Source organism: Triturus cristatus, chromosome 3_2 (assembly GCF_964204655.1).
Source record: "Triturus cristatus chromosome 3_2, aTriCri1.1, whole genome shotgun sequence".
In the NCBI taxonomy this organism is placed as follows: domain Eukaryota; kingdom Metazoa; phylum Chordata; class Amphibia; order Caudata; family Salamandridae; genus Triturus; species Triturus cristatus.
In genome coordinates, this window is record NC_140584.1 from 331172642 (window position 1) to 331244730 (window position 72089).

The following is a 72089-nucleotide window of genomic DNA, read 5'->3' on the forward strand; positions in this document are numbered from 1 at the left end:
CCCTTCATTTACTCACTCTCCCACCTTTTCATATTAATTTTGAGCTGAGCCTTTTTGAGAAGAGGCCCATCAAGAACTTCACCCTCGCTGCAGGAGCCATTCCAGGACTGGGACGGGATCCACCAGGGTGGGCACAGGGGTGGGCATGCAGTTTTCAAGTATTCCAGGGAGGGGTAGGGCTCCTCACCCCCTCCTGGACAAGACAAGGAGAAGACAGGCTCTCTTTCCAAAATGTTAGTTTTGCCATCCCCCACTGTGCTGTACAGTACTTAAAGGAGATACTCCAAGAGAACTGATTTAACTGATTGTCCTCCATACTTTGTTTAATCAGTGTGGGTGCGATTGTGCCATTTCTTTATTTTATTCCAATTATAGACTGCATGTTTGCAGAACCGAGGTTTGCTTACAATTTAGTGACTGTAATTAAGCTCTGTGAAGAGAACCACGTGCTGCCTCGGGGTAATCAGGGCCGGTTCTAGGATGTTTGGGGCCCTGGGCAGAAAGGGAATGTGTGAGGCCCCTCTAAATTGCAGAGATGCATTCAGGGCTGTTTGCATCTGAATAGATGCCCCTGCGACTGAAGCTGCAGCCCCTCCCTCTCAGTCACCTTCAAGCACCTCTTAACAGCTCATCAAGGGCTGAAGGTGTGAGGGTTGCCATCCCGTCGTGTTCAAAACCTCCGTTACGCCGGCCGAATATCAGCCATCAGATTTTCGTGTGGAGTGCGCGCCCCCCCTGGGATGATGGCGCGCCCCCCCTGGGGGGCGCGCCCCACAGATTGAAGAACACTGGTCTAGACTGTTGAACATGTTTGCGTTTAATTTCCAATCGGTGTGATCTACGAGGAACCTTGAATTCCGATCCGCACAGACATTTTTTAGACCCGGAAGGTATTCTGCTCTTAATGAAATTTGGTGTTCCAAGCAGAACATTCACAGTTTCTTGGCTAGGTTGGAGAGGTCTGGTGACCTCGTGCCCCCAAGGCTATTTATATAGGCGACAGCTGACATATTGTCCATCTTGAGTACGAACGATCTCCCTTGAAGGGAATGCTTGAAGCTCATTAAGGCGTAAAGCCCAGCGGTTAACTCTAGAAAGTTTATGTGGTGTAAACTCTCCGAATAAGACCATAAACCTCCGTGTTCTGATTTTGAAAACAAGCACCCCGGCCATGAAGGCTGGCATCCGATTCCAGTACGTAATCTGGGGAAGTCCCAAAAATGGCTTTCCCGTTCCATACGTCTAGGTTCTCTAACCACCAAGTCAGTTACGCCTTGGCTTCCGCGTCTAGGTGAATTTTGTCTCCATACCATAGGCCGGAGCGGAGGGCCCTGCCCTTGATTCTTTGAAGGGCTCAGTAATGTAGAGGACCCGGAAAGATAGCCTGGATAGAAGAAGAAAGGAGGCCCAGAAGTCTGGCTAGTTCCCTTAAGGTTAGGAGATCTAATTTCAGAACGTGACGTATCTCTTTCCGAATCTTGGAAATCTTCTTTGTGGGAAGTAAAAGCATCGATTTTACGGTGTCGACCGTGAAGCCTAGGAACTCTAGAGACCTCGATGGAATCAGGATGGATTTCTCCCTGTTTATAATAAAACCCGTACTCTCTATTAATTCCACAGTGGTGTTCAAGTCTTTCAGAATTTGAGAATGGTCTTGGGACATGATGAGAATGCCGTTTAAATATATTATGAGGCGGATACCCCTTTCTCGAAGGACCGTGGTAATGGCCTTCATTACTTTGGTGAAACACCAGAGGGCCGAAGATAGGCCAAAGGGAAGGACTTGAAACTGATAGAGGTGGTTGTTCCACGCAAATTGAAGGAAGGATTGGGACTCCTCTGCCATAGGAATGATGAAATAGGCGTCTTTTAGATCTAGTTTCACTAGCCAGTCTTTCTCTAAGAGCATATCCCTGAGGAGATGGATACCTTTCATCTTGAAATGATTGTAGGTGAGATATTTGTTCAATTCTCTTAGATTTATTTCCGGTCTCCACCCTTTGTCCTTTTTTTTCACTAGGAAAATATTGCTCACGAAATTCTTGTGTTTCTACGATTGCGCCCTTCGTTAACATTGAATTTACCTCCTCTGCAACTATAGAGTGTTGTTCTAGTGTCAGGTTTAAAACTTGGGGAGTTGAAACTTGAAGGGGTTTTTCCGTGAAATCTATTCTGAATCCCTGAACGGTCTCTAAAACCCAAGGATCGTGTGTGATTCGTTTCCATGCGTGTAGGAAATGTTTTAAGTGACCCCTGACTCTCGGTGTTAAAGAGAAAGGATGAGGAGGAAGGGTACTTACTTGAGGTGTTGGAGGGATTGGCTCCTCTGGTCCTGAAGCCTCTGAAGCGGGAAGATCGTCCTCGTTGAGGAAAGAATGAAGTGTTGGGTTGAAACGGGCGACCGAACCCTCTTTGTCTTTAGAAGGGTCTTTGGAAGAATCGGCCGGCAGAACGACCCCTTCTGCCGGCCCTGGTAAAAAAACTGGGGTTGAACACTCTGCGCATGTTGGTTTGCGCTTTATCTAGGGCAGTAAAGATAGCAACATATTTTCCCAACCCTTTGATCATATCTTCCCCAAAGAGGAGGCCATTGGGGTTGGATGAAGATTCTTTTTCTGCCATGTCGCAGAGTTTAGGATCGATTTTAGACAAAACCACTTTCCTTCTCTCGGTATTCAAGGCTGCGTTGGCGTTTCCGAGGAGGATTAGTGTCCTTTGGCTCCATCCTCGAAGGAGGTCAATGTTAGGTTGCAAACCATTGGTATAGCTCTCCTCGATTAAGTCGATCAAACGACACAATGGGCCGAGCATGTCAAGCGTGCGGTCTTGACAGCTTTGAGATAGCGTTCCATACCTTTCCTTGGATCCCTGCCCAATTTGAATAAGAACTTGATGAGTTCAGGATCCAAGTTGGGAGTTAAGCAGTATTTATATTGCATGATAGGCCGAGGACATTCTGCCCTCACGATATTTCTTGTCTCTTTCTCCAAGGGGCTCTTGATCCACCTCTTAATAAACTTAGCCACGTGTTTTTGTGGCCACCACTGGGAGCTCTTCGGGTGTTGTAAGTTGTCGGGGGAAAACATTTCCCCACCAAGGGGTTCAAAAATAATTTGCTTAGAGGAGGAGGGAAGTTCCTCATCCGAGAAGTCAAGGTTAATATCGTCGTCAATCTGGTCTAAGTCCAAAATATATTCATCCAGGGATTTATTGGAGGTATCCACTTCGTTGGATAAGAGGGGATCTGAAGCACTTTGATATTGTGAGACGCTTAGGGCATCCAAATGAGATATGCCATTGTTGGCACGTGGTCTTTTTGGGGTGCGTAGGCCTCCCGTATTAGTTGAGGAGTTTAGTCCTCCTTCAGTAGTTGAAGCGCGTAGACCTCCCAATATGTTCGAGGTGCTTTGACCTCCCATATTGCTTTCGTTTTGTAAATCGTTGCATTTCTTAATTTTTTTACCCTCACTTTTGTTTAGTTGATCAGAGTGTCCTTCATGTTGAGTAGGGTAGATAGTGGGGTCGGAAAGAGAACTCTTTCCTGCAACAATTTTACTTATGGTCTGTCTCATACAGGAGTGTAACTCCTTATGTATTATTTTTTTTAATAAGCTCCTCATTTGTATTAGGAGCGGGTACCTGGGTTTGAGATTCATCCGAGTCAACATCAGACATGATGGGATATTTGGTAAAGCAGCAGTAGGTAGGTTAAAGTTATGGGGAAAGCAGGGGGAATAGGCCAGATAAAATTGGGTTAAGGGTATTAATTTATATATTAAATTGTTAAATTTCAAGTAATCAATTAAGGAATAGTGGATGGAGCCAGGAAAATTGGTTAATATAAGTCAAAATGTCGAAAAATTGGTGAAAAAAACGAAGAAATCCTTTCTATCTGCCAACCGACATAGGGATCAGCTGTTAGAGAAACACGTTGCTAGGCAACCTTGAAAAGCCTAGCCGTGCGCGGATCCCTCTGTTGCTAAGGGTCTCTCTTCTAAGTATGAGAGCCCCTGTTGCTTCCTCTTCCCCCTTTTTTTTATTTTTTTATTGATAGTCCCGATGCACTGCTAAAAGTGAGGGGAAAGAGGATGTGAAAAACGGGGGGGAAAGCGCCGAAGGAAAAACGAAGGCACAGCGATGGTGCGGCACGGCCCGCAGACCGTACATTGGAACTGCGAGGAGCGGCCGCGCCGCACCCGAAACACGAACTAGACAAGGCGATTTTACCGTGTCCCGAAACGAAAGAAAGAGGGATGCGTGTTGGAGCGGCAACGGTATGAGCCGAAAACGGGAGAGTCACGTGGAGGCATCTTGCACAAGGTGATATTTCCCAAGAGTCTAAATTAGATTATAAGGCAATCGTAAAAACATCTTAAAACAAGGACAATAAAACGTCGCTAAGGGGGCATGTATTAGAACAGAAAAGGTGAAGGACGGACAGTACAGTCCAAGTAGGGGAAATGGAAAAAGGAAATAAAGGGTGATTCAAGTGCTCCAATCAATAAGTAGGGTTAACAATAGTCTGAGAAGATAATCAAGGATAATAATTAGGATGTAAGTAGCTAATAGTGTGTACAAAAAGGTAGTACAGTGACAGGAAGAAAAAACACAACGTATCTGTCTTGAAACCGCATTTAAGAGGCTGATCTCTGTGCTGTTGTTGCCTAGTTACACTTGTTTATTCTAGAAGTTTTCCCTTATGATGTAACTTTTAAGTGGCTGTACTTGAAGTTGCATTAAAAGATTTATGCATAATGGCAGCCTCCGGTCTTGTAATGAAATCCAGTGATAATCCCACTGTGACCGGCGATACCTTGCTGATAGGGCAGGGTCATTTTAGTCATGTAATCCACCTCCCATTGAATTACATGGCTAAATCAGAATTAAAGCAGGCGTAAGGAAAGTAGCGATAACCATGGTTAGCACTAATTGTCTTATCGCTATGCTTGTTAGCGATTCCCTTGATAATTGGAGAAATGTCGGTTAGCGACATTTCTCCAGTAATTTCGGGAAGGAACTCCTAACTTGCATCTCATTAGCGATGAGATGCAAGGCGTTAGTGAAATGTGCGATGGCATCAGTGGTCGAAGTGGGCGGGATCGGCAGGGCACGGCGTGCCCCATCTTCCTTAATTCCAAAGATTCCGTTCCCCTACTTTTCTATTTTGAAAATGCGTCTCAGGACGCAAGAAATCGCTATGGCCTATAGAGAAAGCTCGTGGTTTGTGAGGTGCGGGGCCGCAGAGAAGTAACAGGACTCGGTCTTTTACTTCTTTCCCAGGGAAAATAAAGACAATGTCCACTTCTGCTCTGCTGCTTTCACCCCCTTCTTTCCTTCTTCCCTCTCTTTCTGGCTAGAAGTTCTTCTCTTACTGAAAACCGTGATTTCAAGAAACGGCTTTCACACTCTTTCCTCTCCTTTCGTTTATTTGCTCCCCTGTGAAATGGATCCAAAAAAGAAAAACACTTTTGCTGGGAATGTCCTATCTTTCTGCCATTTTAATCCAAAGTGCAGCATCGGTAATAAAAGGTTAAAATGTGAAAACTAAAGAGATAACTAAAAAAAGTAAGACAGACTGGTAGCAAACTGGCCAGATTGATTTCATTCACACCCAACCACATTAACTGCCACTTTTACAGAGTTTGCCAGTGAAGCTCTTGTTTTGTTTTCCTGTCTTTGTTTTCCCCGGGCTTGGAACTAGTGCACCAATCCTGGAGGTACTGTAATGCGTGGATTGGAAAACAAAATGTGTACTGCAGGCTCTATGTTCAGGGATGTGGTGTTTTTACCATACTGCTTACATTTTGTAAGGACATGAGCAATGGGCATTAAAACAGGTCCCTTCCGGGCCCTGTAGTCATGTTCTTAACTTTTCAGGAAAAAGCGCTCACAGATTTCTGAATAGTGAGTGTAAAAGCGTTAAGGTAACCATGTTGTTCCTCCTTACATTTCACGTGGTTTGCTAAATTTTGCATTCCTTACAAGTGTTTTCTTTTTCCAGGATGTTGTTACTTTTTATTTGCAGGCCGCATATTGCTCTTGTCTAGTGCCTAATTTAAATTGAGCCGGCAGCAAATGGGTTGTATTTGAAGGCAGTGTGAGTTTTTCTCAGTGGGGCAGTATGGTGTTCAGTGGGGGAGAAGATGTGGCACTATGGCCAGAGCTGCTGAATTTGGAACTGGGGAACTGGGTTCAGCCTTAATAACCAGTCCACCAGACCACTCTCCTGAGAGAGCACAATCCCATGCTAGACCTTAGAAGGCTTTGCAAGATCTTTGGAGTCCTGGTGTCGTAGCACCAGCAGGTGGACCCTAGCATGACAAGTGTAGTTTAACCTTTAAGGCTTGTCCACCAGAATCCATACTGATGTTCACCTCCAGTCTTGCGGGCAGGCCTATGAAGCAACACGCCCTAGAACAACAGTGACTCTGTCACTGAGGTCACAGGACCCTTGAGAAGGGCCATCTCTAGGGCGGTGCAACCGCACCAGGTGCTGACTTTGGGTGAAGGCATTATGTTTGCAAGTATATTATGGTTTTAAAAGCACTTGCTGCCTCCTTCCTGGCCTCCAGCAATTTTAGGCAACAATAAAAATGCCATGAGGACTCTGGTGATTAATGTTCTTCCTAGAGATAGATTGGAGTTTTGTCTAGTGGAAGTTTTCAGTCGTGGAAAGGTAGCTCAGAGGGTTAATGTGCCTGCTGCAAAGAACATGTACCATGCAGATCACAAAGTGCACATAATGTAAATAGGTCAGTGGGCTACTGCTTTTGTCAGAGAGACCCTATTGTTACTTGCAGTTTATAAGTTAAAATCCTAACATGGAATGGGGACCTATTAACTGTCATCTAAGAGCTGCATACAAACTGCAGGGTATAAATTAGAGCGTCATGTTTTTCCCCCCGTCTTTGAATATCCTAATGTTGCAAAAAGTGTTCTTTTGGATAGAAATCAATTCTGATTAATAAAGAGAACCCCCAACCATGGTATTACGTTTTAAATTCTGAGTTTGTGTTTCTCCAGACCAATCACTATTAAACTATACGGCCTACTAGTATGGTTGTCATGTGACTCCTACACCTTGTAGTCCTTAGTCTTACGTAACATTTTCTATACAGTGATTTACACACATATTGATTGTCTCTGTGTAATGTGTGTGATGTAAGGTGCTCTGACACCCTACAATGGTATGAGTGGAGCTGTAAATGAAATTAAATGCATCTGAGAGAGAGTGTGGGTATGGAGACCTGAGGGGCACTGTTAAAGGGTGGTAGTGATGGAATCCATGGCAGAGGTGGTCATTGGGGGGCACTAACAAACATTAATGCATGGGCGCCTCTATTGCTAAGGCCGGCTCTGCCCTTGAGGCCAGTCTGCCTCACCCATAGGTACCTCCATTGGCCTTGTTTCAGCAGTTGTAGCTGCAACTCACCTGGGATTGGCAATGTAGGATTTGCATGCACACCAAACTAAGTTCGCAAACTTCACAGTGTCTCTGCTTCATGCACAAGCACTTTTAACATGTGCTGCCTGCTGTGGGGCCACTGGAATTAATTATGCCGAAAAGGAGGACAAAATTATGCCTCAGTGTTGACTAAATTATGCATTCTAAAAAGGCTGCAGCGTAATGCAGTATATTTCTTGATATTTTATTATTTTTACATGTGTACACATGCTAACAGTCTCTGGAAAGATGTTGCCTTATTAGTACCAATGTAACATACAAATGCAGCAGTGAGAAAGGGGATCAGTCAACCTTTGCAATAGGCTGTCCACTCTGCAGCATTACAAGTCACATTTTTTATTAACTTTTGATACGTTTGAGCTACAAACAATTTATTAGTTTAAATGGTCAGATCATGCAGCAGATCTTGCATTATGAGGCAAATATGGCAGAGCCATAATTATATAGAAAACATTTGCCAACTAGGATATTTTGCCATTCATGTTTGAACTGCTCTTGTGGAAGAAAAGGTAGAAGTGCTGATGACAGAAACTCCGTGGCTCGGAGACAAATGCTTTGTGCTCCCACATTTTATTGTATTTGGGACATTCTGTGATTAGAAGCACATCCCACTTTGTGAATGTATTTTAATGTCAATAACTCATTATAACCTTAAATAATCACGTGTATCCAGTAGTTGATTAAACTGGGCAGTGAAATGCCAAACCAATACTAACAAGCATTGCAAATGCAATAGGTCTCGCATTTGTTGGAGTTGGAGTTATTGGCATTATAAATGCCAATGTTTTTTACCTAGCAATGTCGCAGGGTGCAGTGCCATATGTGGCCAAAAGAGTTCCCATGGGACTTCTTTTGGCCACATATGGTAGTGCACCCTGCAACATGGTTAGGTAAATAAAAAACACTGGCATTTATAATGCCAATAACTCCAACAAATGCGAGACCTATTGCATTTGCAATGCTGGTTTAAAATTAACCATCACACCAGTCTGCCACTCACTCTATTCAAGGCATCGGTCCCTTTAAAAGATGAGCAAACATAAGCAAATATAAGGTGCGGCAAGAAGGCAACACCAAAACAAACTCCACACACCTGCATACAGCCCAGCAGTAAACCAAATAATCACAGCAGGATGGAAGGAGGAATAAAATACTGCCAAACCTTGGTGTCTTTAAACGTTGCCAATTTTCTTGTTCGCAGACAAAAAGATGCCATGTTTAGGTAATTCCCCGAGATACCAGCAAAGGAACTGTCATTCTCATGTGGGGCTTTAGAAACCTGGCTGGTAGTATTTTCGGTTGCAATGGCTGAGCGTTGTTTTCAATGAGCTGGGGAGCAGAGTGGTGCACTGGGTGAGGGGGCGGAAGCCTGCTCTGAGCTATTGCGGTTGCAATGGCTGAGCGTTGTTTTCAATGAGCTGGGGAGCAGTGTGGTGCACTGGGTGAGGGGGCGGAAGCCTGCTCTGAGCTATTGCGGTTGCAATGGCTGAGCGTTGTTTTCAATGAGCTGGGGAGCAGTGTGGTGCACTGGGTGAGGGGGCGGAAGCCTGCTCTGAGCTATTGCCCTGTCGGGATTAGATCGCCATAAAGCGGAGCAGTGTGGAGAGCTGAGTGGGCAGGCGGAAGACTGCTCTGAGCACTCGCCGTGTTGTGGCAGGCATGTTTCGCACAGCTAAAGTTTGCAAGAAGACAGAAAAGCGAAGGTGGTGGGGGGAGTTTGAAAACCTCAGAAATTTGGAGAGTGTTGGTGGGATTTTGTGACTTATTGTTATTATTATGTTAAACATAGGAATTGTATTAGGTGACAGGCTGTATTTGGTGGCATCGTTACACATTATGCCAGTTTATTCAGGAGTTTGAATAAAGACAGGGTTTTTAAAAAACTTTTTGTAGCGTTGTTTTTTTGTATGTCTCTTCCTATCTGTACGTGTGCATACACACCCGTGGGTATTTGCGCGGGTGTTTGGTAATTTATACAAAGAAGCAGTGTTTAGAGAAACACCTTCAAATGCAGCTGCGGACATTATGACTGCCGACCTCTGTAGCATACAGCACGAGCATTTCAAGATGACACTGGAAACACTGATTTTGTTGCGGAGCAGAGAAACAAGAGTCACCTGTTATTTTTGTTCCGTTATGTAGGCGCCGCAAATCATAAAAGAAATGTCGTGGCCGCGCTGGGAAAGCCTTGCAGGAGAGCGTGTCCTGCCTACAACAGCATTGGAGATAGCGTGAAAGTGAAATCGATGGATGGCAATGTGTCCGTGAGACTAGCCCTGTGGTGGGGGAGGGACAGTTGTGAGAGGCGCCATGAGGAAACAATCTCTCGGCATGCTGTGGCAGGGGAGCGCATTCCAGGCGGGGGAGCGGACCCTTTGAAGTAAGAGGCTGTGGCTACACGTGCACGCGCCAGTGGGCTGAAGCGCTTCCCCAAACGGATTGCATGGCGGCACGATGCACGTGATTGTGCGCGTGCTCGCCATGCAATCCACTTTTGGGAGCACTTTGAAATGCCCCTCTACTAGAGTCGCGCAAAGCAATTGCGTAAACGCAATACCTAGGCGAGACCTAAAAATTGGGATGTTTGCACATTCTAGCCACACCTCTGGCTGCGCCCACTGATCCAATCCTTGGGTTATCCCCGCCCTCTGATTCTCCGCCCACAGTTCCCCTACTGTTTTTTCTCCCACTTCGACCACTGGATGGCACACGCTAAAGTCGGTTAGCGTGCCCTTGCTGATACCGTTAGGATTGGATTATCGCCGCTTTACGGCCGCTAAAGCGGAGATAAATCGTCTTGATGATATGCCAAGTTTTATAGTGAAGCGCTCCGACACCTTTGAGTAAAGTCCGCGCTATATACAAATACATTAAATAAATACATAAAACAAAAGGTACAATCCACCACAACTAGCGGGGTGAAGATGTGGCGCTGCAGCCTGAGCTGCTGATTTAGGAACCAGTTTTGTGTCGGCTTAACATCCTGTGATTCTCGGCAAATCACTTAATGTCCCTGAGCCTGTAACTCGTGCAATTGGTACTGTCGCTCGAGCAAAGCGCTCCATTACCTTGGACCATGTTTAATATACTCAAAAAATCCGAGAGCATACCGGCTTCGGATCAGACAAAGGCATGTGGGCGGACTCCACTGCCTATTGGCCTTTAGGAATATTGTATGGCGCCCTAAGATTGGCTGGGATACCAGGACATTTCGCACGTTAGGAGCACTGTCACACGCTACAGAATAGTTTCCGTCTGCGATTGGTTGTTAGACGACCCGGAAGTACTTCAATTACGGCTAAATGAAGTGCTCTGAAAACGCGCGGTTACTGACATTGGATGCTAGGGTGATTTTACGGTTGTTAGCGGGGTAGGTGCGCTTAGGAGGAGCCGTGGTAATAGGAAGCTCTGCGGCTCCCTATACGATGGCTACATGTAGTCTAACCCCGATTGGTTGACGAAGGGGACTCGCCTACTCCGCTTGGAATCTCGAAATGTGTATTTCCCGCGGTTCTATTTAGACTGGAAATTGATATCTCTAGTTACCCGCTTGCTCTGCGAAGGATGATTGAGTTGTGCTAGACAGGAGTAGAATTCACTTAACCCACGCAGGGCATTAAATAATTGTGCTTTCCATATTCTGGTAAAGGATATTATCTAGTGTGGACCAGTGATGAAGACTAAAGGTAGTCGTGCAGCCGCTTCTCCGTCCGAGGCATGTGGGATTTGGCTAGACCCATCTGCAGGGAAGAAGCAAGGCGTGCAGGTATGTACAGACCCTCCTTGCGCTGTATCACAGGCATACCCTGCTGAAGTAATAGGACTTTTAGCGTTTGAGTTGAAAAACTAGGCTGACTGCTAGTGCATGCATAGCTGCCAAGGTTTCAGATTGCTATGTGTGACATTTTCATAATGTTAGTTTAATTATGAGTGACATTTAATGACTATGAGTGACACTTTCTGGCGCGCAAAATCAAGCAATGAAAATGAGGGAAATGGGTATAGGATGAATAAATAAGACTTAACTCAAACAAGTACAGCGTCTTGATAACAAAACTGTAAATATCACAAATTAACTCCACTCTTAAACACTAATAATATCATTAACCCCGAGCGGGTTGCCCCCGTTGGCGCGGTGCTACCTGCTCAACCTCGCAGGCATCGATCGGCACACATCATGCCAAGACCCACCGGCTATCACAGAGGCTCTGCTGACTTTGGTGACACCGATGGCACTGAAAGAAATTGGACGGGCAGCGGCACCACATATAGTCAGACACAGAGTGACCCCGACCGTCCCAACATGAGTTGGTGGGCTTTATGTCACGTGACTCATCAGAAACTTCAGCTCTAACAGGGCAGGCAGCTTAAGAGCATGACTGCGTGGTAGAAAGTAGACCAACTGTGTGCGCAGTTCTCGACAAGCAAGGCCTGACTGTACAAATTGTGACCGCTCCCTGTGGCTGCATTGTTTGGTGCTAACAAAACAATAATTTCATGTGAGACTAGTTAAGTTAACTTACTTACCGCAGTGTCACTATGGCAGCAGCGCCAATCCAGACTCCCTGCTTAGGGGTGGAACGGTTGACGGGGTCACGGCGGGCGCACTGGCTGGCACACATGATGACCGGCTGCAGCACAACCAGTCACTATGCTGGCAGTCGAGTCACACTCCCTACAGTGCCCGCAATGCCAGTCATCATGCAGCGCCGGGGCCTGGTGGGCCGAGATGATCATCTTATGTTCTGTCAGGCTCAGCCAGAGTGGAGTACTGTACTGTGGTGCGACTCGCGCTGCCCGCCGTCGTCCAGCGGGGCGGCTCAGGGGCTGCGCTGCGGCTGGCTGCCTGGTGGAAGTTAACACGGCTCTGAGGCAGCTCAACTTGGTGAAACTGTGCAGCGCCAGCCACCAGCAGCCCTGCTGAGGCAGCACTCAGTTCAGCTTAGCTTAGCAGTGAGCGCACAACTTGACTTCACTCACTCCAGTCCACGAGTGAGTGCGCCTTCTCTGGCGACGAGTGATCTCACTTAGTTCCTGCAGTGTGCAGGAGGAGGACCGCCGTGAGGTCTCATCTGGATAATGTACAGGCCCTGGTGCGCGTGGGCTGTGTGTCAGTTTCACAGCCTGTCGCGCGCGGGAATATTAATTAAGCCAGGTGCGGCTGTGCGGCCGCAGACTGTAACAATGTAGCTAGCACTGCAGCACTATGACTTCCAGCCAGACCTGCATGATGATCCTTAACTGTTTATGAGCCAGAGAGCGCTCAGTGGCCTGCTAGTAGCAAGTGACTGTTGGGAGCTGCAGAGCGGCGGCGCGCTAGTAGTAGCACCCAAGACAGTGGCATTAAAATGCGTGACAAAGCATTTCAGTGCAGTGATGCGGAACACTACACTGAAATGCGTTGGCGTCACACACGATGCCTGATATTTGGCAGGTTGTGCATGTGTTGTCATTTTTGTAAATAAAATCCACTTAGGGGCCTTGATTCGTACAGCATGGGCATTGATATTTGGTAGGGGTTGGAGTGGGACCGCGTTTTCTGTTAAAGGTGAGGATGTTTCTAGACAGGTCTGCCCTTTTGCATGTTCCTTTTTGTTGCTTTAGGAAGGCTGATGACATCTCAGCGAAGAGTACTCTTCACTGTACCCTTGTTTTGGATACTTTTGCTTGGAGCTAGCCCCATTGCTACCTGCCATGAGTACCATTTGTGTCTGAAGATCAGTCAGACACTGACAAGTAAAAGATAATTAACCCAAACCAGTTGTGATGCCTTACACAGTCTATCCACAGAGGTCGTCAGGAAAATGTGTGTAAAGTTGGATCTAAAAAGCAAAGGAGTGTTCCACTGAGTACCCAGAGATGCTGTGGACCTGACTGGCAGCCAGCCTTACAGATGTGAGGAGGCATCACCTGAAGTCACTTTCTGTTGGAAGAGCCTAGTGCCTAAAAATCTGTTAACTTGCCGAGGGAAGAAGTGTCTATCCCTGCAGAAGGAAGGCTGTCTAGGAGAAGAAGCCCAGCACGTGCTGGTAGGGGGGACATCCAAAAAAGCTGACTGAAACTGCTATAGGCAAGCTAGGAGCAACATGTTATAGGAGTGGGGTATTTGTCCTGTTCCTGCTGTGAACTGCACCAATGCTTTGTGATAATAAATGTCAGCACGTGTGTCGCCTAGCAATGTGCTGTGAAATAAAGAAGCAGTGCTGGCAAAGGCTGGGACTAGCTCCTGTTGCTGACAAAGTAGAAGCCCTGATTGGGCCAAAGACTGCAACTGCTAAAGACAGGTGACTCTGCCTGGAGGCTACAGATGCTGTACCTAATCAATTGTCTGCACCCGGCTGGGGAGGCAACAGCTGCTAAATTAAAGTGACTCCGGGCTCTTGCTCCCCCACATTATCTCTCTAAGCAGACTTTGACTGTGCACCCTCTCTACCCTGAGAGTCCATTGAGGAATGAGTTGTACTTGGTTGAGTCGGGGATCTGGGGGTGCTGTTCTTAGTGCATGACAGGGCTGATGTGGACGTTGCATCAGCAGGATGTGTACTGGCTTGCTAGAGAAGCACCTATATATGGTCATTCAAGACCAACTCAGTTGTCCTCTGTGCCACCAGGGTGCAGTCACACTTTGTTTCAAAGGTGAGCATGATGAGGACAGAACACATGCACATTCTTTTCCCATTAAACCAGTCAGGTGTGGTGCTTCCATTGGGGCATTGTCCCACTCATATTTTGGCCCTCCAATTTACTATGAGCAAACTGCTACTTTTCGAAGTATTTTGCATGCTGCCCATGGCAGTTAGTCAACCTTCTTCGAGTGTCCGTGGCGAGTCCTGTGCATCACACGCATGCCTGAGCGGGTGGGGCTTAACAATATTGACACCGTAGTAGTACTCGTCGTCGTCATCCATAGCCAGCACACGGGCCCAATTGCCTTTCTCTGGCCAGCCCGACATGCGCACCAGAGGTCTGTCAGTCTCTCCAACTGCGCATTAGTTAGCCGGGGTTGAATCAAAACCGCAGCCACTGGTCTCAGTAATGAGCGATGATATTGACTGCCCGAGCCAATCCTGGCGCTGCTCTCATCCTATGTAACAACAGGAGTAGCTTCTCCATATGCACTCAGGAGCTTCTCTCTCGATCAGTCAGCGCTGCTGACTCCTGGAGCAGTGCCCCCACTGCGCTGCCCTGTACCCTACTACTTGGAACAGCTGTCCGTGCCCAACCATAGCACGATCGGTGGTCCCGACCGCAGGTAAACTGCGGGGAGCTATAGATTCACAAGCCTTCTTACCCCTTCGCTACTGGTTTCTAAGCACAAAACGAGGACTCCTGTGCCAACGTGGGGGATAAACCAGGCCTCCATTCTCCCTCGGACCTTCTGGATCCACTGAGTGACGACCTGAAACAGTGCCTGAGCACAGAACACACCCTACTGTTGGCATGGGGAAGGACAGAGTCCCTAAACCACCTCCCCCGCAGACTAAGATGGACCAATTTATGACCAATGATCCCGGAGTGGCGAGCGGAGCTACGGGAACACCACCGTCCGCCGTGGCAGACCTCAACACCATTTTACAGGCAATCGGCGCCTCGCAAACCTCAGTTGAAAACAAGACTGGCGAGGTCCGAGTCGATATGGCTGTCATCTGGCAAGACCTACGCAACACGACTACCTGGCTCACGGAGGCAGAATCGAGTGTCTCCACAGTCGAAGATGATGTAAGCCAACTGAAGGAACAGGTCGCTCGCCCGTACACCCACACCAAGGAACGCCACAGAGTGCAGAAGATGCCGAAAATCGCTTGAGCTGTAACAACCTCCGCCTGGTGGGATTCCCAGAGGGGTCGGAGCAGGGTCCAATGAGCAACTTTATAAAACGCTGGATAAAATCCTGGATGTCTGGAGACTCCTTATCCGCTTGATTTGCAATTGAGCGTGCTCACCGTTCTCTAGCCCCTTGACCCCCACTGGGAGCGCCACACAGACCTTTTATTGCCAGGATCCTTAACTTCAAGGATAGAGACCATATCCTGGCCGAGGCGCGCAACCATAATTCCCTATCATACCAAGGACAGCCAATATTGATTTTTCCAGACTACACGCGGGAGGTTCAAGCAGGACGACTATTATTCGTTGACGTGAAATAAAAGTTGCGTGCCTTAAATCTTCAATATCGACTGCTTCTTCCGGCTCGCCTCCGGTTTGTGTTCCAAAAGAAATCCATCTTCTTTGACACCCCGGAAGCGGCTTGGACTTAGTTGGCTGGGGAGTGACCGCTGAGGGCACGCACACCGGCTCCCTCCACTAGGGCCCGGATCAGAGACACCCCGGCAGCATCACTCAAACAGAGTGGAAGACGCACGCGCTCCCAGAAGGGGCAAAAAATACGCAGAGCAAGATCGAACTCAACTGTCATCCCCAGAGTGTACCCTAACGACAATGCACCGCCAAATAGCTCCCGATCCACGAGAAGATCCAATGCTGTGACTGGCTCAGACACGGGGAGTGTCTCCCCAGCAACCTCACATCTGGTCTTCGCGGACTCTGACTTGTCTCGAAGTCTGACACTCCAAAATGATCACGCCGGCTGCTGACGAGCTTTTCAGAGACGTATCGATGGAACATTGTCTGAAAGATGACTATCGTAATGTATAATTTTCCAGCAACACAATCCTTATGTAAGGAGGGGTTCTCTCCACGCAAACCGGTGCTCAAGAGTTTTAGTTTGGTTCTTCTCTTTTTTGCTTGTTTGTGACGACAGAAGCTTCCGTTCACGAAGTATAGGGTGGGGGATAGGGTTGGGAGGGGCGTGCCGTTGTTCTGAGTTTTACTTATTGTATTCACCACGACAGTGATTTCACTCCGCACCAAAACACTCCTGGACATTGCCAGCGGCCTAGAATGAGACCCAAGCTTTTAAGACCTACACATAACACAGACAGCTATACACCCGTTGCCTGCTTTTCAAGCCCCACCTGCCCCCTTATCCACCATGACAACTATTTGTAACAGTGGAGTCTCACTCCGCGTACTATCGTGGAATGTCAACGGACTCCTGGACGGGGTTAAACGAACCGCAGTCCTACGCTATGCCCAACACCAAGCAGTGGACGTAATAATGCTCCAAGAAACACATCTCATGGGCAATAACTGCCCTTTCCTAGCACTCCACAGCTATGACAGAGCATGGCACTCCGGGTTCACGGGGCATGGCAATCCTCATGTGACGCAGCCTTCCCTTTACACTCACAGCGGCCACTAACAACCCTCAGGGATGCTACGTAGCCCTTCAAAGGTCTATGGGGGGGTTGCCCTCAATCTGCTCTTCATATACTCGCCTCCATCGCTACTTACCTCAACCCTGCAGCGCACCACAGACCTCATCACCTCACTACCCCCAGGGATGACGCTAGTTGGGGGTAACTTCAATGCAGTTATGCATCCGGTCCTTGATACCATGGGCTCTGTCTCCACCACAAGATCTGCCCAGGCACGACTTCTTACCAACTGGGCAAGGCATCCTCAGACTAAGCAATATACCCACATGTCCGCTGCGCACCACACGCAGGCACCGCCTGACTATATCTTCATGCCGGGACTAGATTGCCAGAAAGTCAGACATGTTACCATTCACCCTAGAGGCATTTCTGACCACTCGCCTGTGCTCCTGAGAGTGGGAGACCCCACTGATATAGTTTGCCCAACGTGGAGCGTGAATGCGTGATTCCTCCAAGACAAAGACCTTAAAAAGGCCATAGGTACAGAGCTTCAACAATACTTCCTTACTTACCACGACTCAGTCCCCTCCCCAGGTACCTTATGGGAAGCAGGTAAAGCCACTATCCGTGGCTTCGCCACGGGTCAACTCAAACTCCAATGCCTGGCTCAGGACTTTCGAATCACTCTGCTAGAGTCCGAAGCAACTCCTTGAAAGCCAGACGGCTAAACGGCCAGACGATGCACAAGACCGCTTAGCTACATATCCAATGACCAATCATATCATCCCAGAGATCACACCACTCATCGCGTACCCTCAATGATAGCCCAGACCTTCGCTACCTAATACTCTGAACTCTATTCCATGCAGCGCCCTGAACTTTCTCTGTCAGATTTCCTCAGCCAAAAACGCCTTTTGCCTCCCTTGCCTTAACCAAGCTGAGGCGAAAGACCTCGATCTTCCTGTCACCCAAGAACAAATTTACGACACCATTTCCCGGTCTGCGTCAGGTACAACCCCGGGCCCGACGGTCTCCCACAGGAGTATTATGCTGCCTATGGGGATACACTGGTTCCACATCTACTAGACGTGTACACCGAAGCAGTGGACACTGGCTCCTTCCTACCGGAAACGGATGCCACCACTATTGTGGTAATCTCCAAAATACAACCTCCCTCCTCAAATTGTGCTGAATATCGTCCAATCTCCCTCATAAATATGGAGATTAAAATATTCGCCTAGATCCTGGCCCACAGGCTGAAGCCATATCTTTCCAAATTGGTCCACCCCGACCAATGTGGATTTATGCTATCTCGTGGGACCAGACACTGCCTCAAACGCTTCCATCTAGCCCTTGCGCATCGCCAGTTACTGTACCCCTATTTAGCGCTGCTTCTTATAAACTTCGAGAAGGCATTTGATTCGATAGACTGGAGTTATTTGGAAGATGTTCTGAGCATGATGGGCATGGGCCAGCACTTCCGTAACTTATAAGGTGTTATATCCCGCCCACAGGCACGAGTATTAGTCAATGGGGCACTCTTAGACATGTTTTCTATTAGGAGGGCCACAAGGCAGGGCTGCCCCCTCTTACCTCTCCTGTTTGCCCTGGCGTTGGAGCCTCTAGCATGCATTATATGTGCGGATGACCGCATTCAAGGCTGGAAATGGCCAATCTCTGACGAAGACAAAATCGCATTATATGCGTATGATGTCTTGATTTTTCTACCTGATCCGGCTCAATCCGGTCCCCACTGCCTCAAGGCAATACACCTCTTTGGGGGAGTCTCTGGCCTGAAGCTCAACCCCAGTAAATCCATACTTGTCCCCTTCACCTGTCAAGGGACTGCTTTGACTGCGAATCCACAATACCCATTAGAAGGCAGTCCTTCAAATATCTGGGAATTTAGGTGGCCTTACTCCCTGATCTCGCCTGGTCCCTCAATGTATCTCTGCTGGTGAAGAAAGCACGAGACGACCTTCTCAAATGGCAGAAGTTACCACTCAATTCCCTAGGAAGAATCGCCCTCTTTAAAATGAAGATACCCCCAGGTTCCTCTACGTGATCCAGAACACCCCGTTTAATTCCCCATGCACCTGGTTCAGAGAGCTTGACAGCCTGATCACCAGGTTCCTCTGGGGTGGGCGGCGACCCCGTCTAGCCCTGTCCCGATGCTGGATTCCACCCTTTGATGAGGGCATGGGCATGACCAACCTGTACCTCTACTACCTGGCAACCTGCTTACTTGCGCTTCACGATTGGTTCAATGCTGGCTGGTCGGACCCAGCACTTAGAGTGGAGCTAGGTAACTTGGATCTACCCAAAATCCAGGCGATGGTGTATGGGAGTCCTATCCTCAACACTTTGCCAACTGTGATGCAGGCCGTCCTCCTGGCTTGGCGTGCTTCCCTGCGTCACACCCACTGGAAGAATAAACTGACCCAATACACCCCACTTTGGCAGGGAACTTGGCTTCGGTAAGTCAGCGGATTGGAGGGATTCCGGGCATGTGACCTCATTGGCATCTCCCAACTTGGAGACGTGTGGGCGAGCAACCATATCTGCACTTTCCAAGACTTGCAAACCTGTTACTTCCTGCACCCCTCGCAATTTTACAAGTATTTACAGCTCCATTACGCCCTCCACACTCTCATATCACAAGGAGAATCGATCCCAGAGTACAGTCCCCCTGAAGCTCAAACCTAAACTCGTTTTTCTACCATGTTCCCTGGGTCAGTTAGGATTATAAGATGTTATAATCAAACTGCCCATTCTCGCCTATGGGGACAGGTAGTCTTGCAATAGTGAAAAACGAAATTGGCTGTAATTCACTATCAGGACATGCCGCACACATCCGGGCATGTCCTACCTTCCACATACAATACACCCTGCCCATGGGGGTACCTTGGGCCTACCTTAGGGGTGACTAACCTGTAGAAAGGGGAAGGTTTAGGGTCCGGCAAGTGTGTGCACTTGCCAAGTCGACTTGGCAGTCCCAGACTGCACACAGGCGCTACAATGGCAGGCGTGAGCCACATTTTACAAGCTGCTTCTGTGAGTGGCACAACCAGTGCTGCAAGCCCACCAGCAGCATTTGATTTACAGGCCCTGAGCACACATGGTGCACTGTACTAGGGTCGGACAAGTAAATCAAATAAGCCAATCATGGAGTCACTAATCCATTACAACAATTTACAATAGAGAGCATATGCACTTTAGCACTGATCGGCAGTGGTAAAGTGCCCAGAGTCATGAACTACCAACAACGGGTCAGAAAAAATAAAGGAGGAAGGCAAAAAGTTCAGGGATGACCCTGCAAAAAGGGCCAAGTCCAACATACTTGATTTGCAAAAATGTACCAGGGGTTTTCTCAGAAGGTCACTGCACCCTACACCACGCATTGCCCCTGCCAGCGCTTCCAATGACAGTACCAACATAACTAAAACAAAATACGGTTCAAAGCCGGAGGGTCAAAGGGAAGTTTTAAGACCACACAGGATTTAATCCCCAACAACAGAACAATAAACAGTAAGAAATCCCGAGGTCTACAAAAATGTTATAAACAAGTGTGGAAAAACCACTACTAATCAGTTACAAAAGAATAAAGTGAAACAGAACTAGTAATTAAGCGCAACAGAGTTAGTTTTGGGCATATCCCTTTTTAGGACGAAATTCCTCACTCACCAAAGGTGACATGCTTCATCATTTGGGATTCTCCTCCCAGAGGAAAAACCTAGTTCCTCTGGGGGCTACAAACCCCTCTACTAAGAGGGAGGAGCTCAGGGATGTTTTTGTATGTTAAATCGGATATTATAAATCCACATATGAAGAGCTAATAGTATGAATGAGGACGCAGCGCATAACAAATCAAAACTGTGAGAAGAGTGAAGTTTAAAACTGACTAAAGGACGCCAAGGAAAGACTTTAGTGTTAGATGTTCTTTGCCAGGATTAAAAAATACAATGCACCAGCGGTCAGAATTATAAACCGCGGTGATGAAAAGAAGTTAATCTGTCAACATGTTTCAGCCATAGTGCTAAAAAGTGGGCTAGGCTTTCATCAGGACATTATAATGCTGCTGCCAGAGAATGAAATTAGTGATATAACAGAAAAGGATACAGGGACAAGGATTTTCTTGGTGCGCCTGTTTCATAAAGTGCATAACCTACAATCAAAGTTAGAAAGCCAACATCAATGTAGTGTTCTTAGGTGCTACAAAAACTAATAAAGTTTCACATACAAAAACAAGAAGAAGAATAACTCACCCGTAACTACTGGGTAAGTCACCACACCTCTACCTGGCAACCGCTCAGGAAAGGGGCACCGCTCTGAAAGAAACGGTAGCAAAATGGCTATCAACAATGACCTGTCTTATCACGAATCAAAAAAGGGGTGTACCATTTGTAGTAATACCCCAGATAAGCATGTATATTTAAAACGCCAAACTTAAAGAGCGAGACTTAGAACAATAAGGCAGTGGGCTTGCATGAGCCACAGTGCTTAGTAGTGCAGTCTAGACTCTAAAATCATAGTATAGAGTCAAGATTCTAAGATGTATTAGTATAGCAATGTAAACAAAATGAGGATATAATATTCAATGGTATCTTGCCTCGCAATTAGCCATAATACCAATGAAACTCATTCACCCTGGTGAAAATAAAAGTATATATACATTTTAGGCAAATAAGTAGATCGAACTTCAAACGTATCGTGTAAGTATCTCGCTAATGTTTAGACTGACTTATATTAGGTTAGAAAAAGCCCAAAGAGTGTAACGGGCCAATATAGTTAACAGTTCTGGAAAAATCAAGGAGGGCATCAAAGGGCTTACCTATCCGTCGGTACGCCGGCGTTGAATTGAGCCTGTGACCGGAGGTACCGGGAAAGGAAAGACGCCACCATAAATGCTGATCATTGCGTGCTGAACTTCCAATCAAGATAGACGTTAGCTGTTACGTCTGAATGCCACCGTAAGCTGTATGTATAGCGCATGTGTATAGAAGAGACACTATCTCTTCACTACCGCGCATGTCAAGTAATGCCCAAACAGAAATCTGTAAAAGCGAGTGATATCCATTAATGTTATACTAGAGCGCGTACACATTTGTAGTCTTCCAATGTAGAAGCTGCAAACATATTAAAAACAATGTGCCCAAACAAGAACTAAAATGTAAAAACAGAATTGCACAGTTTATAACATGGGCACTTTCAAGTTTGTTGTTCATGAAGTAATCGTATACATACAATTCAGTATGCAGAGGCAAACTTATCAGTTGTCAACAATGGTGCATGATCAAGGCTATATGTCTCATCAATTAAGAACCTGTAGGTGTAGGTCAATCATGCTACTAAGCCCGACATTAATGTCTATCAAACCACTTCTACTAAAAATTAGTGTATTGTAAAAATGATGAATAAGGCGTCCGCATATTCAAAGGAGACAAAAATAGCCCCCAGAGGAAGTAGGTTTTTCCTCTGGGAGGAGAATCCCAAATGATGAAGCATGTCACCTTTGGTGAGTGAGGGATTTCGTCCTAAAAAGGGATATGCCCAAAACTAACTCTGTTGAGCTTAATTACTAGTTCTGTTTCACTTTATTCTTTTGTAACTGATTAGTAGTGGTTTTTCCACACTTGTTTATAACTTTTTTGTAGACCTCGGGATTTCTTACTGTTTATTGTTCTGTTGTTGGGGATTAAATCCTGTGTGGTCTTAAAACTTCCCTTTGACCCTCTGGCTTTGAACCGTATTTTGTTTTAGTTATGTTGGTACTGTCATTGGAAGCGCTGGCAGGGGCAATGCGTGGTGTAGGGTGCAGTGACCTTCTGAGAAAACCCCTGGTACATTTTTGCAAATCAAGTATGTTGGACTTGGCCCTTTTTGCAGGGTCATCCCTGAACTTTTTGCCTTCCTCCTTTATTTTTTCTGACCCGTTGTTGGTAGTTCATGACTCTGGGCACTTTACCACTGCCGATCAGTGCTAAAGTGCATATGCTCTCTATTGTAAATTGTTGTAATGGATTAGTGACTCCATGATTGGCTTATTTGATTTACTTGTTTATAACATTTTTGTAGTACCAACATAACACGGACCTGATAATTCTCGCCTCGGTGCCATTCCAATCATGGAGTCCCACTCTGCAACTCTGGGCAATAGCTTGCTTAATCTCCACAACGGCCCCCACAACGCTAAGGATGCCTGGCCTCCACCTTGGGGGTGCCCAGGAGTGGACACCTCACAGGGATGCACCAGGATAATGAGTAGATTCTGACAACTGGAAGAAATGTAATCTCGATGGGGCCTCTTTATTCAGTTAAATACACTGATTTAATTTGGAAGCAGTACATATTGCCCATGTATAAAAAAAATATTTTGTTTTACGTATTTTACAAATTGAGCATTCACAAAATGTATGAACCATTTACCGTGTTGTATGGCCGTAGGCAGAAGAGCACTCGCTACACTCACAATACTGCATAAAGAGTTTCAGACTGCTCGTATTCCCCTTTGTGTGTTGTCTATGGCTGTAGTTCTTTCTCCCTTAAAAGGTAGGATTGCATGTTTCGAGAAGATAGAGTGCGCCTGTTAGCCTGTGCTGCGCATGCGCATACACAAGGAACTCTGCAGGTGGGAGCCTGGAGCTTTGAGGTGATACTGATAGACATTGTGCGCTGCATTAATATGAAGTGCTGTGAGAAGAAAGAAGGGAACTCTTGGAGGAGCTTTCGAGTTATGAACATCATTGCCTGCGTGAAAAAGGGGTTATGATAATATATAAAGAAAGACTGGAATCAAAAACTCAAAAACATTACCAATAATATGCTGTACTTTTTAAAAAGCAAAACGTACAGCGTTTAGCAGAAACAATACAAGCACTGTTGTCAAGTCTTTATTTCGATTTTTAGAAAAAAAAATCATAAGACAAAGTTTAAAATACAATTCATATCATCATTTACAGAGTAAAAGCACAAATAAAATATAAAGACAATTTAACATAAAAACAAGCAACAGGATGAATTAAATCTACTAGCATAGTTTAATCTTCCTAGCCCTTATCGCCCAAGCCCACCCCAAGAATTTTGCCACAGCTATTACATTGGCGGGTTCCGTATCGGTCCTGAGCACCCTAAGAGCTGCAGAAGCTACCCTAAAGCCCAAGTTTTTACATGTTGGGACCATGGTTCCCTCTAACCTGCGCGCCTGAGCGGGCGCCCACACCTAGGTTTCCCTCCGCGCAGACACCCACAATGAGCACGCACTACAAAGGATTCCAGTAAATACTTCACTGGAGCTCTTGAAGTGCGGCTCATGGTGATGCTGCTGCGCTTCCAAATGCATTTCTAAAGACGTGTTTTTCGTCTTTAGAAATCCTAATGGGGGACGTTTAAATGCCTGCAACGCTGTCATTAAACAGCAGGAGATAATTCCGAGAGCTTTCTCTACAGCCAGAGTCCCGTTGTTTCATCACCGAATGTCAACGAGCATGCAGTTGTTGCTGCCGAAATGGGGCACAAGTGGTATATGAATAAATTAAGTTTGTGTTCGGGAGCCCGCCCGGGCGGTGGGTTCATATATACAGATGAACCAGGCAGCGGTCTAGTTTACCAAGCATGGTGAAAGTGCCAAATTCGATTAAAAAAAATTACAATGCAAAATACATTCCCGGTGGGAGCGAACTGCATGATTTGCCTTGGGTTCTGTGCTTGCAGTGTGCCCAGACGTGCCCCCGCAGAGGAGTGTGTAGCAGAGCTGTGTTGTCACTTCCCCAAAGTCGTGATTGAAGCTCCTACCTGTCTCGGAGCAGTCACAAACCTCTCATTTGTAGCGAGGGTTTCTTAACACCGAGATGCTCGTTCAGCTTGAACTTTCCACGGAACTTCATTGAACTGGTTGGTTGTATTTAGTAGACAATCACATTTGCAAAGTCCACGGACCTCTAGCTCCTCACATAGCTGCCAAGGTTTCAGATTGCCATGTGTGACATCTTCGTAATTTTAGAGTAATTATGAGTGCATTTCAATGACTGTGAGTGACACTGAGAATTTCATTATAAATAAAATTGAGAATATGTTTTGCTGAAAGTATATGAGAAATCTTTCAAGCTTTTAAAGTGAAGTAAAAGGAGGTGTAAAATATAATTAGACTGCCGTTAATTAGGGGAGCGGTGCCCTTAACCAAAATCGATTACATTCAGAAACTAAAACAGATATTTATCCACTATACCAATAAATATATCGATCCAAAACATTTGTATTGCTAAATCTCTCTCATGTAACAGATAGCGATAGCATTACATGCTGTGTCAGATACGTTTTTTTTGTCGCCCAACTGATCTGAAAATGGTGCCTGCATGTTCGTTTTCGTATGTGATTCATTTTACTAGCCTGGTATAGGAAGTAGAGTGGTGTGAAAGCCCATGTAATTAAGATGCGACAGCATACTTATTTTTTTAGGCCCAATAAAAAATATAGCATCCTACAACACTGAAAAGGAAACTAGTAAAATGTGCTTTACTAGAGAACCCATAATAATACGTTGATTTTTATAAAGCATTTTTTACTGCACTTTTGGGGCTTCTCACTTCTCTATATAACAGGTGTTATTGTTTCCTAAACTAATGGCATCCAGTTTATCGCGAGCAAAATCAAGCCATGAAGACAAGGGGAACACATAAATATCAGAAAGATCACCAATTTGAGCAACGAGAAACTAAGTTAACTGCTGCAAAACGTAAGAAATATAAACAACTTTGCTTTATCAGACTCTAGCCAAAATTGCAGACAAAAGATAAGGCACACTTAAAGCTGCGTGACTCGCAGACTCACATACAGCGACATGAGCAGTAAGCACAGCTGCATTCTGAAGCTGAGAGTGGGATTCACGCATTTAGGTCACAACTAAGCAGGCAGCTGTACTTTATGGGAAGGCACTGTGATTGACATTATCCACACTTTACATGTACAACTGGGTGAGCAGTCCACCTATGTTTACACTGTCTGTTTCCATTAGAATAATTGCTTGAAATTCTTTGTATTTTAAGAAGATGTCCTAATAAATCGAAAGTAAACTGTGCCATTTAATTGGGCACCAAGAATAAACCGGATGCAGCCTACGCTATTTTACAAAACGCTCTAATAAATATTCGTTCCCTATGGGAGATGGATTGCTGTTCTGTGATAGCTGATCTGGCCGGCCGTGCAGACTTAGGGTTTCTGGATTAACTAAGTGAAGAATCCACCTTCATGTGCGGCTTCTGACTTTTTTGCCTCTGCGTGTGAGGAAGATAGACCTGGCGCTGTCAAGAAACGGGGGTGGGACTCCTTGACCAAGAAATAAAACAGGCCACAACCCGCTTCAGATACCCGCTCTTCCAAGGCTTCACCGAGACACCCAAGGCGCAGCGGAACACAGGCCATGAGGATATATCAATATAAATGCATGACTGCATTTCAGTGTGGTGATGCGGATCACCACACTAAAATGCGTTAGTCTAACGCCTGATGCATGGTACTTGGCAGAGCTGCCTCCACCTTTTGCTTTCTCCTTCTGTGTCTGGCTGTGGCATCACACATGCTTGTCTGAGGCCTTATCAGTCGGTATGCTGGTTGGTCTCAATTTAGCAGCCTATGCTATTTTTGCTGGCCATTCACCTCTGCAGTGACTTGTTAAACGCTCTTCACCAGCGTGCTGCACCTTACTTCACTGCCTCCGACCAGGCCACCTCCTGATTTCTCCAGTTCTTCTTTTTTTTGCACTGTGTGGCGTCACTGGCTTCACATGTGCTTTTACTGTTTGTATGATGCTTCCATCCAATACAGCACCTTCAGCTGTTATTGTTAGTCAGTTACCTATGCAGTGACTCCTAAAATGCTCCCTACTGCATGCTGCCATTCACATTTGTGTCTCCTGCCTCAAACTGCTCAATATGTTAGTTTTTCATTCCACTTCTCGAAACTGCCAGGAGTTCTGCAGTATGTGCCATTGACACTTAGGCAGCGATTACACACACAGCAGCAGGGCTAGTTCTAGGGTTTTTGGGGCCCTAGACAGATTAGGAACAAGTGAGTGCCCTTTTCATATCTTTTTAGTGAAACAGGTTATTGCCAACTACATATGACAAAGCAAAAGATAAACAAATAGGGCAAATATTTTAGGCTTAGCAGAGAATACACTTTTAAGTGGCCACTGAAAATACTTGCCCAGACACTAAGTACTTAAAAGGTCATCAGGCATTATGGGGCGTTTGGGGAATGATTTAGTAATATTACTTATCTGATTATAAAAACAAACGTCAAGTACTTAGGAATGTGAACCAGAAAGCAAGGACTGGCAGTGGACTTCCCAAACAATAGGCCTTTGCCCACAAACCAGTTCACCAAGTTCTCCCACTCACCTCCATTAGAAACGTCGAAAAATCAACATTTTTCAAACAATCATAACCTTTTTTAAAGTATCTTCATTTGAATCAATCAGTCACTCAGCATTTTTAGTGTGCAGCGCTGTCACCCCTAAGGATATCTGGGTGTTGGGATGCAAGGCCTCTGTCAAAAAGCCAAGTTAAGAGTTTGTTTCTGAACTCCACCTGGGAAGGTGTCCTGGGGGGGGGAAGTAGGGGCTCTGGGCAACAGGCGGAGGAAAACGACAGGAAGAGGGCAAGAGACGAGCAGAAACAGCAAAACAGAGAGCAAGAAGTAAGCAGAAAAGGCAAACAGAGGGTGAGAAATGAGCAGATAAGGCAGAAACAGAGGGCAAAAAGTGAACAGAATAGGCAACAATAGGGCAAGAAACAAGCAGAAAAGACAAAAAGAGGGCAAGAAACCTGCAGAGAAGGCATAAACAGAGGTCAAGAATTGAGCAGAAAAGGCAAAAAGAGGGCATGAAATGAGCAGAGAAGGAGGCACAAACCAGGGGCAAGAAACCAGCAGAAAAGGCAAAAAGAGGGCAAGATACGAGCAGTGAAGTTAGAAACAGAGGGCAAGAAATGGGCAGAAAAGGCAAAAAGAGGGCAAGAAACGAGCAGAGAAGCCACAAACAGAGGGCAAGAAATTAGCTGCTTTGTTTAACTTTATTATTGCACACACATGTCTGCCATTTTCAGCCGATAGCATGTTGTATTTTTCTACTTTTATTCTTTCAGTTTATCTTGCAAATGTGACTCAACTTGTGTATGTGCTGTATTGTGGTTGTGCATGTTGGTGAATGCAAGAATGAATACGTGATTTATGGATGCACAAGTGCAAGGATGATTGACAGGGTGCATGTGTGATGACTTATTCAGTGCTTAAACCAATCAGTGACCAAGAAGTCACTTAATTAAGAGCAAGGCTTATTGGCAGTGCCAATGCTTGTCATTTACCTATAAGTGGTAGCGGATCGACTTGCCTTGTTGCACATCTTATCACTCAGTTGCGCACACAAGCAATAAAAGAGTGCACACCAACATTCTATTGCCGCACATAAGAAAGAAAAATTAGAGGGACCATTGGTTGGAACTAGCCATTTCAGGCGTGGTTGCCTATAGGATGGGCATATGAAGAAAAAATGAGCAGTTGTGTCCCTTGTGCCTAGACAAAACGGCCATAGACCATCCCAACCCTGTTTCCAATTGAGCATTAAAAACCCTAATGGTAGGGACCCCACCCTGAATTGGTGATATAGCTTCCTTTCCAGGGTACTCCTAATAATTTCCCAGTAAGGCTCGATAAACAAAGACAACTTAAACTCCAAGAAACCGCTTGTTACAATACTAGTGCTCTGGGATAATCGCATCTGGTCAATATAAGACCAGTATGCTTCTTTTAGTTGCTTCTTGGAGGGGAACACAGCTGAGGACGGAGAGTCCCACAAGTTCCTCATCCCCATTGCTATTAATGTAGACTTGAGTTCCCTTAACCACTGGATTCTATCAGAAGTATTTATTTTCTTGACTTCGCTCAGAGCCCGAGCATACTGAGCCAGCTCAGGCGTTGTCCACAGCCGGCGCCAGTAGGCTATTGGACGGAACTTCCAGTATCCATATACAGGGGGAATAATGGGGTGGTTTTAGGGAGTCCTAAAAGGGCTCTAAGAAAGTTATGTGCTACGGCAAGGGGTGCTAAGTCACTGAAGCCCCACAACTCCGCACCATACAGAATCCATAATTTGGCACGTGGAACCATGTTGAAAGTTGTCTTTAAATCAATAAAAGCAGCGCACAGCGACCCCCCCCCCCCCCCCCCCCCCGCCCAAAGTTACTATCTTCCAGTGAATAGCCACAAATCGAGAAGCCTGGTCGATGGTCCCAGTGTGGGAGCGAAAACCGGCCTGTAAAGGTGTTAATATTTCATTTTCCTCTATCCAATTTTGGAGTCTACCCAGGACCAGTCTAGCTACCACTTTCTGGATACCATTTATCAGACTAATGGGCCTATAATTATTCGGGAGAGAACGATCCCCCTTCTTGAATATGGGAACAATCTCCGCTCCTGCCCATGTTTTTGGTAGTGACGCTCCACTCGCCACAGCATTAGCCAGGAATAGAATATATGTAGCCCAGGTTTCAGGGTCTGATAAGAACAGATCCGCCGGGACACAATCTGGGCCCGGGGCTTTTCCGCGTGGATTAAGTTTCAAAATTCTAAAGACCTCTATTTTTCTGAAGCAGACAGCAGGTTCTTGAGTTGGGTCCATTGGGACCGAGAAATGACTAGGGGGCCCCCTGAATTGTGTTTCAAAATATGAAACCCAAACTTCTGGGGAGACATTATTTTCGGGAGTGTTAGGAATGTCGCCCCTCCCCCATTTTAAAATATTCCAAAATCTCATCATGTCCCTATCTCTACTAGCCTCCAACAAATCCAGCCAATGCTTCTCCTCCCAAGCACTGCAAGCTATCTTTTGCTGCTCTCTGTATAGACGGCGAGCCAGTCGCGTTGCTTGCCCATCGCGAAGATTGATGGCCTTAGCCAAAGTCTTGTATGCCTTCCTACATAAGCCGTTGTACCAGGAGGCTCTGCGGGATTGGGGTCTCTTCTTCTCTATCTGTGGTTTTGTAAAGTACATTTTAAGGTCCCCAAACAGTTTTTAATGCGTACCAACTATCATGTTGTTAATAGACTCCTGGGAATCACAGGCCAGGAGAGAGAGAAGAGCGGCATCAGTGAGAGCTTTTATTGAATCCCTAGCCTCATCATTTTCAGCAACATATTGCCACCGAACTCTTCTCATATTGTTAGCAAGGACTAAATCGTCTGGAATTATGTTATTGGACCATTGGGGTGGTTGTGTAGCCAAGGATAGAGATTTGAAACTCATAACTAATGGATCATGGTCACTCTCACATCTCGGGAGAATCACCATGTCCAACAGCAGTGGCCAGAGAGGCATACTCAAAATAAAATAATCAATGTGACTGCTTCTAGGACCCACACTGAAAGTATTCCCAGCCATCCTGTCCGAGGTGGTTCTCCCATTTGCAGCCCTGAAACCTTTAGCAGGGCAAAGGCCCTTGAGTTGCAGGGCTGCATCAGACCATCTCTTTATGGTTGGGATTGAGAGCTGGGGAATATCCCACTTGGCATCCTCCTCACTTCCCAAATCCATATCTTCCCCATCTAAAGGCTCAAAAGTACAATTAAAATCTCCTGCTAGGATGACATTAGTCAGATTGCTTAAAGTGTCTAAAAAACATTCTAATTCTAGCAATGTTTGCGAAGTTTTGCCTCCCGGAAGTCCTCTAACAGATACATTAAACAAAAGGAGGTTTGGCATTTCCTTTTTTTGCAACTTCAAGATCAAAATATCTGGGTTTTCAAGGGTAACTTCCTGGGCTGTCCATCCCCCCCTCTTGCTTAATCCAAACAGTCAGGCCTCCTATTGGCCTTCCCCTTCTCCCTGGTATTGCTTGTTTCGAAAAATTTAAATATCCTGGGGAAAAAAAGGGGCTTGGTAGCCCAGGTCTCTTGGAAGAGGAGAATATTATGCATCACTACAAAATCAGCCCAGTCAGTCGAGCCAATTCTTGATGAGAGTCCCGCAATATTCCACGAGACCATGGAGCAATGTCGCTGGTTCTCTCTCTGTTTAAAGATGTCCATTTGGGCCCCAATATATCTTCTCTCCCTTCTGACCTAACCTGAGACCATTATATTTTGCTGAATCTGGGGAGACTATCACAATGTCAGAGCGAATCATACCAAAATTCTCCATTGTGAGATCAACCTCCTTTATAGTTAAAAGGTTCGAGGAATCGTGCTGGTGCCTCGTCTGGGAACCCCATTTTATGCTGGCCTCATGACCCATGGTCTCATTCGATATATATGGTGGAGAGGTGGGGATATGGCCTGAGAAGTGTTAAGGAGGCATCACTTTTCCCGTAATGGTTTCTTATGGGGTGCACAAATATTCTCCAGTCAATCGAGCTCCTCTAGTGATGTCAGGGGATCAAATCTATTTCTTAGGGGTAGTGTACCTTGATATCCAGGAAGAACGTCTAGCATTGGGTAGCTGGGGCCCAACCCACTATTAGGGCTAAAAATTCTCCCTTGACGTTCATGGCCTCTGCCATGGCTCAGTTTTCCCATCTGATAAAAATTAACCCAGGGGCAGTGGCCTGATATTACTCGTCTGGTTTGAGGACCCCCATCTTAAGATGTAATCAGCTACTCTATAGTCCCTAAAGTTTACTACCAGACAGTCACCAATGATGTCCTTGTGTCTATTCCCCACCCAACTCACCATTCGAACAAACAGGATTTCCCCCTGTTCGTTTCCTGGAAGCGGTCTGTTCCTATTTAACCAGAACGTTATTTTGTTCTTTAGTTCGATAAATGATTCTGTACGGTCAGGCTTCAGCTCAGGTACCCCAGCTAGTATGACAACATAAGGGGACGCCTCAAGTGGCAAATTTATACAAGGTAACTGCTTATTATTCTCCTTGGATGGCAGCCCCCTAGGTTGACCCTGCAGCAGGGGCTCCAGAGCATTCCGCTTGTAAGTTGTACCTTGCGGGATAGTTGCTAACGGAGCAGTAATTGCCTCCACAAGACTTGGGGGATTTCCTGTGGGGATACCACTTGTTTTTTCACGTTGGGGAATTGATGGCAGTGTTGGCCCTGTCATAAAACTTGCAAGAGCAGCTGAATGTTTGCCAAATTGTGGTTGGGGCGAGTTCACAGAAGAAGCCCCAGAGCTGCCAGAGGCAGTTACTACAGTTACTACGGGAGTGGGCAATATACCACCCATATCCCCTCCCCCCCTGTTTTTAATAGTGTAACCACTTTGTCCAACCGACTCACAATCAATTTCATCTGTGAATTAATAAGATGCTCAAAATGAGATTGCAAGTCAGTAATTAATTGGGACGCCCTACTAGGGGGTGCTTGTAATCTCGGCACATGCTCCGTGCTTCCCCCCCCTCTCCCACGCAAATTGCTTCAGTCAAAACAGAATTGTTTTTACCCTTCTTATGCTTATGCTTCCTAAGGCTAGCCCCCTTTGTCTTTGTAGGAGGTGCCTTTCCCCCAATTTTGGTTTTTCCACAATCCTCTTTATTCATCGGAGTACTGAAAGGCTCCACGGCTAGTGGCACTAATACATCAAATGGACTGTTAGGGGTAACATAATCCTCAAATTCTTGGGGAATGGGAGTAAGATCAATTTGCGGGGTTAGCGATAATCGTCTTTCGGTGCGCTCGATTTCACTGGATACCGCACCTATAGCTTTTTGAAGCATTCTATCAATCGCAGTAGGCTGTATAGATGTAGATGTAGTGGGGAGAGTGCCCTTTTGCTTGGTCGCAGGTCGAGAGTTTGGGGAGATGTTGTGACTCAATTTGGATGACCTTGTTTGCACAGTACCAGCCATTTTGCAGTTAGGCTTTTTGAAGCATTCTATCAATCGCAGTAGGCTGTATAGATGTAGATATAGAGGGGAGAGTGCCTTTTTGCTTGGTCGCAGGTCGAGAGTTTGGGGAGATGTTGTGACCCAATTTGGATGACCTTGTTTGCACAGTACTAGCCATTTTGCAGTTAGATGGTGGGCTGGACTTGTAATCCCAACCACTTAACCACAATTTTCGCTCTCTAGTTAGAAAATCAACAGAACCACCCCAAGATTGTTCCTTTTACCAAAACACCCTTTCTCTGCCCCTCGATTCAAACCAGAGTACAATTTTAGGGGTTATAGCCTAAATCAGTCACTCACAGTCACGGTCCTCGCTCCTTGTCTCGCCAACCGCGAGTCGATGACCTAGGAGCCACTTCATCGCTGGGATTACCAGAGGAAATTTCTCCTGGGGGGGGGGGTGGGAGCCAGCCCAGCCTCTTCCGGCTTCTGACGGCCTCAGACGGCCCGCCCTTTGCCCGGCCTTCGTCCGTGCGCGCGTCCCGCGTTGCGGGGAACTGCACTCCCTCTTGTAGCACCTCCAGGCGCTCTTCTGATTACCGGCAGCTGGCGACGGGCGCAAAGCACACTGGATGTCATGGTCCTCCGGGACCGGACCAGAGCAGGAGAAACTTCATCAAGGGACTGTTGTCATTATGGCCACTTAACAGCGTGCAGTAGCTGGTATTCCCTGAGGTGACTGGCGGGCCGTTAGAAATCCTAAAGCGTCCCGCGGGTGGTGCGCGTGCGGCTGCAAAAGTGAAAGCAGCTGGCGGCAAAAGTGGTAGACTGCTGTTATTGGAAGCACTGCGCTCGTGGCGCGCTCCCGCAAGCTGGATGCCGCCACAAGCACAAGTGTGTGCTTTCAAAAACAGCAGAGCGACAGCTAAAGGTCCTCCTATGCAGCGCATGCGCGCTGCGTAGGCGAGACCTAAAAATCTGTGCATATTGCAGTGTACAAAATCTGAAACCAAAGCTTGTTGTACCAAAGCAACTGAATAAATAACTTTTTTTTATGCAGTGCTTCATTCAGCAGTTCTGCCATTTGTCAGTTCTGTTGATAATAGGTGTCAGGCAATTAAGTGAACATCTGTTTGCTACCCTAAGAAGGACAGAAGGCTGAGATAGCCTTGCTGGGAGTAGAATTCAAGACCTGCAGATATCTGCGATGTGCTTTTTACTCAGTCATCTTGCAGCAAATTGTACACTAGCCTGGCTACTTCATGCAATTCTTAATCGCTGGCCAGGTTGAAATGTGGGTCTTTCTTTGGGCGGTGGCTGTAGAAATGCAAATGTGGGTCTTCCAGGAGCTTGGACCCAAAGAAAAGCCCCAAATCTCTTCCCGTCCAGCCATTACAGTGCTGTACCCAGGGCAGTCTTCTGAACAGTTATTAGGTTTTTAAAGTCTACTTTTATTTGTAGTGATAGTTACCTGACTCTAGAAATGACTTTGTGCTCTTTGGTCTTCCCACCAGGTGGGCGTGGAGACATGGGCTTTGGTCTCAGTCACTAGCACATTTTGTGGTGAGTACTGGCTGAGTGAAATGCTTACTGCTTCCTGGGGGCCTCTTGACTGGCAGCGAAGTATGTCTGTGTGAGTTCCCTTTTAAAGTTGGCATTTAACACTCCCCCATCAGTCCTTAGTAGATGGTGGTTGTCCCAGGAGTTTTAGCTTGGTGCAGATCTTGGATATTGCTGCTACTGGGCAGGTCTAATCTCCCTAGAAGCTATGCACACCAGTTCCCAGTAGTGCTGGATGCGCCCCCACCGCCTCCAAGATGTGATGTTCTATGCTGCCTTTGGTTTTGGGTAAACAAATAATAGATCCAGACTGAGCAATGGTTAATTTAGTTTATAGGAGGTACATTTCCAACAGGGATGTCAAGATCTCTGAACTGCTCTAGCCATGCAGGTCTCTAAAAGCGTAAGTTAGGGCATCTATTTCTAGTTGGTAGGCAGAGCCAGAATACCTTGAAGACAAACCATTGGGAACTCTCAGAATTGCACACTATTGGTGGGTTTCCCATTGAAGCACAGCCTTCTGTCTCTCTTTTGCCTGTGCTAGAGACATGAAGGTTGCAAAAATGTTGTTACTCTTGTATGCTTGTTTGAATTCTATGCTTGTTTGCATCATAATTACCTGACCAAACAACTTCCTAGATAACGAGTGCTGCTTCCCCAGTCTTTGAGGTTTATCGTGTAACATAGAGCTATTTCTCGTCTTGTTTTTTCCTTTCAGGCTTTACTCTGTCGACCTTCTTTGAAGCTTAGTAACCCGTTCCCAAGACGGTCTCCCAGTGCAGTAATGGAATATGATTTCACTCAGACAAGATCCCCACAGACCTGCACACTACAGACTACCATATCGTCTTTTTTCAGAACGACACCCCCAGGTACGTTTGGTGGTGAAGGGGCAGAATTTTAATGTGGGGTTCTGTTCCATCTATCTGATTCTGAACCATCCGTGAATACAAGTTCGAGTCCCCTGCAGCTTGTACTCGAGGGCACAAAATAGTGTCTTGTTGGACACATGATGCGTCTAGCTAGTTAAATCTTTCTCATCCAGAATCAGTGGACATGCTGGGCCTTTTAGGCCCGACCAACAATGTAAAAAGTGAAATGCAGTTCCTGTGAATAAAAAGTCAGGACCGACTTAAGGGGTTTTACAACACATTGCTTCTTAGATTATGCAAATGGTGATGGGATGTAGATCTTGACCTGTTAATGTATTACTCTTGTGAAACCGTTGAAACCCTATAAGAAAGCATTCCTGATGCCAAGACCTGAGCACACTCTGATACCCTAAGGGCCAAATCCAGTCACCATTCCAAGTTTCAACAAACCATATTTATGCAGTAAACTTAAATGCAGCGAGTCTTGACTATGTGTGCTTTGGGTAAGGGGGTGCTCTCTAGGGTTTTCAGTAGGTACAAATGCATTAATATAGCACTCCTAGGCGTTGCTCATGCAATACACTAACATTCTCAACCATTATATGTTACACTTTAAACTTGGGGCTTTGTCCCCATCATAGTAGACCATGAGGCACCTACTTGTCTCATGATGATTTTGAGCGAGGTTAGTGACCATTAGCGGCTGGCCTTTTCTGTGGTCCTGAGTGGGAATCTTTTCTGTACCTTTTTCTAGTTTGTGGAGTAGCTGGTTAATTCTGATGGGCCGCTAACAGTAGTTACCTGGCCCATTGGAAATGAGATTTGCACAGGAACACTGTGGTCCTCTTAACTTTAACATGGAGATTTTGTCTGCTGAATACAACCGAAATCCAGGTGTACATGTAGAGTGATAAATGAAGAATTGCTGGTAGAAGTAGAATTGTATTTGGAATTACTGCTCCCTCTCACCCATCATTTCTAATTTCCTAGTTGACCCTCAGGGCTCAACTTGTAATGGATTAGGTATTTCCCACTCTTAGAGTTACTGAAACTTTTGGTGGTGGGGAAATCTGTCTAATTTCCTGGGCCACTTTTAATGAAGACCTTGGTGTTTCAGGATTGTGTATTTAAGGCTAGTTAAGATCATTAGATTCATATCGGAAGGTAGTTCCCATAGTTTCACAGGTGGATGCAGACTTTTTAGTAATCTTTTATGAAAGTTTTCAGTTTTGACTCCGGCGTATGCTTACACCTCAGTGGTACTTCCAGGGGTGCTTATCAGTAGTAGTGATACAGGAGTAAGGCCATTTGTACTCCACTTGATGTACCCAAGAAGGTACATCATGCTGCATGACAGTGTGTGTCTTTTTTTGTTTGTGGATATATATATATATATATATATATATATATATATATATATATATATATATATATATATATATATATATATATATATATATATATATATTATATTATCTACTGGCGGTCGCCAGTAGATAGTTATAGTTAGGACCGTGTTTCCATAGGAAATCCGCAACATTCGATTTGGAATAACTTTGGCGCCGATTGACGAATCCTCGCGAAATTTTCAAAATAGGTGGGGCGCTCCGCTCCTTCCCTGAAAGTCTCGGGGGGATTCGTCAAGCGGGGGCTGAGAAAAAGGGGGGGGGTCCCAAAACGCGTTTTCCCCATGCATTTTTCCATAGGACCTTTAGTCCAAGCTACAGCCCGAACGGCTGAACAGAATTACTTGAAATTTGGCAGAGAGGTAGTCCTCAGTTCAGGGATGTGCCTTTTGCAGGTCTGGTGTAAATCTGTTCATTAGTTTCTGAGAAAATTGCAGTTAAAAGCATATATATATCTATAGGCGTGCACCGTGCGCGTATGGTAAGCATACCGTACCGTGCGCGAGCGCAATTCTGATTGGTTGTTAGATGTCAGTAAACATTCTAATCGGTCGAAATCAGGAAGTGTCGGCCGCCATTTTGTCTCTCGCAGTCTGAGGCAATGAAAAACAAAGGGGCAAAACGTGAGAAGGGGGCAGGATGGACAGGTCCTGACCCCCTAGCCTTTGTCAGGGGGTCACTGAAGGACCCCCAAGGGTAAAAAAATAAATAATTTTTTTAGCGTAAAATCGCGGGGTGCGCGCACCGTACGTGCACGGCACGAACAACGCATCATGGGCGCTTGGTGCGCGAAGCGCACACTGCGCGTACGGTACGCGCACGGTGTAAAAACTTTACAAAAAAAAAACCCATAACTTGGCATTTAAAAAACCGTACAAATTCACTGAAAAAACCATAGTTTTCACACACGTTATAGTTAGGAATTAGCATTTAAAAAACCTTGCAAATTCACTTAAAAAACCCTAGATTTCACACATGTTATAGTTAGCTGGACATTTCACTCGTGAAAAACCATTGAAATTCCCCCGTTATAGTTAGTGCAGGCAACTATAACTCACACGACCGCAGTCCTCTGCTGATGATGTCAGATATTACATCACTGATGACGTGTGTCTTTCTGAAAAAAAAATATTTGTAATATATGTATAGCTAAAAATTAATGGAAGAAGACATGGGTAAATAAGTGTCTCAATACAGTGATGTAATATCTGACATCATCAGCAGAGGATTGCGGTCGCGTGAGTTATAGTTGCCTGCACTAACTATAACGGGGGAATTTCAATGGTTTTTCAAGAGTGAAATGTCCAGCTAACTATAACATGTGTGAAACCTATGGTTTTTTAAGTGAATTTGCAAGGTTTTTTAAATGCTAATTCCTAACTATAACGTGTGTGAAAACTATGGTTTTTTCAGTGTATGTATGTATATATATATATATATATATATATATATATATATATATATATATATATATATATATATAATCTATTTGTTGTGCCTCTGCTAGCTTGCCTGTAATCAAATCTGTTTGCTGTATTTTTATTGTCATCTAACGCAGTCAAATAGCTATGGTCCTGCGCTTGTGCCATAAGATTTCTTTTCAATCGTTGTATTACCAGCTCCCATGCTCTGCTTCCATTGGCTCTGTTCCTCATTCTCCATCTGAGCTGAAGAGCTAGCGATGTCAACTCGCCTGGGAGAATTCCTGGGGCTAGAGCATTTGAATTCTCCAGTCTTACTGAGTGTAGGATTGATTACTTCCTCATTCTTACCATGTTCATAAGCATTGTACCGCACCTTTCTCCCCTTCCCCCACACTCAAATATTATAGAAGTTGATTCTGTCTAGAATGCGAAGACAGTCACTAGCAGAGCGCCACAGTTATCCCAAGTCGTGATAAGCCATAAAAGCGTTTGTTGGTAGTAGGATAGTCTGTAGGGGCGTTGTGCTCATTATTGTATCAACCATGCCTCTCAAAATCCCTCGCTATGACGAGTCTGATTGTATCTTGGCAAGCAATTTTCAGGGCCTACTGGCCCATTCTGACGAGAGAGCTGGAGCTGGCAAAGAACAGGTGTCCTGTTCAGTAAGAAAATAAAGGAGCAAAAAAGATTTTTTTTAAACCTTGTTTATATCTTGTCACCTTTTCTGTGTTCAAAGACAGAGCTCAAATGTTAGCTGATGTCTTTTTCACAAATTGCTCCTTATTTTATCTGGGAGATTGTTGTCGGGGAAAGTGAAGTAAACTGTCTGACAATTGTGCTGGGATATAGCAGGCCTCAAACTTATACATATGTTACCAGACATGCAGTTCTAATGACTTGAATAAATTACTCGACCGAACTGTAATGCCATTGAACAATAAACTGCACATCAAAGATATGACAGATAAGGTGCTGCATTATTTTACTTTATGCCCCCCCCCCCCCAACCCAGCTTTAGACACAAGTGGCAGTATATACAATGCAAGATGTTACTTTTGCACAATAAATAGTAGCAAGAGGAATGTGTAGATTCTGCAGAGACCAATCCTTCTGTGTAAGCAGATTTTACTACAAGTGATTAGGTCATATTCGGGTGTTTCAGGAGGTAAGTGGTCGGTGGAGCCACAAAGTCCCTGTGTCTAGTGGACACTGGCAATTCCTCAGCATATGTCTTCATTTGTTCTTAGCAATATACTAGGTCTCTGATCCACTTGGATTAGGGTGAGCGCCGCTCTGCCACCCCAATGCATTGCAACAGCACGTTTAGCAAGCAAAGTAGAAATATCGACAATGCACCTATTGCAAGGCTTAATCTTCTTCAGTATTCCTAGGAGATATAATTCTGGCGTAACATGCAATTGTTTTCCAGAGTCATGTCAGAGAATACTTATCACGACCTGCTGCCAAAATCTGTGTATAAAAATACAGCCCCATGCCAGATGCATGAAATTGGCCCCATCCTGCCCACATCTAATACATCTCGCATCCTCCCTCAATCCAAACTTCAGCAATTGCGCAGGGTTGTAATACATCTGCTGTAGATATTTAAAATGTATAATGCGAAGATTACAGTGGCCAGTCAGGCACCCAGTCGCTTACAGCAAGAATCCCAGTTCTCCCAGGACATGGGGGGATGAAGTTCCTTATTCCATTTATCGAGCGCAGAAGAGCTAGACCTGTCATTTTCCCTTTGGGATGCATTATATAATCTGGTAATGAATCCTTTACTGTACCTCCCATGATACAACCACCTGTCACGCTTTCAACATGCTAGGCTCCTGCAGAAACTCAAGGTACAGAGCTCGTACTGCCACTCGCAGCCTAGTGTATGTGAAACCATACATTGCTGTATACGCTTGACCAGTCATGAAATCATTTAGGGATATAAAAGACTCATTTAAATACGTGTCCCCAAGTTTCGTAAGACCTGCAGTCTGCAGGACACTCTGGGCCCCTCGCTCCTGCGCCACGGTAATGCCCGAGTGTGCCGCAATTGGCATATCTGGCGCATAAAGATATTCCCTCCCTGCATGAGCAGCTATGGCCTTCCACGCCTGAACAGTACATCTGTCCGGGTTTAGCTCCTTTCTGGTGCTGCCCTTGCCCTTGTGCAGAACCATAGCAGCGAACGGGACTGGAAATGCAATGTCCGCCTCCACCGCCAAATGCGGAAGGTATTTCTGTGGATAATGCCAGTAATGCGCGAATTGCTCCTGCTCACATAGGTAGTATAGACGCAGATCCGGCGCTTCAAACCCCCCCGCGCTCGAATGGCAATGTCAGTGTGTTCGAGCTGCACCTAGGCTGCTTGCCCACCCATATCAATGCCAGTAGGCTGGACTGCAGGGTTCATAAAGAGCCGCATTCAGCGCTTTTGGGACATTACAAAGAGAGAGAGGAGTTTGGGAAGAATAGACATCTTCACAACTGCAATTCTATCTGCCAATGATAATGGCAGGCAGGTCCAACGTGAGACCTGGTCTGCAATCGTGGTAATGATACGTCTGTAGATCATCCTAAGCACCAAATCAGGATCCCTGTGCACCCAAATCCCCAGGTATTTTACAGGATCAGCCGACCAGGAGAGCGGGTACTCCAGTGCCAACTCCTGGGTGCAATCTGTCAGAGGAAAAATTATATACTTTGCCCAGTTTATACCCAACCCCAAATGTCTCTCAAACACAACATACTCACGAAGCAGGGGCCCCAGTTGTGTGGGCGGCTCACGGACATATAACATTATATCGTCCGCATAAAGTGAAATAGCCAGCGGGTGCCGCCGGAACCACAGTGCAGCCTCAGCGTGCTTTTGTCGGATCTTACATGCTAACGGCTCAAGTGCCAAAGAAAAAAGCATTGGGGAGTTGGGGCATCCCTGCCTGGTGCCCCTGCATATTGAGAATGCATCCGATACCCATCCATTAACTCGCAGCCTGGCGACCGGGCCTGTATACAATAGTCGCACTCATTTTAGAAAAAACAGCAGTATTCCCATTCTCCACAGAACAACAAACATGTATCCCCATTGTACCAAGTTAAAGGCTTTTGCCGCATCCAAAAGCACCGCAGCCGCCAGGAGCTCGGGGTCCAGGTGATGTATTACAGCAGAAATAGTCTGCAAGTTATGTACTTCCGATCGCTTTGGGACGAATCCTGACTGGTCAGGGAGTATCAAGCTTTATGATCAGAGGCTGTAGCTTGTTAGCAATTATTTTTGGCCAATATTTTTGTGTCAATGTTTATTAAGGACAGAGGTCTGTATGATTCTCACTTTGTCCGGCTTTAGAAGTGTAACAATCAAAGCTTCCCTGAGGTTGGGGTTAGTGTACCAGATTCATAGGCCTCAGCAAATGCCTCAAGCAAGCGCAGGGCCAGGACCTCAACATAAGCCTTTTTTAAATTCACTGGGCAGCTCATCTAGACCTGCCGCCTTACAGGTCGGGAGGGCCATTATAGTTTCTTTTACATCCTCCACATCGAAAGGCTGTGTCAGATATTCACGTTGCCCATCAGACAACCACGCCAATGCAATGTCAACCAGATAACTGGAAATGTCATCTTCGCTAGCCGAGGGCTTAGTCCCATATAGCTTGGTGTAAAAGTCGGCAAACACCTTGTTAATCTCTGGGGTGGGGTGACAAGCAATGGATTCTTCGTCCAACATTTCCACAATATGGTCCTGTTCTGTAGGAAGTGCCAATTTATGTGACAAAGATCTACTAGGTCTACCACCTACTCCATATTAGCGCACCTTACATCTTCTAGACCTGTGCAGCACCACCTGGTCAGCTGTCTGATTGTGTTCAGATACCAATTTTCTAATTTGAACCAGAGTAGCGGGCATGGGACTTAGCTCATACACACGTTCCAACTCCGTAATCTTAGCAGGTATGTTACTTATTCTTTTAAGGAGATCCTCCAAAACCCCATCCGGCTCCCCAATGAGAGATGGGTCACAAAAGCCTTGTCCAACTATCTGGAATTAAACTCCTGCCTGGATACAGCTCAGTATGGCTTTAGGCCGGCACATGGCACGGAAACCGCATTGGTCACCGTGTTAGATGATCTGCGAACGCGTGTCGACAGGGGCAGGTCAGTTTTTCTGGCACTGCTGGACATGTCGGCCGCGTTTGACACGGTTGACCATGCGGTTCTCCTGGAGCGTCTCCATAGCGCGGGTGTAACCAGTCTAGCCTTAGATTGGTTAACGTCCTATCTCAGTGACAGACAGCAATCAGTGGCTTTACCACCTTTTCAATCAGCCACTCGACAGGTGAAGCAGGGAGTTCCTCAAGGGTCGGCGATTAGTCCGATTCTGTTTAATTTATATCTTCGACCCCTTATAGCACTGATTAAGTCATTCGGCATATCAGTCATCAATTATGCCGATGACACTCAACTGATTTTTTCATTTGAGGGTAGTGAGTCGGTTTCGAAAGACACCTTTCATCGCTGTATGTCGGCCACAGCTGAATGGCTGCGAACCAACTCACTCCAGTTCAATGGGGCTAAAACAGAGGTTCTCCATTGCTCTCCTGATCGCCTTCCCCGGGCGCTGCCCGACGACTTCTGGCCACCTTCCATTCCTGGCTCTGTGGCAGGAGCTAAATCGGCCCGTAATTTAGGAGTGGTATTCGAACCGGACCTACAGTTGGATGGTTCAGTTAATAAGACCGCAGCGACTTGCATGGGCCTGCTCCGTGCCCTACGCAAAATTTTGCCTATTCTCCCCAAAGGTTTTAGAGCTGAGGTGGTGCGGAGTATTATACTCAGTAGATTAGACTACTGCAACGCACTACTCTTAGGAGCCCCAAAAAAACTAATCCTGAAGCTGCAGAGGATCCAGAATATGGCGGCAAAACTGGCTCTATCGCGCCCACGATCTGCTTCCTCCTCGGCAGCTTTAGCTGACCTACATTGGCTGCCGATACAACAGAGGATCGCGTTTAAGGCGGCATGTCTTGTATTTAAGGCGCTGCATGGACTTGGACCAATCCCACTCCAGGGCCTGTTTTCTTGGTACCAAACTGCCCGGCCTTTGAGATGCTCATCGGCGTTTCTGGTGCGGATCCCAAGGATCACTAGAGTTAGGATAGGTGGCCGAGCTTTCAGCCACACAGCCGCCTCATTATGGAATTCCCTTCCGCTAGTGCTGAGGGGTAAGCAAGATCTGACCTCCTTCAAAAGGGACCTTAAGACCTATCTGTTCCCTAGGGCAATATAAACATTCTTTCGGTGGTTTAAATAGGGTCTCAGCGCCAGGATACCCTTGGGGTGACAGATGCGCTTAATAAGAGTCAAATACAATACAATACAATACCTCTGATTTTAACTTTAAAGGCCTCACAGAGTGTGCCTGCGCTATCAACTGGGCCCTCATTTTCGGTGAAGAAGTTGGATATAGCAGCCCCAATCATGGCACGGAACACAGGGTCTAGTAGGGAAGATTGCTGTAATCGCCACTGAAATGATGGCCTCACACATGCAGGGACATGAAGCTCTAAAAGCACAGGGGAGTGATCAGAGAGCATTTTTGCCAAGTGTTTAACAGAGACCGTCTAGCGGAACAGCTCCTTTGACACTAACCAATAGTCCAGCCTGGACCAGGAACCATGAACCGTAGACACAAATGTACCCTCTCTACTAGCTGGATATCGAGACCTCCATAAATCTTGAAGACTCTGTCTCCATCAGTTCGACTCTTACCTGAGCGGCCTGTTTCCACCGCACCCATCGAGCGGTCAAGCCCGGGATCCAGACAGACATTTAGAGCACCACACCATATTACTACAGAGGGGGGGAAAGGAGGAAATACTCCTCCAGACATAGTTAAAAAATGCGGGATCGTCAATGTTTGGGCAATATGTATTAACAAAAAGCACTGTTGTGCCACCCAGTTTGCCCTGAACCAGAAGCACTCTTCCCTGCTCATCAGCTTCGGATTTAGTTAAGGTGAAAGGAGTACCCCTCGACTATAATCAGCACTCCTCTAGAGTATTAGGAGTACGATGCTGCAACACGTACCACAGCCCAATGACCCCCCACGTTTTGTTCCGTATGTTTGGTAAGATGCGTCTCCTGAAGAAACGCGACCTATGCATCCTGTCTGTCCAGAAATGCTAATACATTTTGGATCTTTTTGTGGTTGAGACCACACGCATTCCATGTTATTAGCTTTATAGTAACACCCGGGCATGCATTTAACCATCATACATTGCACAATACTTCTCAGTGAGAACCATCTTGCCACCAAACATGCCGCTTCTGCACTACTGTCTGCCGAGTTACCCTGCATCCCCCCAATCCCCCCCACCCACTTCAGCACCATTCAACGAAAACCTAACCCAGAGAAATAGTCTGGGTACACCCATTGGGGAGCACTAGAGTGAATTCAGCCTCTCACTGGAAAGGGAGGTGGCTGATCTTGTCCATAATATCAATGTGACAGCACAGTCCATGTACAGTGCCTGTAATACTTTCCACCTTTTTTACAGTGCACTCAAGCGCCACAGGACATATGCCCAACATGGAACCCCCACATAGTGCAATATTTCACATGGAGATACCCAGTATCCATGAACATCTCACCTTGCATCGGCTACCAAAGCAGACGAGCGCAGGCCTTTGGACAATATGATCACTGTTATGTAGGCCCAACTCTCAACTCCCTGGTACTCCTCATCTGGATCATCAGCGGATTCACTGTGATGTTTTTTCAGTGACTTTAGATGCTCCATGGTGGTTTTCGGATTACTGAAGATCTTGGAAGACCCTCCAGCCCGATCCTCAAGCGTGCAAGGTAGAGCATTGCTTATGGGATGCATTCCACCAGCAGCAACTTCTTGACCTGCATGAACTCCCTTCTCGCCGCCTGAACAGTCTTGGTAAAGTCCGGGAAGAAAGCAAACACGTTTCCCTTAGTTAAATATGCCCTTTTCTCTGGCCAGTCTGAGGATGCTGCCTCGATCCCTATAGTTTAGCAGCCGCGCAATTATAGGTCGCAGTGGGGCCCTGGGGACCGGCGGGCCGCCAGGGATCAGTGTGCACGCTCCACGATCAGCATCTGCGACAGATTGTCCTCCCCAAAAATGTCTTAAAGCATTCCCTCCACGTATACCTCCATTTTCCCAGTGTTGGTCCACTCCGGCAGACCCGTGATCCTTAGGTTGTTCCTCCTGGATCTCGCCTCCCAAGTCTTCGTTCTTCGTCTGGATAAGAGCCATCACTTTTTCCATATTCAGGGTTTTGTTGGTGACTGTGCGCTGGTCGTCTTCAGCTGTGAATACTCGCTTCTCAGCTTCCCCCAGCCTGGTGCCCTGCTTGTCAAACTTTGCAGCCATATGACCCATGCATACATTAAGTGCATTGATTTTCCTATCAATTGACTGTAGGCTATGCTGCATCACCAGAATTGTGGATTCCAGAGTCGGAGCAGCGTCTGGTGGGGCCTCAACCTGTCTGGTCTGCCATCTTCCCGGTTTGCGCATTCCAAACGTGAGGCGCGATTGTGTCTTGTTGGTTTTCCCTTTTGTGCCCAGCTCCTTTGTAGCAATAGCGGTCTTCTCACCCCGCTACACAGTCCAGCAGAAAACACCATGCAGTGGAGCGGGTCACATACATGTGCAATTATCTATATGATGTAGATGGCACCTCCTCTTGGGTCCGCCGTAGGATCACCATTACGCCTCAGGCCTACACAACCCCAGTCCACCTCTGCAACCTGTGCAAACCTATGGACTCGCCACCTTCAGAGCTGACCGCTGAGAAGTACTAGGTCTGGCAGTGGAAATCCTTGCAGCCCAGGCACCCTAATCCAGTCTTTCGCATCATCCTCAGCAACCCAGACGTCCAAATGAACAATGTGCACCCCCAATTTTCACTGCGCATCAGCTAGCCGCACACTGTCCTCCATGTTATTACCACGGGATGAGGGGCATTCAGTTTCTCAAGGCCGATTTAGCAGAACAAGCCACATGAGGAGCCCTTATTGTCAAGGCTGCAGCATCAGATCAGTCCAGGAGCTGCACCTAGACCCCGCATCACGTCCCCACAGCCAGAGAGGAACTATCATCACATGTAGGTCACTAGGGGTCTATCCGCCTCTCCTCAAGCGCAATCACTCACCACGGCTTCAGTGCAGCAAGCAAGAGGCATCTTCACAGGCCCGGCGGCGGCCCGCTCCAGCAGCGTCAGCACCTCACACTGGGCCCACTGGTAGCAGTCATCGTATTCGCTTGGGCCTCCACTGCTCCTCCGCGATCCTCCCAGACAGGTTTCCGAGCGGCCGGCACCTCTAGAGGCCGCGCGGCCTCGTCCCGTCTCACACGGTCCTCCGCGGCAGGGGGTGGTAAGCGCAGCCACAAAACATGGCCGCCACACTAGTTTTTCACGGCTACTCCGCAAGCACAGAGATTTAGCTCACCGCCACAATTTCAGGGCCTTCCGCAGCCTCGATGCAGGAGGCGAGCGGCCTCCTCGCAGGCCCAGTGGCATTCCGCTCCAGCGACGTCAGCACCTCCCAGTTAGCCCTCTGGTAGCGGTCCTCTTGTTCACTTGGGCCACCACCGCTCCTCAGCGATCGCTGCGCCCAGGATCCCGAGTGGGTAGTTCTTCCAAGGTCTGCGCGGCAGTGTCCGGTCACACAGGAGCCTCAGCGGCAAAGGGAAACAAGCCCGGCCCTCGGCAGCAGACTTCAGTCGCCTTTGGTTTCTCGCAGCGGCTCCACAAGTTCCGAGAAACAGCTCACCGCTGCAATTTCAGAGCCTCTCGCTGCCACAATCTTGTCCTCAGTGCCTGGATAGTTCAATGACAAGTTAGTTGTAGCTGTCTGCCACGCCATGAAGCAGGATTGTGGTCCGATTATGGAACGGCTGGCAGAGCTGCACTAAGGCGCAGCTATCTTGCCGTGCGCCCTCTAGCGCCCCTCAAATCTGGGGAACCTGGTTAGAGTCTCGGCCAGGACGCGCAACATCCTGTGATTCTGGGCAAATTACTTAATTTCCCCATGCCTAATAAAAATTAATGTGTCCTCATGTAACGCAACTGGTGCTTGTTTAAAGCGCTCTGATACCTTTGGGTCAAGTTGTCACTATATAAAACTCTGTTAAAAAAAAAAAGGCAAATATTTGATTTCAGTCACCTTTTTCTTCATTATCACATATAAGACCACCTTCAAATATGTGAGTTCAGCTTGTCTGCTGTATAAAAACTCTTGTTTGATTTAATAGACTACATTTTTGCCCCATGTATAATAAGAGTCTAGCCCATAAATGAGGTATATATGAACCCTCCAACTTGTCTCGTAGTTCACTAATAAATAGCATTGTCATCCGGGCGAAGGCAGGAATGTTTCTCAGTTCATGTTTAAGAACTCTCACTTTTACTAAATATATTACAAAAGCATGATATGGTTGCACGCTGTCATGGAATGGCCACAAACTTTCCCCTGACAAAATATACAGTATACAAACGATAATGGTTGGAAATTGGGTTTCAGCAAAAATATATCATTTACTCATCACCAAGGAATGTGTACTGATTTGTTTTGATCCCTTTATAATCTTTGTTTCTAGCACACTACAGAATTCCAAAAAAGTGCTTTCTTAACTTGATATACTTTGGAATATTTGTACAGTTCATTTACAGGCTATTTAAATTGTGTTAGAAGAACACACTCCCTGTACAGCCCCTTCGAAAAAGCAACTCTGTATGGCGAGTCAGATTTGTATCAGGTGAGCTATTTTTAGGGCCTACTGATCCGTTCTGGCGATAGAGCACTGGCTGGCAAAGGACACCTGTGCTGCTCAGTCACAAAGTGAATGAGTAATAAAGATGCCTTTAAATCTTCACACCTTGTCACATTTACTATGTGCTGAAAGACGGAGGTCAAATGTCATCTTAAGTCTTCTTACACATTTCTGCTTGTTTTATCCTGGAGATTTGTATTTGCTTTTCTTTCTCTGATTGAAAAGTTAGAGGATTTTGTAAACTGAACTGTCTGACAATCTTCGTGAATTTAAGGCTATAGGATGTCAGTATTTTTCTAATAAACCACATTTAAATAGCTTATAACTGAACAGTACAAATATAAATTCAGAATTGTGATGGCAACAAACATTTTAATAGGATAAACACAATTTAGTTGGTGATGTGTAAATGGTAAATATTAGCAAAAACTTGATTTCCAAACATTGTCTTTACAATATATAGCTTTACCAGTAAAACTTAGTGAACTAAGAGGCACATTAAGGGTCATGTGTACCCTATATGTGGGCTACATTTGTATTAAACACTGAGCAAAAGTTTAGTCTATTAAATCAAACAAGTGTTTTTTGTACAGTAGACGTGCTGAACTCACATTTGATGGAGAAAAAGGTGTCTCAGAGAAATAAAATATTTGTCCAGGATCACACAATTTGAGACCAGTTTATGGGTCAAGAGCATTGCAGTTAGGTCGAATAGAATATTCTGGCCACTAGACCTGCAGGTCTGGTAATACTTATATACGTTTTTGAGACCTGCTTCCTGATCTACCAGCTTCTGCTTTCTGAGAAGACCAGATAGTCAGATTTATCTATGTAATGGGTTACATGGTACCTGGCTTCACACATAATAAATATGACCTACTGTTTGGCATCACTGTAACCACCTACAAGTATAGTCTACAGTAAACCCCTGTCCATCTACCTGACACTTTAAAGCAGAGAATGCATGAGGCAATTCATGAGACTTCATTTATAAAAGCGCATGCGTCCAAAAACATTCAGTCATACCTGCTAGCCAGTTAAACACAAACTAAGCAATGCTTATATTACTTTATGAAGCTGTGCACTGCTGTTATCCTTTTTTTCTTTTTAGGTCTGGTTTATCAGTGCAGTTGATGAACCTAATAAAAGAGCTTTCAGGAGTACTACACAGAGGGATGTTGGTTCCACCCACTTGTTGGTGGCCAGGAATACATGATTTCATTCATCAGAAGTTGTGTGTTTCCACAGAAAAAGTGTCCCCTCTGCAGCTCCGATATTATTTATTTTTGTTGATCCACCTGCTCGACCCAGCAGCAGTATGGCTTTCTAGTGAAGACTTACTAGTATCCATAAAGTTTTAAGCCTACAATGGGATGGAGTTTGAACTTTCAGCAGCACTCACATCGCGCTGTTAAAGTATCTTAGATACGTAGATAGATTACTGTGTCTGTTTTGCTCTAGCAGCAGCACATACCCTCTTCCCTTTCCATCATTAAGTTAGACTTCAAAGTGCTGTTGTGAGTTTGAGAGCAGTGTGGGATGCCAAGGTATACAAGTAATCCACATGCATTGTTAGGTCTGCCTCTACAGCGCATATAGGAAGCTGGCTCTCTATATAGTGTACTAAAAAGAAGTACACTATGCAGAGTGTCCAGTGGGCCCCTAATTGGCTTACAGAGGCTAAAATAGATATTATGAATGCTCTCTTTTGTGGTAGTGTAGGCAAGCAGTTAGGCTTATTGGAGGGTAGTGTTAAGCATTTGCTGTATTCACACAGGCAGTAAATGACACACACTCAAAGAATAATTCCGAGACCAAATTAGAAAAATAACACTTTTTATAAATGTTTCTAAACCAAGAACTTTATTCAAAGGTAAGTACGGTTTTCAATAGCACTGTATACAGGTAAGTAACGCTTTTAACGCACAATGCAATCCTAAGGAAGGCAAAGTCAGAGATACATGAAGGTAGGTACAGTTGATTTCGGGTTTCACCTTCTAGGCTTCAGAGATGTAGTAGGCCAAGGTCCAAAGTACTACCAGCAGTTCCTCGAGAACCACCCGGGTTCTACAGGGTGCTGGTGAGGGTGGTAGATGGAGCGCTACTGTGAAGGGGGGGCCACACAAAAACAAGCTGCACAGGGGGACTTGGGAACAAGTCCGAGAGCTCCCAAACAGAGGCTTGGGTCGTATGGGGTCTTGGAGCAAGGGAACACAGCTGATTCCTCAAGGGCCAGGCGGCTCGTGTGCAGAGTGGTTAGGTCGGCTAGGCTGGGTGCGTAAAGAGGCTCCTCGCGGTCAGGGACAAACAGCTGGCTGGGGCCAAATGAAGGCAAGTGGGTCTCTGTGAAGCTGACGTCCCTCGACCGCTGTTTGATCCTGGTGTAGTGGGTATTCGAACTGGACCCTCACTGTTGGTGTTTGGTGCAGGGCATCTTGATACCTTGGGGGTTGGTGCTGCATGGCTCTAGTTGGTCCCGGTGTCTTCACACTCGGTGGAAAGACAGATTTTACCTTCCAGAGCACGAGTACCTTCTCCTGGTTGCTTCTGGAATGCAGAAAAGAACTCGAGACATCGTTGTTCCAATAAACAGAGCACCTGCAAAGCAACTCCAGCGCCTTGAGACCCTCACAGGTGATTTGCTGCGCTTTATAAATCTTGATTGATTAATTGACTTTAGTATAAACAAAAGGACCCACACGCCTGTGTCTAAATCTAATCCATGCATTCATGCATCCATTACAAACTCACAAAACTCTCTGATCTCATAACACTGAACCCAGATATATGCAAAAATGTCTGATATTTATTGTACTAATCCAATGTACATATACAAAAGTTAAAATAATTTTTTTTAAATCCGATTAATTTTCACTATGCACGTGATCGCCTATATCCCTTTCATGTCAGTGTGCAAGGAAACACCTATTGTTAAAACAATAAATTTTCTTTGAAATGAGCCTATTACTTTTGTTTCATAATGTGCAAATAAGCAAGATGTAATAAACAAAATGTATCATACAGATATCCAATAAAATGTAAAAATGCAATTACATGCTGTATAGCATTTTTAAATGTTATGTGATATCTGTATAAGAAATTTCGTTAATCCATCTTGCTCATTTGCACATTATGTAAAAAAAAGGTAATAAGCTAACTTCAAAGAAAATTGATCTAACTAAAGGTGTTTTCCTTTAATACTGTACGAGTACACTGACACGACAAGGATATAGTAGATCACGTGCATAGTGAAAATTAATTGAATGATGTTTTTTAATGATTTTAACCGTTTTGTGTATGTACATTGTATTAGTACAATATGTTTGCACATATCTTGTTTCAGTGTTATGAGATCAGAGAGTTTTGTGAGTTTGTAATGGATGCAGGAATGTATGGATTAGATTTAGACACTGGCGTGTGGGGGATATACTTTTGTTCATATTATAATGCACGCTGTCCCCTACATTTGCAAGGGTACCGCTTAATATTTGTTAATTGACTGTAGGCCACAATCCAGTTAATCTCTTTTTGTTTTTACACCCACTATACCACCTAAGACAGGAATTGCAGAATGATCTGCTTCTTTTTTCCCCCCTAAAATTAAGCGCATATGAAAAGGAGCATCTTTTCTTACCTTGCTTCCAAGTTTTGCCATAACTTTCCTATGCATGTGAACTCTTTACCTGCTTTTTTTTTTAATAGAAATAAAAAAATCTGGTTGTTCACTCATTGGGTCTAGCTAAATATACTTTGCTTTTGGTTTTCTCACCTCTCCCCATCTTCTGAAAAACATTCAATGCTAGTTTCATGGTCTTATGAATTGTAAAATGCTAGATTTTGCCGGTTTCCCTACTCTTGGCTGCACCTGTGTGTATGCTGTGCCAAGACTGCATTGCGATTTTTCAGTTTTGCTTCCTCTTAGAAGCCTTTGCCAAAGTATCTATATAGGCTACGCCACGTGTGTTCTGTTGACATTACACAATGGAAGTCCTCTTGTGAGCCAGTTCTTGTTTGGTCCAGATCTGTTAAAGGATTGGTTTGGCTAGACTTTAGTGGTTAATGCAATTGCATGGTCTATTGCAGAATATGGTCTTTCAGTTTTCCCATAAATCTTTAGGTGCAGGAGATGGGACTATGGTGTACATAGTTGTCAACCCGCCATTCCCATGTGTAAGCTAAGTGAGTTGTGGGAGCTGGTAGATGCTTAAAGGGGTGTAGCCTTTGTTACTGTAAGACCTGTTTCTCAAAACATTTCAAGTCTGCAGTAAAATGTGGAAATGAGGAAAAGAACGTGGGGTGGACTGCAGAGTTCAAGGGTCACTGTAGCAAGTAATTTAAAGGACCGAACGCATTTGTATTCCCATTCTGCCACCTTTAATAGAAACAGATGTTTGAGAAATGGACTTTTGATTTGACTAATTGGGGGTTCTTTGATTCTCATTCCACTGATGCAAACAATGCTGTATGAATGGCTCACAATGAACTTCAACACACAGGATAGGTCAGTGTGAGTCTCCCAAATCACTCCGATGCCGTCCACACTCTGACTGAAGAAAAACAATTAGGTTATAAAAATGCATGTTATTGGTGTCTAGAATAGCATTGCAGTCCCAACAACAGCACACTGAGCATGACAGCCAAACGCTGACTGCAGGAGCCATGCTATTTAAACTTGCGACTGCACTTCTGGTCCTAATTCGGAGACTCAACAGGGATACAGTACCAGAAAGTACTGCTTTGCAAACTGGAAAATGACCATGTGGTGGTGAACAGGTAACACTTTTGCACTTGTTATGTTGTAATATGTATGGCTTCCACGCGAAGTAGAGAAAGTTACAAAGGCTGTCAAATGGAGATTTGCCAAAGATTCCGAAGAGGTTGTTCTCAAGAGGTAATGTAGGGATCCACATGTTGGTAAGGAATGAGTTTCATTAGATACTCCTCCAGTGCATTCACCTAGAGGTTTTTTTCCCTGAAGCAAACTACCCAGCCCCAGAACATCTCCATGTCAAGATGGGTGGAGGAATCAAAGTGTGCATCCCTAGCAAAGCAAATGTTAAAAGGAAACAAATCTTTTACCCAGGTCTGTGCTGCAGTCATACAATACATTTCAGAGGTTCTCAAGCCAGGGTAAAAGGTGCATCTGTGAGAGGAGCAGGTGTGGGGGCAGGGGTTAGTTAATACAAGTGAACTTGGTCTTTTGGCTGAGATGCAAGCTCTGGTCAAGTGCATAACGATTGAAGGGGGATTTTGAGCTAAGTATGGGAGTTATTTTAGGAAATTATCTTTTTGCTACTGGCTTAATTGTTCTCATTTAAGTCTTACCTTTGCATGCGCCGTCTGCTGTAGGTCACATCAACGTTTCTCACCCCATCCATTCTTTAACCATCCAACCTCTACTTTATTGCATATTGTACACAATCTTTATTCCATCAGATGCTCGTGCCTCGGTTAAGCCCCAGCACCTGCTTTATCTGAAGGTTTATCATGAGATGCATATTACTCCTTTGTGGCTCATCAGTGTCTCTCCTCCTATTTTTGCCTTTGTACTTCCTTCTTTTTCTCTTTGAAAGAGGCACTGTGTTTCACCCAGCTTGTAAAGATGTAAATGGGTGTGGGGGCCGGGAACAGGGCTAAGTGGGTTAGAAAATACCACTGTACTGTATCTAATGTATGTACATGGCGAACAACTTTCATTCACGGGGGTTCATCATAAATGTCAGAGTGAGTAACTCGCTTTCTATTTCTTTCAGCACAAATGCTTGCTAATCAGACAGATGGCCAGTCTTCAGCAAACATCTGTCACAAAAGAAAGCGAGCAGAAGATGAGCTGGAGTCTTCCAATAAGAGGAGCGGAACATTGGAATCTTTTTCAACCCAGCAGCCAGAGGATGGCTCGTTAAGTGTAACACCTCACTGGAAACAAAAGTGCAACCCACTGGCAGACGCTACAAAGAGAATCCCCAATGGTAGTTCTGTCCGAGACTCGCCTTCCAAGTATCCGCAAACCACGCGCTCCAACGATGCACCCATTGGGATGGAGGTCAATGAAATGCAGTCCTTGGTGTATTCTCGCATTCCTGAGTCACAGGAGTTGTTTGATCCGGAGTCACAATTTCCTACTCTGCTTCCTAATTCACACAGGGTTTTGCCACGGAATCCAGATGCACACTCTGAGTCCCCTAATTTATTAGATGTATACACTCTTGTCAAGCAAACCAACCAAGACTGCAACCATCCATCGTTGCAACCACTTAGCCCAGATACCCATGCACACACATTCCCACCGCAGAGCTCCTCTTGTGTGGAAGGTTCTCAAACACAAATAGACTTCACCCAAGATTCTGAGGGTAATGTGGTCCTTGCTCATAGGGCCGCCCATGGCCAACGGAGTAGTCAGCAGAGTAACAGAAGAGATTGTTCCGTGCCATGGGGTACGTCGGGCATAAGAACGAAAAAAGAAAATCTGAGCACTGTGCCCCACAATAATTCTTTAGCAAATATTTGTGCAGAAACAAAAGGAAACCTGCTGTATTGGAAATCATCCAAAAACTCCTCAAATATGGAAAATATAAATCCTGATAAAATGAGGGCATCAAAAGAAAATGTAAAATTCAATTGTGTGCCGGGTAAGAACACCATTAACCAAGCCAAACGTTTGCTGCATCGTGGTTGTGAAGGCACTAGACCATCCTTTGAAGGAATCTTTAAGAAGTGTGAAGATTCAAGTGTATCCTCTTCGAAAGACCTTGGCAATACCGTTCTGTCAATCAGGTGCTTCAGCAACAAAGATAATAGCCAGGAATGTGTTCCAAACAAGACTCTAAAGGACCTCGTGAATACAAAAGCACAGAACACCCCACTGGGTGATCGAACAAATGAAATACAGGAAGGGCATGGTGATGTTGCGAAGAGCAACTTCAGGCCTCCTTCTGGGAAGTACTCCCGGTTGGGAAACTCTCCAGTGGCTTCTCAACCTCTGGCCAGCCTGCTCTTCACACAGGACTCAGAAGGAAATGCCGTGATTAAGCACTGGTGATTCTGTTAAGTTGTTTTCCAATAGGTCGGTATGTTTTTAGGAGTAGCTGAAGGGTAGAAACAGGCTGTCTGAAACTGAGTTGTTTCTTCCATCTTTTATAGTCTTTGAGTGTGTGATCTGATGTAATTTTTATGTGTGGGAATGGAAACTGTTGCAGGTGACATTGTACAATAAAGTACTTTTACAATCTGACTTTGAAGTGTAAATCCTATTTGCATCAAAGACCGTAAATACAAAGGAAAAGGTTTTTCATTGCCAGCTACTACCAAAACACCCCATTGATCCCAGTTCTAGTGGCACCCTGGACAGCGAGTCTCATTACACTCGTGCTGACGTGGAGCAGGACCAGGCAGTGTCCGGCAACCTTTAGTAGTTCTGTTTTCAGAATCACTGCTGTCACTCCAGTTTACAGAGACTGCAGAAGAGCTGCAGTAGCACTAAGAAGGAATAGCGTGAAGATGGTATGAGAAGACCAAAGGCAATCTACTCTTCAAAGAGGTAAGTGTAGAGTTTAGCAGAAGAACATTTTGTTTTAGAGATTGATTGGGAAAGATTGCTGTAAATGTTTGTTTCCCGAATGGGGGTAATTTGGTCCTAGAATCGTGTTTGTCTCCTGGAAGTATGTATTTCTGCTACAAGTGGCCCTAGAACAGATTATCATTTTTTAGGTTGAGCCTAGAGTCAGCGCGCATGCGCTGCTCTGTGAGGCATGTAGTGTTGAGTAAGGGATGTGAAGCTCCGCCCACTCTTCGCCCACATTTTTCATTGGCTTGTGTCATTGTCCACGTAGACTGTGGCTGTTCATTAGTCAAAAGGCTTGTTAGTCCCTCCTTAGTAACACCTTGTCTTATTTTGTAACCTCCCATGACGACACCCCCTGCTACGTGTATTATTGCTCAGTAGGCTTTAATTACAGCCTCCGAGCACTCTTTTTTTCTCAAATAACTTTCACAATGACTTGAGGGAAACACTTCATTTCTCCTCCTGCATGTTTGCAAGCTGAAAGCGGCTGCCCACCATTTCTTTCCATTTCCGTTACTTTTGTTACAATCTTGTCAACCAAGTGGGTGCCGCGATTGCATCAAAAGTAAAGAAATAAGGAAAAAAAAATTCTATTTATTTATGGAGCGAGGAGGAGGATGCGCGCCAAAGCTTCAGTCCACCTAGTCACCCCTAACAACCACACTGCTTTCAGTGTTCTGAAAGTTAGCATCACACACCCCACAAGAACTGCCTCTTGGTGCTTAGGAATCAAAGGTATTGGTACAATTGAGAACCTCTGAAGGATGAGCGGCTAAATCTTTCGTGTGGGTATTTTTACTATGTTATCCGTTAGATTGCAGAGATCTATGCAGCACAGCGGTTAGCCGCCTGCCCTATAGCATGAACGCTTTCCTGCATGAGACGTCGTTGGGCCGGAAGTTAATATGTTCATTTCGTAAGTGCTCCCTGTGATCAAATTGCACTGAGGGCACTTTGTGCCTATTGCAGCCATATCAGTGGGAGCCCTGGTAGTAAACATTAAACTTGTGGCATTATCTTGAAGGAGACGAGCGTTTAGATAGCTGTCCCGCGCAGGCCAGGCAGTGAAATGTGTCATGTGATGTCAGGCGCCCAACGACTGCATGCCATGCAGCTGGAGAGTTTCCTTGTCGCCTGTGGCTTCAGTCACATGTCAGCTTAGCACTGCCCATCAGAAAAGGAGGCAGGCTCAGCAGTGCCTAATTTGAGCCGGTGGTTTCTGCCAGAGCCATACTTCCAGTTTATTCCATCAGCCATTTTCCCAGTGGGCTGGAGTCTTGAAGGGCAGTGGGTTGCTGCTGTTGCCTCTATCACTTTCACCAATTCCCGCCATGTCATTACCAAGGGCACAGCAAGTGCTTTAGGTGACAGAGAGGGTAAATGGAGGAAAGAGGAAAAGAGAGTTATGAGGAAGGGAGCAGGGCTGGTTCGAACATTTTTGCCAGGGCTACATTTGGTTCCCAGCTCGGCACTGGTTTTTGGTGCTCAGCACCAGCACTTGATCATCAACACCAGCGCTTCTCCTGAGCACCAGTTAAGGTCACATTTATTGACAGGGAGGTTAAGTGATTTGCCCAGATTCACAAGATGTTGAGTCAATGCTTAGAGTCGAACTTGGTTCCTCAGCTCCGAAGTCAGCCACTCTGGTCATTATGCAACATCCTTTCCCCACTTTCATGGTTAGTAGTTTTAGATAGCGCTAACAGGAGAACTGGTCTGGTGCAAGCTGCCTACTGACGAGAGCCCAGGTGCGTATTGCTTTTACGAATTAACCACTGGTGGACTGGTCTATGAGGAATCTAGGAGTATTTCGGAAAGGCTGGGACGGGGTCGGTCGCGTGTCATAGCAACTGATTGTAACTGAGCCTTGTGTCCTTGCTCCGGTCTTTCGAGCAGTCCATGACCTTCCCTGTAGGTCAGTCCACCTTCTCTCAGCTGAGTGTCCTTGTTTCCATGCAGGCAAAAAGAACTTTACGCCCTCGTTCCTGACCCCAGATCTCAATCTCTAAATCTATGGCACTGACAATGCTTGAAGTGGAATGAGGGTGAGACCTAAGACAATTAATCACAATTTATAAGAGGCGTGGCTTACGTAACTCTGGACCTTGACTGATATATGTGAAATAGAATCTGGTGCTGGACAAGTTCATAAACTGGGCTTCATTACAAGTGTGCCGTTAAAATTCTACATCAGTACATACCTCTGTTCGAAAGGGGGTTCCTCTTCGCTGACCCGTGGCTGTGCTTCCAGTGCCTGTGCTGCCACTCACCTTGTGTCCATAGTCTCGCTGCTGCCCTTCGTCCTCCGCCGCCGCCATTTCCACCAGCGGCCGCGGAGCGGGGACGGACCACAAATCCCATCATCCTGTGCGGCAGGAGAACCGCTGACACCGTTTCCCGCACCAGGAGGCGCTTAAAAGTCCGGTGCTTCCTCCGCGTCGCGGGCGGCGCCGGGCTAAGCCCGGGACAAGGGCGGGACCGTCTGTGGCCGTCAGGGGCCTAGGGAGGCCGGGCTGGGCCTGCCCTCTTGGTTCTTTTGTGTTACCGTCCCGATTTTGGTAAAGTGGACTGTTAACCTGTAATACGTGCGCTAAGCGTGGTTGTGCTTGTATTAGCTCATAGCCATTTTGTACTATTCGCTTAACATCGCTTTATCCAATTGACCTCATGGCTATGTCCACACGTTCGGGAAAGGGAGGTGGGACTGGTGGGAGCACAGTTAGCGGCACTCTAGATCATTTTATAATACGTGCCTGCTCAGTCCTTGAAAAGGAAATAGCCATTACTGAACGCCGTTTATCTCTCGACCTGCTTAACGCAAAGCGCTCGTCACTGGGCAATATAGCAACGGTAGTTTCCCCTGTCATAGAATCCACCCAGATTAATGCTATTAGATCAGGGGTTAATCAAAGCACGGCGCCCAGTGGGGACACAAAATTTGATAGCTCCCCTAACCATGGCCCTCCCTTACAATTAGACCTTTCATGTTCTCCCTTGCAGGCAATTCAAACAGCGTCCTCTGGGCCGCCCACTAATCCAGCTTCTTCTCCCGTCATTGTTCTTCCATCTGAGGTTTTTAACATTGTCGGGCCTAAAGTCGTTCCTAGCAAAAGGAAAAGAGTGGGTAGCGGTCACAAGGGGGATCGCCAAAAAGCTTCTAAGAAATATAAATCTAAGTCATGTAATAATACTAATACTAAATCAGGTCGCACAGTGTTATTGACTCCTCGCTACCAGAGGACACATCTATCCACTGTGCATCCTACTAACTTGACCCCCCAAATAATATCTGTAGAACAGTTACCTCTGAATACCGGTTCTCATGGCCCTGAGTCCCAACCTTCCCTTGTTGACCAAATCGAACTTCTCATTAAATCTCTTACACTTCCATTGATTGAAAGAGTGAAGACTTTGTCTGAGAGGCTCGAGAGATTCGAACAGGCCTCTTTAGACAATTTCTTCTCTCTTAAATCATTAATTAAGTTGCACTCGAAGATTGGCCAAGAAAATTCTGTCATTGTCGATTCCATTTCTAATATCCCAAATGAGCTTTCCTCCCTATCCATTTTGCCAATTCTGAATACTACCTCAAGTACAAGGCCTAAGAATAGAGCTCTTATATCACGTCACAAATCTGCAATATCCCCATGTATCCGGAATAGTAAACCCACGAATAACAAAACACTAGCCTCTGGCCCAACTATTTGTAATGATAATTCAGAAGTGTTGGTCCACGAGGTAGAATCTACCAAGAGTCAATCTAAACTACCTAGTGTGAGCCTCGCACCAGATCACTCGAATGATAATTCTGCTCACACCCAGCAAGCCTTATCTCACATTAATTTACCACCGGAGTGTTTACCTTACGTGGTTGTCTTAACAGGAGTTCCGCGGCTTAAAGCTGGTAAATCTGAATCCTTTACCGAGCTAAAAAATAAAACAACTCATTGGCTGAATAACAACAGGCCGCTTCCGAGGCACCTGGACGGCCACGTTCTTCATGTCAGAAGGGTTTCCTGGGTGGGTAACAGACGCAAGAATATGTCTGGGGATTGTATTCTTGTAAACTTCAGGGATCCTCGTGTTGCAAGGCTAATTTGCAATCATCACTTAGGTTTTGTTACGAATGGTATAGGATGTTCCGATTTAAGCCAATTGTATTCAGATTTCTCATATTCTCACTACTCACAGTCTTTTTTCCATGTAGCTCACGATGGGTTCCAAAAGGGGGTTCAGTCCATCAGTGACAATGGTCTTGTCACTTTTCCCTTTACTAGGCATCGAGAACCACACCTACAGTACGACTTTGACTGACATGGAAATTTTGCTGCGGCTGATCTTTGTATCCCTGCTGGTGATGCTCATAGTGAAGCGGTAGAGGTTTCTTATGAACCTGACGGGGATTCTCCATCTATCACTCCCCCACTTCAAGTCCAACATCAAAGACCACAGTCTGGCCCACACTCCCAGCATAAAAATTATCCAGCGTTGGTTCCCACACCTAATTTATCCCAGGGTATTCCTAATCCCGCCACTTCTCCTATTATTTGTGATTCACCCTTAGATTCACCTTTAGATGTCCCTCCTTTAATGATCTTAAGTTGGAATGTTGCTGGCATCGCTAGCAAATTAGATCTTCCAACTTGGAACTCTCTGATAGAGCCTTATTGTATTTGTATCTTTCAGGAGACCTGGAGTACAGTGCCCCACCATATGGTTGGCTTTACTACCTTCTTTGAGCCAGCCATTTTATCCTCGTCTGGGAGAGGTCGACCTTCGGGCGGTCTCCTCATCTGGGTTAGTATTTCTCTTGGGTGCACTATCAGACAGGCTTGCCATATCTCTCCTGACATTCTAAGGATTGCTATTAAGGGAGCCCAGGGCAGGAAGTCTCTTGATCTATTAAACGTTTATGCTAGAGGCCTAAGCGGGGGAGCCTTGTCACCCACCCTTATATCTCTTGAGCGGGAATTGCGTAAGTGCCATCACGCATCTCATGTTTTGGTAGCAGGAGACTTCAATTGCTCTTTTGAGCCCCTTTCATCGTTAGATCTTCCCGATCTATTGGAGGATGACACCAAAAGAGGCATTCCTTTACTATCATTGCCTCCTATTAGGAGGTGGTCAAAGTCAGTTGTATTCATGAACACCATGATCTTAGAGTTTGGCCTAAGGGCGGCTAATGGCAGAACTCCTTCAGATCCGCAAGGCGCACATACCTACAATAGGATAGATCATTCCTCAAGGATAGACTATATCCTCCTTGACTTCAAACTTTGGCCATACATGCTGGACATGGAAGTAATTCCCACTATCGATAGCGACCACAATCAGCTATCTTTAAGTCTACAACCGTTTTGGGAGAGAGTAACTGGACCTATGATTCCAACAGTTGGTATTTTAATGTCAACTCTCGAGGTATGTCCTTCAAATTGTGAGAGACGCCTTAAATGGCGCAAAGTGATGCTTGATGAGAAGAAAGTCCAGTCGATTGGATCTATATTGCATATAGCACAAGCTGAGTTAGCCATGTCTAATACCCATGAGACTGATTACGATAAGGTCTCAATTCTGTTCCAAGGCATTATTAAAGAACTGGGGACTTTATTTTTAGTAAGTGGCAAAGGAGGACTATCGAGGGGGGGGGGGGCAAGCACAATTTTGCAGGAGGCTGGTATACACAAAATTGTAGGCGGAAGAAATCGGCTTTAATTACGGCCCTCAAAAGTAGAGTTACGTCAGAGATCCAGCTGGCTAGGAGAGAGTATAGGATCTGTGTGTCAGATGCTAAAAAGGCCTGGGAAGAATTGTACTGGCAGGCACTAAGGGAGGCCTCCCTCAAGCGGGACTCTAGTCACTTCTGGAGTACAATTAGGACCAAGAACAGACCCGACCAAGATCTCATGACTTGTAACATTACTAGTGCGGCTTGGTTTGATCACTTTTCCAAGCTTTATTCTTCCCGACCTGGGAGTGAGGGCGAGCTTCCCTGCATGGAGGTCTTCCCCTCTCCGGGTTTATTGAATATGAATCTCTTTAATGAAGGGGAAGTGGCCTACGCCATCAAGTCCATTGTCCCCCAGAAGGCAGCAGGTCCTGACGGTATCCCTGGTGATGTCCTTAGACTAGATCCAGTTAAATGGGGGAAGCTCCTCTCCGCTCTAATTAATGCCATTGTTAATGGCGCTCCGGTCCCTGAATCCTGGAAGGGGGCTGAGGTAGTCCCGATCTTCAAAAAGGGTGGTAGGGACGATCCTGCCAACTACCGCCCTATCAGCCTGATCGACTCAACCCAGAAGGTTATTGGGAAGGTGATCTTGGAGAGGATGCTATCCTGGGTAGATGAGAACAAAATCCTCTCAGACTACCAGGCGGGCTTCAGGGTTGGGACAGGTACTATAGAGCAAGTTTTTAGACTGCTCCTTATCTACTGGAAGGTTGTTCTTCTTGGAAAGGGTAGTCTTTCTCTCGCCTTTATAGATCTTAAAACAGCCTTTGATCTAGTTCCTCGTCCTACCTTGTGGAATGTCCTAGCCAGTATGAAGATTCCATCTTACTTTTTGGCTCGCCTAATAAAACTACATGAGGGAAATTTTGCACAGGTGCGTTGGGGCGCTCAGGGACAAAAAACAGAGAGAATCCCAGTGAACAGGGGTGTCCGTCAGGGATGCGTTCTTGCCCCTACTCTTTTTTCACTTTATGTGAATGGTGTAGTGGAGCACTTGCTGCAAGTCCCTTCGGACGCACCATCCCTGGCGGGTGAACGTATTCCAACCCTCCTGTTCGCTGACGATACTCTTCTATTATCCAAAACACCCATGGGTCTTCAAACTCTACTTGACCGATTTCAAATCTTCTGCAATAACAGAGGGCTCATTATTAATTCCACCAAAACTAAATACCTAATTTTGAATCCATCTAAAAAGTTAGGACGGCCCCCTGTCCTGAATGCAGTCAATCTCGATAGGGTAAAAGAATTTGATTACCTGGGCATTCGCATTTCAGACACAATGCACTGGTCAACCCATATACAAAAGATGCTTTTAAATCATAAGTGGGTTACTGGAGCCCTCCTTAGAGAACATCGTACTTCCTCGTCCAGGCCAATAGCACCAGCCCTCGAGATATATAAAGCAAGAGGTGTAAGTTCGGCACTTTATGGTGCCGAATTATGGGGCCTAAACAATATTGGCGAGCTTACCAAGTCTGATTCCAGTTTCTATAAGGAACTGATGGCATTACCCCAAAGTACACCTGTGGTACCTCTGTTAATGGACTTAGGGTGCCAGGGATTGAATGACATGGCAAGAGTTCGCCCCCTTCTCCTATGGGCCCGGCTCTGGCGTACCCCGGAGTTAGTGAAGTATGCTGAGGGTCTGTCTGAAATACTTTCTATGCATTCCTGGCACAAAATTAAATGGCTAAAGGATGTCAAGACCCTGCTCTATGACCTTGGCCTAAAAGATGCTTGGGTGAATAGAACTTCACCCCGAAAGCCGAACTAAAGATAATCTACTGGAGATGGGTCACTGCGAAGAGGATCTCTAGTTCTCATGGTTCTAGATGCACCATTGAGTTCTTAAGGCTTAAGGATGAAGTGCGTTATGAGCCTTATCTTGACATTATCCAAAAGCCTTTCGACCGAGCACTTTATTTTAAATTTAGAGTTGGTACACTCCCAGTGTGCGAACTAACTGCACGCTGGAAGCCTCCACTCCAAACATCACCATTCTGTCCTTTCTGCGAGTCCAGGGTTGAGTCAATTGCTCATGTTCTATTTGCATGTCCCAAATATAGAATTCCAAGGACATACTGGCTCAAACCTCTCTGCAGAGATCTTGGGACTAGAGACTATACCATAGCTTTGCGCATCTTTAAATCTGACACTAGAGCTCTGTATGTTTGCGCATTATCTAAGTTCCTAAGATGGGCTTGGCTTTTACGATCTAAAGCCCTCGCAGTCCAAATATAATGCAGATTTTTTCTCTTGCTATATTGACCCTTTTTTATCTTCTTTCAAAGAAATTGTCCTATTTATTATGTATATATGTATTTTTAAACTTTCATCTGCTTAGGAACATTGGCGATGTTATTATTATTATTTTTATGCTTTAACTTTGTGATTTAATGATTGTTCATATTTTTTTTAATTGTATGTGCTTTCAAGATATTCTTATATCGAAATAAAGCTTATTTCATTTCATTTCATTTCTGTTCGAAAGGGATGTCAGAAGTACATGTCTTTAATTAAAATCCAAATTTTTTCCGGCTGACAAATTTCGGCAGGTCAAACTTGAAGAAATGAAAATGGCGAAAAAGGCCCGATAAATAGTAGGACATGCAGATTTTGGTGCGGGTAAGCACAAAAATGTGCATGTTATTCCCCTTTTCACTGGGCCACTCACAATTGCCATCACATGAGAAGTAGGGAGACATGTGCATCAAGTCGGTATACACAAATACATTTCACATTTTGAGGCAAAGTGAGATAAAGTGATTTGCTCAGAATCATCTAATGTTAAAACAAGCCAAGAGGCCCTCAGATTCCAAGGTCAGCAGCCCTGAACGCCAGGCCATACACCCTCCACATCTCCTCCCTGTAACAGTATATTTAAGGTCAACAGAAATATGCGATTGTGCGCTTGCAGCGATTTTCACATAATTATAGATATGCCGCATTTACCAAATAAACTGCAGGTTTTAACAAACAAAAAATGTTGTTTCTAGCTCAGAATGTTCAAAAGTTACTAAAAATACAGGGACATGTGTTGCTGCACAGTGGAAGGCCCTTTGCAAAGCTGGACAGGTCACCTTTCTGTTGCTTATTGCTATATTTGTGTGTTGAACTGGTACTAATGAGGTGCAACTAATGCCCAGACAGTATTAATAAATGTAGAAATTACAAAATAATGAAGTAATACTGTTACAAAATATGCTGCATAATTTGCATTTTATTAACGCATAATTTACTCAACCCTGCCGCATAATTTGGCCCTCTTGACGCATAATTTCAGTGGCCTTGAGTATATTCATTTGCGTGGGCAGCATACATCATTTGCATACTGTACCACCCCCACCTATAGGTGTGGTCCCGCACATTTGACTTCTAGTTGTTGACTCACCAAGATATGTTGTTGATAAAGTTCTAGCAGGGCACTAAACGCAGAAGCATTTTCCTGGGAATATGTAGTTTGTGTCTTCTTCAGGACTGGAAAGAAAGAAAAAGAGAGCCCCTGTAGGACCCATTTTCAATGTCAATTTTAAGGTTTCGCTTACTAAACAGCCCATGTTGCAACACATGTTCTGGGCTTCCAGAGAACATACAGGGGCTTGGAGCCTGCCCATTGCTTATGATTGGTTGTCTTTCCTGTCACTCATCTGCCTGCTTCTTATTCGTGTCCCATCTTGCCAATCTTGTGTTTTCACCTTACAAGGAGCATTGCCTCTTTACCATCACTTTTGATTGGTTGGCTTCTATGCTTCCACTACATTTTTCTTTTTGGTTAAGCACTCCATGAGAGCGCAAACTTTTTCCAACTGTCTCCCTCGTGTTCTTCTCTTCCGAGGTGCTCCGTGTTGATTCTGTCATCATGTGCTTTTTCCCACCCTCTCGACGTAGCACTTGTCCTTGTGTACTTTCCACCCATGCGTTCACAACTGTGCGCTTCTCCCTGCCCGCTTGAGGTTAACTTTTCACCCAATGTTTCTCCTCCTCACCCGCATTTTCCTCTCTTGCCCATTGCTTCTCCACAACCCTGCGGCCTCTCTCCTGCCTGCTTCACATTGCTCTGTCCCATAGCTTCTCCTCACCCACTTAAAAAAAACACTTTCACTTAGGTATTTTCATTTTAGTTACTGATTAAAACTAGGTTCAATAACCAAACAGAACAAGCATTTGCAATGCAATAGATCTCGCATTTGCGAGAGTTTAAGCTATTGGCATGGTAAATGGCAATGCCTTTTATTTATGTTTTAAAAATCACATAAACAAAAGGCAGTCATTTATAATGCCAATAGCTCAAACTCTCGTAAATGTGAGACCTATTGCATTGCAAATGCTTGTTTTAGATGGGGGTGGGTTAACTCTATCTGGAATAATCAAAAATATTTTCGGCATCCGACATCTAAGCACTCGGCCATCCTTGGTCCGGGCTCGGGATATCTCGCATCCTGACAACATTTTGATATAAAGAATCGAATGTCCAGGGTGGCTTGTGCCAGCAGCTGTGCACGCTCTTGTATTTTTCTTCTGCTCTCTGTAATATCGTGCACGGTCCTGCATACAATTTCGCCATCAAAAAAACAGGACAAGGAAAGACCGTTTTGGCCGGGATGGATTTCACCCTGGCAATATGCCAGCAAAGTATTACAGACTTTTAGCAGGCGAGGCAGAAACCTGTGGCTAAACATGAGAAAATGTAAACTGGAAGCGAATACTGGTGTTCTGAGACTTTTTTTTTCTGCTTGTTTCACTATGCTGATCCTAATCTTCCCACTTTATCAATACCAAATACAGGGAAGCTGTGAGAAACTCTCATTCCTTCCTTCCTAATGCTAGCTTCAAAATGTTCAAGTGGATTGTCGCCCACGTTTCTTGCGTTGCAACATCTCTGGACACAGCTCCACCTTTCTGCAGAGTTCCTAAGCCTCTACGTCTTAGATCTGTGTACCCTGACTTATTGCTGTTCGCCTTTGCCTATATAGTTCCCAAAGTGAAATCTATTTGGTAGGGTTAGCAATCTCAAGGGAATTTCTACAGGACCTAAATATACTGTGTTTTTTTCTTTTAATATATAATCACACACACACATCTATGAGAAATCTAACCTGAAGAATTAGGATTGTGCTGTGTACATCTGTTCCAGGATCCGGAGATCGAAGGTTCCTGGTTTCAGTGCTCGGTGCAAATCCAGTGACTGCCCTCCTGATACCGTGTGTTTCCAAATGCTTAAAGAATTGCATATGTGCTACAGGCATGCTTTCAAAGCTTCTCAGAAATGTCGCTCACATGAATCTGTTTTGCTTGCTTGCATGTGCACCATCTGTTCATAACTAAAAGTCCACTTCCCTATTTTCATTTTTACCACACATGTAGCAGGGAATTGCTTTTTTTCTGTTGTCTCATAGTGACTTAGCAACCCATTGGATACAGTAAGTAGTTCTCAGCAGAAGATCTACATAAGCTTGTTTTGTTCTCGGGAAATACCCATCCGATAGGTTCTTGCTTATTTTTCCCTGGAATTCTTGCAAGGAAGCTATGAAACATTTTCCAGTCTGTCAAAGAAGAATCAGTACTGCCAGACTCCGCACCTCATAAAGGGATGCCCAAATTAGGGATGGGCGGGGGATTCAGTAGCTGGGTGCAAACACTGGGTAGGCAAGGTCCTGGTCAGAAGCTTAGGTGCCCTGAAATAGTCTCCTGCACCACCTGTTTAGGAGGATGCTGCTCTGGGCTTATGCATCTACAATTTGGAAGACTATCCTCTGCGCTAATTATCAGTCATTTTGGCACTTCACTCCCTGAGAGAGTGGTACGGTTTTGTCCGGATGACCAGGTGCATCGCAAGGTTTGAATCCGAATCATAGACTTGTACCACTGTAAGGAAATGACACTTTTTGCATGATCACCCCTTAAGTTTTAAACTGATGCTGCTGGTTTTCGACTCGGAGAGTGCACTGAGGGCTGCTAGGCAGATCTTAGTGTCTGTGTTCTAACCCCTTACACAGTGTACGTTGAATTTGCTACACCCAATCGGCAGAGGCTGACTTATTATTCCCTAGTATATGGTACTAAGGGGACCCAGGGCATGTAAGACCGTCTCCCCAGAGGGCTGTAGCACTGGTTATACCACCCTGGGCGGTACAAAGTACAAAATGGTTCCCAGACTTCCACTGCATCATTAAAGAGCAGTTATAATCTGCCATTTAAACCAGTGGTTAACAATATATGTAAGTTTCCGCTGGCCTATGGAGCTCTGAAGCAGGGAGCTATTTATTATTAAACAGAACATATGCTTTTTTAATCTTTCCTGACAGCAACACTTGCAAATTGTAATTTTGCTGTGGAAAAGTTAGTAGACATATTGGCTAACACAGAGTTACGGGCTCACCCCTCAGCCCAACTAACTTCTGAGTGGGACTACTAAAATGCGTACTTCTGGATATCAAATTAATTGTGGCATTAAGCCTGACTTGATGCCCTAGTCGAATTGTTGTCACTTTTAAGGAGAAGCAACTTTTAGAAAGTTGACACTGTGTGTAGCCCAGTTTATCCGATGGCCTCACACAGGTGCTGACCACCAGACAGATTTCTGCCCTCCTAGGGGTGGTGTGAACGACTTCCAGGCTATGGAACAGTGGTAGCCTGCTACAGAGGAAGGTGTTACCTCTCCCTTGCAGGAAGCCACTATGTATGTTGCCCCCAAAGGCAAGCTTCTAAGGCGAAGCTGCCTTTGGTGGGCAAATGGCAATCAGACTCCTGAGGGTTCCCCTTTGTTCAGGTAGTCAGGCTGGTGGCGGGAACAGAGAAGGGAGACCAGTGCCAAAACCGGCTTTTCCTGTAGGTGCGCAGGCTACAGGTAGCCGCACCTCTTGAGTGGGCTACCAAGCTCCTAACATCCACGGAAGGGTTCAGACATCTTGGGAGTGGGTAGAATAGTGAATCCTGGGATTGTTAAATGTAACTCATAGCCAGAAGTCCTCACAGGGCGGAACGGATACTGGTAACCCATTAACTAGTGACCGCATCATCCCCTCCCCACCCTGTGCACTTTCTAGGCTTAAATATGGCACCCCTGAACCTTTGATCACTACAGAAATGAGGAAAGGACCAAAAAAAGACTGCCCTGCTGACCCCTGGTCCTGGAAAAAAGAGGCTGCACTGTCTGCTGGACTGCACATACCGCACCGTGGGCTTGTGAAGAGAGGACTATGCCTGAAGCTCCTGACTTGAGAAGTAGTTGCTCCCAAGCCCAAAGAAGTGACTCCAAGGGTCAGTTGAGTTGACCCCTTGGAATCAGCAGCAGGGGGATCAAAGATGAAGCAGCTCAACTTAGCAAGTCAGTAGCCACTTCCAGAGGATCGCCAATGGGCATCCCAAGAGACCGATTATTGACAGCCAAAAGTTGTGCCCAAGCCTGCCGGGCCCTGAAGTGTTGTCTGAGTCCAGATTGTTTGCTCAAGAGGGACATGAGGTTCCACGGAAGTATTCCATTGGACCCACAGTTACCGCAGCTGGCCTTGTACTGGCTCAAAGAGGACTTCAAGGGACCTCGACCTCTGTGGCCAAAGTTACCCCACCTGAACCGAGGAGTAACTGCAAGGATACCCCTGTCAACCACACAGCACCCAGAGCATCCTACATCTCGTGCTTCCTCAGCATAAGGACTACTCATTTAAAGTCCACGGCGGTTGTGATGTAAAGTTCAGAACTTGACTGGAGAACGCTTTGGTGACCAGGTAACTGTCCAAATACTCCTTAGTGGCACCCCTGACTGATTTGGTTGTTCTAGTCTGGCTGGAGCAGCCAAACCACTCTTTCAAACTTTTCAAAAGTTTCCAAACTTTACAGTTACCAAAGCTTGTTTGCGGTTATGACTGAAAGAACTGAGATTTACATTTTCTTTAAAAATCTGTATCTCCGGAACCCTCTGGTGGTTTTGCTCATATTGGTCATAAAATGATAATCTATTTTTTTAAAATTGATGTCAGATTTCTTTCGTATTGTGTGAGTTTCTGATTATGTAGTTTGGTCCTTCTAACTGCTTTCCAATAATTCCTTAGTTTAACCTTGCTACTCGGAGCCAAGCCTCCTGTGGTTGAGCTAAAGGTTTTGCAATGAGCCCGACTGGACCCAAGACAGTTTTTGCGAGTGTGTTACATGGTAAGTTCGCACAACTATACCAAACCTTCATCTGTTCATAACTAAAAGTCCAACTCCCCTTTTTTCATTTTCACCGCACATGAAAAGGGGCATTTTTTTTGTTAAGTGATAGTGACCTAGGAACACATTGGATACCGTAAGTAGTTCTCAGCAGAAGACCTATATAAACTCTTTTTGTTCTTGGGAAGTAACCATCCGTTAGGTTCTTGCTTTTTTACACTGGTATTCTTGCAAGGAAGCTATGAAACATTTTCCAGTTTGTCATCAGTACTGCAAGACTCTGCACTTCATAAACATATGCCCAAATTAGGTATGGGGGGGTTCAGTACCTGGGTACCAACACTGGGTAGGCAACTTCAGTTGGTGCTGGTCAGAAGCTTACCTCCCCTGTACTAGTCTCCTCTACCACTTGTTTAGGAAGATGTTGCTCTAGGCTAATGCATCTACCATTTGAAAGACTATCCTTTGTGCCGCTCCTCAGTCATTTTGCACTCCACTCCCTGAGAGAGGTAAGGTTTTGGCCGGATAACATTGCATCACACGATTTGAATCCGAATCCTAGACTTCTCTACCATACTCTTTATCCTCTGAAAATTGGATATTGCCTTCTAGTCTGTTTCACTAACAATCATTTGACAAAATGGTTCAACATGTATATCAACACTGGTCACTTGATCTTCCTTTACTTCACCTAAGTCTTTTGGGGAAGAGTAAATCCTGTATCCCTCCTTGCATTCTATAGAAAGGGAAATATGTTTCTACAAGCAGGGTAATCCTGTGTCTCTAAGGCACCTAGATCAATTCATTTTTATAGTTTTAATGTTTATTTTCAGTGACTGCATTTATCAGCATCCATTGCAATGCTTCATTTATGTATTGAAATGGGCAGAGGATTCGGGCACTGATTTTTTTTTTTTGCTCTATATGTTTACAAACCAGATTTTATCCATGCGGGTGTGTGTTTTTGTTGTGTTAGTGGTTACAAATATGTAATAGAGGGAAAGTAGTAGGCAGTGTGTCAAAGAACATTCCCATACGTTTCCAGAAAGGGTATGAAACAAACCTCTTAAAACGCTATACTTTTTTGTGATAAACCTTCATTATTAGTGTAGATATATATATATATATATATATATAGCCAAAACTCCGTTTCAAAATTGCAGGATTGTCCTCAAAGAACGGAAGCAGACCCAGAGTGCGGTGAAGATTCCAATGATTTATTTAAATATAACAAGCACCAACGCCGCCATTACGCGTTTCAGCCCGTCACAGGCCTTGGTCACATGATCTATATATATATATATAACACAAAGGTAGTTGGTTGCGCTACAAATGTCAACTCTCATTTCGACTGCTAAATGTGCGTCCAGTAGCTTTCATTCGGGCAATTTTAAATTAAGAAGCTGCTGTTACCATGCTTTTCTATTATTTTCCTGGATTTATGTAGATTATATAATCTTGGTGCATAAACTAGCGAAGGTGTCGGCCACTGGGATTCTTAAGGGTTCCAAGAATTTCGTTGTTGGCAAAACCTATTTAACCTTCAGGGGATCTTCATTGGTAATCCTAAGCATTGAATAGTCCCACCACTTGCGGGCATCCAAGAGCAATTTTTTAGTCAGATTTTGTGTGGTATCTTCGCCTAGATTGGAAAGGCCAGGAAGTACATCGTGACATGAAGGTATCCTTAAGCAGCATAAAAACTGGCTATATTACCGATTTCATTAATTTACGTCGAAAGCAGAAAGAATACAGCTTTAAAAGTCAGTAGAACAAAAAAAAGTGACACTTTAAAATAACCTTCACAATTTATTTGTTATTTTTTTACATTTCTTTTAACCTGAATGTAAGGGAGGTCAGGGCAATGTACATCATGTGAGAATTACAATAGAACACGACACCTTTAACTCCAAATCCACTGAGGCATCTCCACCTCATTGCTGATCCCTTTCTTTGCTATTTGGGGTAATTTACACTCTCATCACTTTCTTTTCACATATGATATCAATGCCAAATTTGCATCCTTCCCCCCCCCCCCCCCCCCCACCATTCTGGGGAGTTTAAAGGTACCCACGGTTTGTATATATCGCTACAGGAAACTGAGAAAATTGCTAAAGTTTGGGGTAGTATTACAAAATTGGTGAGAGCTGTGCAAAAAGTGTTTGCCTTTTTTGTTCTCTAAACAAGGCATCAATTATAGGTTTGCTGTGCTTAGAACATCTTTCCAGCTTTGAGGGACAAGCAAAACTTTCAAAAAGCCTTTTTTAACCAGAGTTTTGGCTCTTTTAAGGTCTCGCTGTGTCAGCACGCATGCGATGCTCGGAGAGGCTTTAGTAGGTGAGTTTTCAAAGTGCTACCCACATGGTTTTGCTGGCTACAAGCTTGAGTGCACGATGGCGTGCATGTGCACAGCTGCTCCCCGCATTCCCTCCTCCCTTTTCGTCACTTTCATTCTGGCTATTTTTCGTCAGTTTCATTCTGGCTCCTCACATTCCCCTATGCTCCTCGCATTCCACTCCTCCCTTCTCGCCCAGCCCTATGATGCTCTGCTCGCATCTCCCTCCTCCCTTTTCGTCACTTTCATTCTGGCTCCATTTCGTCTCTTTCATTCTCGTTCCTCTGCTCCTCGCATTCCCCTCTGCTCCTCGCATTCCCCCCCCCCCCCCTTCTCGGCCACCCCTTTGATGCTTATAACATTGTTTCATTTAGGGTATTAAACATAAAGGAGCACTGGCAACGCTGATAAAATGGATTTCATTTTGAGTAGTGACTAAAACTTTAACCACACACACACAACCACACACAACCACAACACACAACCACACACACAACTCACAAGCAAACACACAACCACACACACACAACCACAACCACACACACACACCACAACCACACACACACAACCACACACACCCCCCACACACAACCACACACCCACAACCACACGCACACACAACCACACACGTACACACAACCACACACACAATAACACACAACCCCACACACACCCACAACCCCCCACACACCCACAATCCCCCACACACACACAACCACACACACACACAACCGCA

General features: G+C 45.4%; 1 protein-coding gene across 2 annotated transcripts; it reads left to right on the forward strand.

Annotated features, from left to right (window-relative positions):
* Nucleotides 1-10759: 10759 nt before the first annotated feature.
* Nucleotides 10760-54806, forward strand: AUNIP (aurora kinase A and ninein interacting protein). Of its 2 annotated transcripts, XM_085647798.1 has the most exons (4): nucleotides 10766-11231; nucleotides 34022-34070; nucleotides 34786-34939; nucleotides 53329-54806. In XM_085647798.1, the coding sequence occupies exons 3-4, from the start codon at nucleotides 34852-34854 to the stop codon at nucleotides 54612-54614; spliced, it is 1374 nt and encodes a 457-aa protein (XP_085503924.1). In that variant the 5' UTR covers nucleotides 10766-11231; nucleotides 34022-34070; nucleotides 34786-34851; the 3' UTR covers nucleotides 54615-54806. The 2 variants fall into 2 exon arrangements, with proteins under 2 accessions (XP_085503923.1, XP_085503924.1); XM_085647797.1 differs by lacking the exon at nucleotides 34022-34070 and having other exon boundaries at nucleotides 10760-11231.
* The last annotated feature ends 17283 nt before the right edge of the window (nucleotides 54807-72089 follow it).

What these genes read in the sequence shown, in the direction of transcription:
- AUNIP (XM_085647797.1), top strand. Translation starts at nt 11,139, where the DNA reads ATGAAGACTAAAGGTAGTCGTGCAGCCGCTTCTCCGTCCGAGGCATGT. An exon ending in GGAAGAAGCAAGGCGTGCAG is followed by an intron (nt 11,232 to 34,785) that starts GTATGTACAGAC and finishes TTTTCCTTTCAG; the next exon opens with GCTTTACTCTGTCGACCTTC. An exon ending in TTTCAGAACGACACCCCCAG is followed by an intron (nt 34,940 to 53,328) that starts GTACGTTTGGTG and finishes TATTTCTTTCAG; the next exon opens with CACAAATGCTTGCTAATCAG.